Consider the following 71,740-nt stretch of genomic DNA (forward strand, 5'->3'; position numbering starts at 1 on the left):
TCTGAGGTTACAAAAACAGACAGTCCTTGTACCTAAGGATTTATCGAGGGAGTTACACATCGATCATGGAACTTAAAAAAATTTTTTTCCCGGTGATTATTTCCATATAAATTCTTTTGTAATTCTACATATTTTATTTTATGCATTTAAATCCATTATTCTGAGAAGGGGTCCCTAGGCTTTACGAGACTGGCAAAGGGGTTCTAGATACAGAAAAAGTTAATCCCTGATCTAATGAGAGCTGTTCTTTCCACAGAGAAGGAAACTGAGGCCACAGGCTTATTCAGCCCCGGGATGATGGGAATGCGACTAAAAGCTGTTTTTATCTGTAGGTTCCTGGGCGGAGTTGGAGACCCTGGTGGACAAGCTGTTCCTCCTGGAGGACCTCTGGGTACCTCCGGTCTGGGCACTTGAGAACTCCGGGGACGTTGGCAAGACCGCCTTCCCCCCAGCCAGCATCGGAGACGCCGCTCCCTAAGGCGTCCGCAGGAGGAGGCGGTTTCCCAGGGCGGAGGGGAGGAGGCTGGAGCTTCCGGAGCTCGGGCGCGCAGGCGCCGGGGACACGCAGCGTCCCGTTTCCACGGTAACACACAGCCGCACGTCGCAGTCCAGTGACGCCACCCGCTGCCATGGCAAAGGCGTCCTGCAGCGGCGAGCTAAGACCCAGGCAGAGGCTTCCGAGGCGACGCGAGAAGTACAGGATCGTGGCGGTGGCGTTGGCGGTGGCAGGATGTCGAGCATCGAAGAGGAAACGGAGAGCTTGCAAGCCTCCGAGTCCCAGTTCGGAGAGGATATCGAGCTGCCCATCATCCAGCTCTGCGGCCTGGTGGAGGAGCTCAGGTACCTCCCCGCCGCCCCTGGAGCCGGCCTTGACACCTCGAGGCGCAGCGCCACGGCCCGGGCCGAGATAGGATCTGGGCTGGGCTCCTAAGAAGCTCCTCGTGGAGGAGGGAGGACCCCTCGGCCATCGGGCTCCTCTTCTGCCCCAAGGAGGCATGGAGGGAGCCCTTTCGGGCCCTCAGTGTCATCTTCTGCCCAAAAGAGGCGCGTGGGGAGTCCTTTCGGGGCGTCTGCACCCTCTTCTGCCCCACGGAGGCGTGGGGAACCCTCTCTTGAACCCACAGCTGCCTTATCACATTGCTAGTTACCGACTGAGCCTCAGTCCTGGACTATTCCTACCCCCCACCGACTTCACACGAGTCCAGGTACTGCCGCATGAAGGTGGAGAAAATCCGCCGCCATCCTCAGTGGCACACTATATACCTCCCTTATCAAGTCACTCTCCCATTCTCCACGGCAGCTTTTCCAAGCCTTCTTATCCTTCCAACCTCCCGTGGCTCTCCTCCCCCCACTCTCTCAGCTGGGAACCTTGTCTCATATTTTTACATTAGAAAATGAGGCAAGTCACTCTTCTCCCCTCTTCTCCCATCACCCAAGTGCCTTCTGCTCCTCCCTCCTTCACCCTATTCACATGATGAAGCTACTGACTCCATTCCACCCCATCTCTTCTGACAGATTGTCTCCTGTCATTCCTTCTCTCTCTGTCTCTCTTTGTCTCTGTCTCTCACACTCTCCCACCTCCCTCTCTCTCTTTTTCTCTTTCTCACACACTCTCTCCCTTTCTCCCTCCCTCTCTGTCTCTCCCCCTCCCTCTCTCTGTCTCTCTCTTCCTCCCTACCTCCCCTCTTCTCTCTCTGTCTCTCTCTTCCCTCTCTCTGTCTCCATATCTCTTTCTCTCAGTTTCTCTCTCTGTGTGTTCTCTATGTCTTACAAACAGGCTTTTGTCTCCCCCATAACCCTCCTTTGATCCTTCCATCCCTGCTAACTATTGTCCTATATCTCCTCTCTTTTGTGGCTAAACTCTTTTAAAAAGCTATTTGCAATCAATGCCTCCATTCATTTCCTCTTACTCTCTTCTAAATCTCTTACAATCCAGTTTTTAGGGATTGTGTCTAGGGATATTCTACTCAAACTGCTCTCTCTAAAGTTACCAATGATTTCCTGTTTGTCAAATCCAAAGGCCTTTCCTCAGTCCTTATTCTTGACCTTTCTGCAGCTTTCAACCCTGTGGATCACCCTCCCCTCTTACTCTGTTCTCTCTAGATTTTTTTTTTAAACCCTTATCTTTTGTCTTAGAATCAGTACTATGCATTGGTTCCAAGGCAGAAGAATGGTAAGGGCTAGGCAATGGGGGTCAAGTGACTCGCCCAGAACAGGGTCACTTAGCTAGGAAGTGTCTGAGGTCAGATTTGAACCTAGGACTTCCTGTCTCTAGTCCTGGATCTCAATCCACTGAAGCCACCAGGCTGCCCCCTTTCTGTAGATTTTCAAAACACCCCTCTCTCCTGGTTTTCCTCCTCTCTATCTGACTCTTCCTTTTCTGTCCCCTTTGCTGGATCCTCCTCCAGAACATGTCCTCTATCCCTAGGTATCTTTCAGGGTTCTGTCCTAGGCCCTTTGCTCCCTCTAAACTACTTGGGGATCTCGTCAACTCCCATCGATTTATACTATCTCTTTACTATGATTCTCAGATCTACCTTTTCTGCCTCAAACTCTCTTGACTCCCCAATCTTATACCTCCAACTGCCATTCAGATGCCCACTGGACAGCTTTAATTCCATTCCAAAACAGAATTTACTGTTTCCTCATAATCTACCCCCTTCTACCTTCAATGTTTCAATAGGGGATACCACCACTCTCTCAGTCCCACAGGCCAGGAGTCATCTTGGACCTTGCATATCTCTCACCACCTTCCCCCTGCCCCCAAATGTCCAAACTGTGGTGGAGGCCTGGCCATTTCACCCCTGAAGATGTCTTGAATAGGCAGGCCTCCTTCTCTCCTCTGGTGCAGGCCCTTTTCCCTTGATGCCTGGACAGTTGCTGTACCTGCTGGTGGGACTGCCTGCCTCTAGTCCATACACAGCAGAGTGATTTTCCTAAAGCACCAACCATGGCACACCCTCATCCCCACTCAGGGAACCTCAGTGACTTCATCTTGGCTTCAGAATAAAATATGAAATCCTCTGTGTGGCATCCAAAGCCTCCCCATCCCGACCCCATCTTTCCAGGCTTCTCACACCTCACTCTCTGACACATACTTTTTGATGTAGTGACGCCGGCCTCCTGGATATTCCCCAAACGAGACGCTCCATCTCTCAGATCCGAGTGCATACCTGGACCTATCTCCCTCCTGTGATTCCCCTCTGACCTCCTTGGTTTCAAGTCCAAATGATAATCTCTTTTCCTGGAAACCTCCAATCCCTTTTTAGTTTCAGAGGCTTCTCACATTGTCTTCTTTTGTCTACTCTGCACTTAACACAGTGCCTGGTACACTGAAGGAGCTTAATAAATGCTGATAAGGTTGGTGGAGGTAGAGGAGATGAGGACTCCAGTCAGAAACCTTATCTAAAGTTTGTCCAAGCCAAGGTGGAGGGTGTATGTGTGTGTGTCAGCTGCAGGATTTGTTAAGCCCAAGGACTTGAGATTCCTGTAAGTGGTTCCAGCAATGCCATTTGTGAGGACGTGCCACCCCATTTTCCAAAGCTCTTTATATATATATATTTTAAACCCTCACCTTCTGTCTTAGAATCAATACTGGGTATTGGTTCTAAAGCAGAAGAGTGGTAAGGGCTAGGCAATGGAGGTCAAGTGACTTGCCCAGGGTCACACAAATAGGAAGTATCTGAGGCCACATTTGAATCCAGGACCTCCTGTCTCTGGGACTGGCTCTCAATCTACTGAGCCACCCAGCTGCCCCTCTCTTTGTATTTTCTGTAGGAGAAGTTATTCATGTTGGTTTAGGGCATCTAACTTTTGATGCAGCAGAATCCTATTACAAAGTACCTATTATACTACTCACTGATTTGGTTACACTGCCATTTCCCAAATTAGTTTAGTTGTGAATTTATAATGATGATGATAATGATAGTGAGCATGTAGGTAGTATCTACTATGCTAAATGCTTTACACATATCATCGTATTTAATCCTCTCAACAACTTGGGAGGGAGGGGTATTTATCCCCATTTTACCATTAGGGAAACTGAGGCAGCCTGGTGAAATGAGTTGCTCAGGGTCACACCGCTAGTAAGTATCTGAGAGTGTACTTGAACTCCAATCTTGACTCCAGGCTCAGTGCTGACTACTATTATCCCCTACCTGTCACTTGAACATTGGAAAGGACTCAAGAGTCCAATGCAACGGCTGAGGATATGTAAAGGCCAGTTAATTCAGAGAAAACTGTAATAAAAAAAAAAAAGAAAATTCAACCTGTTTTCATGTGCAAACATTGCTGCCTATGACAAATGTTCTGGAAGCATCGTTTCCTATGCCAGCATCTAAAATTCTCATGGAACCAGGTTGTGGAAAACAGTCGGGAAAAGCTTATTCCCTGCCTCTCCCCCTCAATGGGTCCTTGGGGAGCGCCAAGCAGCTGCTTTTCTATGAGGTTTATCACACGAGTTTCCGTAGCATGGTACTGTGAACTAGGCAAGTGGACATTATTAGGACCATTTACCCTAGGAGGAAATTCAGAATGAGATAGTGGCCCCAGAAGGGGCTTCAGGACCAGGCTGTACAGCTGGGTTTCCTTTTGAGGTGGAGTAGCCTGAGATGCCTCATTTCCCACAGTCCCACTGCTCTCACCTCTCTCTGGGTCAGGTGATGGTGCTGGTAGGGAGAGGGGCTAATTTGATGATCCTGGCTCCCCGTTTGCTTCCTTTCCCTTAATCCAGTGCTTTGTGCCTTCATGGGACTAGCAGGTTCTAGATGTGGAGAGAAGGCTGAGAGACTCGAGCTTCAGAAACTTGACCTCTGATGGCAAAAGTAGGAATAATGAGTGGCAAGTGCAGAGAGGTCAGTTTTCCTTCAGTGTAATTAGGCTGCCCTAAAGTGGGATGGGCCACCTCCAAATGTAGTGAAAGCCTCTTCATAGAAAGTGTCTGAGTGGAGGTTGGATTCCTTCTGTTGGGGATGGTACAGAAGAGGTGCTGATCAGGTGCAGGACCCCTTTAGTACCTCTTGATTCTGAGATGAAAAGGCTCCAGCCCCCCCAGCCCAAGGCTCTCAGCCCTACGCCATGTTTACCTATCTATCCCATGAGCTCCAAGATGGCAACTCTCACCAAATCCTTTCTCTGCAAGATCCTCCAAGTCTCCTTCCTCCAAATTAAAGCCTACAAAGTCTTCTGAGATATCAATCTAGAAAATTTTGCCTTTTATCTTTTTCTCTCTTAAAAAAAAAATCTTTACCTTCTGTCTTAGTATCAGTTCCAAAGCAGAGGAGTGGCAAAGACCTGGCAATTAATATTAAGTGACTTGCCCACAGTCGCACAGCTAAGAAGTATCTGAGGCCAGATATCTCCTATTTCTAGGCCTGGTTCTGTATCCACTGACTCACCTAGCTGTCCTTAAAGTGGTTTATAATGCATTCATCTTAACGACTGAATCATAGAATGAGGAAGGGCAAGATATCTGTGTTAAAATGTATATTGATATATTTGATTAATAACAATAAAATCAATATTGCCATCACTTTTGTGCTTTTAATTCGTAAGTAGTATTGAGTATTTATTGAATCTATATCTATACTTGTGAATGCAGCCTTAAGAGAAATTCCTGATGCCTTGCACTCCTGGTGTGTAGAAATGGCACAAAATTTGAAGTCATTGAACCAGAGTCTAAAGGACATTGATCTCTGTCACCTGTGGGGAGACCTTATGAAAGTCCTCTTACGTCTCAAAGCCTGAATTTCCCCATCTGTTCTTGAGGGGTAGTGTTGTAGCAAATGGCTTTGATATTTCCTTCTATCTCTGTGACCTTAAACCTTTGACCCTTCCAGTTGTTTCTAGAGTTGGAATTCTGTGTTTTCAGGTTAAGAAACTATGAAAATAGAAGGAAGTACTTATGAAGTTCTTTGCATTTATCACACTCACCAGATATTCCATATGCATGGCATTGTACCAAGCACTATGGACCTCACAGAAATAAATGAAGATCAGTCCCTGCCTTTAAGGAACCTTCAATAAATGAGAAGGATGGGGTGGGGTGGAGGAACTAAGATGGTATACAGCAGTGGTTCCCAGATTTTTTGGCCTACTGCCACCTTTCCAGAAAAAATATTACTTAGCACCCTGGAAATTAATTCTTTAAAAATTTTAATAGCAATTAATAGGAAAGATAAATTCACCTGTGGCCATCACCGCTTCTCTGGATCACTGCAGCACCCACCAGGGGGTGGTACCACCCACTTTGGGATCACTGGTATAGAAAAATAATTAATGTAGGACAGAATGTGATATGTCCCAGGTATGAGAGTGTCTCGCATTTATAGGATGCTTAAAGTTTTGTGTCATTGTTGTTGTTTTTAAACCCTTATTCTCTGTCATAGTAATAGCTCTGAAACAGAAGAGAGGCAAGGGCTAGGCAACTGGGCTTACGTGACTTGCCCAGGGTTACACAGCTAGGAATCATCCAAGGCCAGATTTGAATCCAGGTTCTCCTGACTCCAGCCCTCGTGCTACTTCCAGTTGCCCTGGATGTTCATAGCTTTGCAGAACACTCTCCTCACCATAACCTTTTGAGGCAGGCAATATTAGTTCCATTTTACATTTAAGGCAACTAAAGGGTTCAGTGGAGTGGATAGTATAAGTATCGCCACCCCTATTTTACAGGCTTCAAGGGTGAAATGATTTGCCCAGACTCTCATGCCACGGCTGGAGCTGAGACTCAAACCCAAGGTCCCTGGTTATGGGTCTAAAACTCCTGTTTGCCTCTCATAAGAGTTATGAGACATATCATGAGATAATCATAAGAGATGGTAGTCATCTAAGAGAAACTGTGTACTAGTACAAATGGGCATTGGATTAGGTTGAAGAAAGACTTGAATTTTCAATCCTGCTTGTTTCATTTTATGCCACGAACTAGTGTGATTTCAGCTAGACAAGTTACCTTTCCTCCCTGAATTTCCAATTCCTCATTTTTAAAATGGGAATAAAATTTGCCCACCTAACATAGTTGTTGTTCTCATCTTGAAATGGTGAGGATGCTATAAAAATGCAACTTGTAATTTGATTCTAAGATATTTTATTTTTCCAATTACATGTAATAATTTTCAACCAAAACAATAAGATTCAAACTATTTCCTTCCCTTCATTCTGTCCCCTTACTCAGAGATGATAAGCAAATAAAACCGAAACTGGAAATAAGACCTTAAATGCACTGATGTGAAAGATAGTCTGCTTTGATTCATATCCATCGAACTCCCAACAGTTCTTTCTCTGGAAGGGGAAAACATTCCCCATCATAAATCCTTCAGGATTCTTCCAGATCATTGCACTGCTGAGAGCAGCCAAGTTTTCACAGTTGATCATCATATAATATTGTTATTACTGTGTGCAATGTTCTTTTGTTTCTGCTTATTTCTCTCTGCATCAGTTGATGTAGGTCTTTCCAGCTTTTTCTGAAAGCATCTTGGAGAATGGCTTGTATTCTTATAAATTTGGCTTCATTCTCTATAGTTTTGAGAAATTAACTCTTTATCATAGAAATTTTTATAAATTTTTTTCCCATTGTTGTTTCCATTCTAATCTTGGTTACATTGGTTTTGTTTATACAAACCCTTTTAAATTTAATATAATCAAAATGATTAGTTTAACATCTTATAATGCTCTCTATCTCTTTACTGGTCATAAATCCTTCCCTTTTCCATAGATCTGCCAGGTAAACTATTCTCTTATTTTGTGTATGTATAATATGTATATGTATATATATACACATGTACATATGTATGGAAAAAGGAAAAAATAAGTTATATTTGAAGAAATTGTTTTAGAAAAAAATTTCTAGAATCCCCAAAAATATGTCTGCAAATAGATAGAATCTATAGCATCCCAAAAGGAAGAATGTAAGATTCAACTCTCTTAGATACATCATAATCAAAAGCCAACACTGTAATTACCAACGTCAAGAAAAAAAGACAAATCATAAGCCCAGGAACATCCATCAGGATTATAGTGGATTTTTCAATGATGGTGAAATAATCAAAACTGGAATCTTAACAAAATTTAGAAGCCTAAGCTGTAAAACTCCTCTACCCATCGGGATTTAGTATCTTCTGACAAGCCTCAGCACTGATTGACTTTGCTGCCTTGGCTTTTACGCACATGCTGATGAATAAAGATGAAGAAAATCACGAAAAAGTGCTGACTAGGTTCATCAGAAATTTAGGTTACATTATCGCAACCTGGCCCTTACTGCAGCAAGGCAATCCTTTCATCCCTTCCTAGAGGCTCACCATTCCACTTTCCAAATCTTTTCAAGCCTCTCATGGTGCCCCTTTCCACAACCCCCTCCCCCACAGCTGAAAATCTTGCCTTATATATTTCACTAAGAAAAATGAGACCATCCACTGAGAGCTTTCTCCCCCTCTTATCTCATGTCATATTTTTTCCTCTCTCCTCTGTTTCTCTGTCTATCTCTCTCCTCTGTTTCCCTCTCTGCCTGTCTCTGTCTCTCTCCTCTGTTTCTCTGTCTTTTTATTTTCTGTCTCTTTCATAATTTATTTTGTCTTCCATTTTCTTTCATTCTCTCTCATACTCTCTCCCATACTTTCTATCTCTCTCTTCTATTATTCTCTCTCTCACACATTTTCTCATTCTTTTATATTCTTGCTCCCATTTCTCCCCAACCCTTCCCCTCGCCAAGGCAAAACTCCTCCATCTACTTAAGTCACCTCATTCCATCCCATCTTCTACAGCAGATTGCCCTCTCTCATCCCCACTCTCATTTATCTTTGATCTCTTCCTAGCTATTGACTACTTTCCTCTGGACAAACATGGACTAAGGAACTTTAAATAGATATTCATATACATAAAAGGCAAATGGGGCTCAGTGATTTGCCCCAGGGTCACATAGCTAGTAAGTGTCTGAGGCCGAATTTGAACTCGGGGAGATGTCTTCCTGACTCCAGGTCCATCACCCATTCCACTTCTGCACCTAGCTGCCCCCAAACTGATATTCTTAAAGCAGAGATCTGACTTTGCCACTGCTCTTAGGCGTCAATGACTCCCTATGACATCTAGAATAAAATACATAATCCAAGTGGTTTGACATTTAAAGCCTTTACAATCTGTCTCCAAGTAATCATCCTCTTCCTAATGATTTCCCATTGCCTCTCATTTATTTATGCCACATCCCAGCCAGATTATCTCATACAACATTCCATCTCCTACCAGTGTTTCTTTGTGCAAACTATCCCCTCTTTCCTGGAATGCTCTCTTCTCCTATCTCTTTTGTGAAAGGGAATTTTTTATTCCCTTTATTTATTTTACTGTTAATCAATCAGGAACTTGAAGTAACCCTACTTAACAAAGAGAGTTCACACTTAACTTAAGTCATTAACACTTAGTCCTAAAAGACCTCTAGCTAAAAAAATTCCCTTTCACACTTAAAATCCCTAATCCCCTTCCAGCCTTAACTCAAGTGCCATCTCTTTAAAAGATCAATTCGGATTCTTCCATCAGTCCTCTCCCATAAAAGAACTTTAATTTGTCCATATTTTTCTATTATCTGCTACATGTTATTTCTTCCCCCATGTAAGGTCCTTGAGAGCAAGAACTATTTAGTTTTTGTCTTTGTATTCTTAGCATCTAGCATAGTCCCTAAGACATTGTAAATGCTTAATAAAGACTTGTTAAAGCGAATCAAATTAAAATGATAACATTGTTAATATAAATTATCTTATGATTTAATAATATATAAAATATGATATAATTATCAAACTATAATGTGATTACATGATCATTTATAAATATAAAATATTTATAATTCTATAAATATTTGCATATAAAAGATAAGTGATTATTATAATAAAAAGACTTTAAAATAGAAAATTAAATTAAATAAAGGAAGCAAATTTCACCTGTTAGATATGGTGATTTGATGGGGTGGACCCATACCTGGTGGGTCTCTGGCAGAGAAACAGACCAGGTGGAGAGTGATGGCGGAGAAGGTATGTTCCCTATTAAGAATATATACTGGGACAGTTAAGTGGCTCAGTGGTTAGAAAGACAGGCCTAGAGATGGAGTCCTGCGTTCAAATCTGGTCTCGACTATTTTCTAAATGTATTACCTTAGGCAAGTCACTTAATCCCCATTACTCTTCTGCTTTGGAACTGATACTTAATATGGGTTCTAAGAGTGAAACCAAGCGGTTTTCTTTTTAAACTCTTACCTTCTGTCTTAGAATCAATACAAATTCTGAACAATATTGATCCCAAGGTAGAAGAGTAGTGAGAACTAGGCAATGGGGCTTAAGTGACTTGCCCAGGGTTATACAGTTAGGACATGTCTGGGGCTACATTTGAACCCAGGACCTTCCCTTTCTATGTCTGACTTTCTATCCAATGAGCCACCTAACTCTCTCTGAAAGTAAGGGTTAAAAAAAAGTACTCTAATGTGAAGAAATCCAAGAACAAGAGGGATAAAACATGGCAGAAAGTATTTGTCTGATGTACTACCAACTACCTGGGTAGGAAGAGGAAATAGATGAGCAACTTTGAAAACATATCATAAACCTGAATCAAAGCTATGTTGTAGACTTTGGTTATCTAGACATCTATTGGAGCTCTCTCTTTTCCCAAAGCAGAGCAATTTCATCCTTCAAAAAGTGGAAGCCTACAAGTGTGATGGTAGCAGCACTGTAATTAGAGAATATATAATAGATTCAAGAGGAATTCTGTAAGTAGGAACTGTGCAATTGATTGTGTTATGGCATAAACCATGAGAGGTAGTCTGGTGAGAATATGGGACCTGGGCAAAGATTTATATCTCTCTTTTGCTAACAGATGTTCAATGTGTGACCATGAACAAGTCAGTTCCTTACTTTGAAACTTGGGGTAACATTCTTAAAACATGTACGAAGTTTTAGATGGGTTTTAACTTCACTAGAGAGTTCTTAACCTTGATGGGATCATAAATCCATCTTGGGCTAATGTATGCTATGGGCCCAATACTCAGGATTATTTACCCAACCAAAGTGGACAATATGTAGTATGAAGGCAAGAAATGGACATTCAAGAAGCATTTGGACCATTTGGAAAGTTGGAAGAGAAGTATTGAAAAATGTGTGTCCTTTAGTGAAGTTTTTCAATGATAACCAAATTTCCAAACCAAAAGGATTTTGGAATGTTGAGGGGGAGGAGCAGATGAGGAAGAGTGAAGAGTCAAAGATGATTTTAGTTTGAATAAGTGGATGGTTGACTATCAATAGAAATATAGAGGTTCTTGATGTCTCATGGAGTCATTAGCTTCCATTTGGCAATCATGGTTTTTAAGGAGTTATTTTGTTTAGTAATTTTCATTCTCTTTCCATAACTTCCTCAAATGATTCTCATTTCTTTTTTCATTTTTTCTTCTGCCACTCTTATCAATCACAATTATCATACTCACATTATATTTCCCTCTTCATTTTCTTTATTCTTTTAAAAATCTTTCTTTACCAATTGATGAGCGGACAAAGGATATGAACAAGCAGTATTCAGATGAAGAAATAAAAGCCATCTATAGTCATATGAAAAAATATTCTGAATAACTTTTGATTAGAGAAATGCAAATTAAAACAACTCTGAGGCACCACCTCATACATATAAGTTTGACCAATATGACAGAAAAGGAAAATGATAAGTATTGAAGGGGATACAGGAAAATTGGGACAATAATGCAGTGTCGGTGGATTTGTGATCTGACCCAACTATTCCGGAGAGCAATTTGTAACTATGCCTGAAGTTCTCTTAAACTCTGCATACCCTTTGATCCAGCAATCTCACTACTAGGTCTATATCCCAAAGAGATTCCAAAAAAGGGGAAAGCATCAATTCGTGCAAATATATTTATTGTCGCTCTTTTTGTGGTAGCAAAGAATTAGAAATTGAAGGGATGCCCATCAGTTGAAGAATGGTTGATTTGATGGAGTCTGAAGGTAGACTGAAACGTACTGTATTTCACTTCTTTTTTTTATTTGAGATCTTTTCCATAAAAAAGACTAAGATGGAAAAATATTTTATGTGATTACATGTAAAATGTATGTCATTTCTCTATGTATTTGAGAAATTAAGCCTTTAATAGAGATTTGTAATAAAATTTACATTAAAAAAATAAAATGTATATCAGATTATTTACCATTTCAGGGAAGGAGGATGGGAAGGAAGGAGAGAATTTGGAATTCACATTTTATTAATGAATATTAAAAATCACTTTTACATGTACTTGGGTAAAAATAAAATATTTTAAAAATATTTCTCTAGATCATTTTATCTTTTCTAGACATTCTTGTTTGGCTTTTGCCCCATCTGTATTTCTTTGAGGCTTTGCTTATAAATATTTTCAAGATATTCTTTTCTGTGTTTGAATATTGCTTCCCTGTTACTGCAGTAGCTCTTTATGGTTGGATTCTTTTTTATTTGCTTATTCTTCCAGCCTCCTTCTTGATTTTGAACTTTATGTTATGGTTGAGTTCTGCTTACTTCTGGGCAGAAACTTGGTCCCACTTTTGCTGCTTTCACAGCTCAATCTGAGAGCCTGCACAAGTTTTCATTGCTTTCATTGTGGCATGATCCCGGGAAAAGTCTGTTCAGTCCCCTCCTGGTCTGAGGTCTACATATTCCTGACCCAGGTTTAGGTGTGTTGGCTTGTGTTAGCTGAGTTTCCATAGACTGCTGCTGGATTTAGTCAGTTAACTCACTGTGAGGTTCTGTAGGTTCAGAGTGACCCAATTTGTGGGCTCCCCTTTGGTCTTAATCTTTTGCCCTGGTTTTCTCACTACAGCACCTCCTCCTTTTCTTTGCAGAGGTGGAGGGACTATGAATGTGTGACATCACAGATAGAGCCAGCCTTTTTTGATATATTAGTTTTCCTGAACTGTTATTCAGTTTTAAGAGATGGCTTTATGAGAGGGAAAGGATAAAGGAGGAGAAATACATTAGAGAAATTGGGTATGTAAAACAGACAATAGCAATAAAAATATATATATATATATATTTTTTTTTTAAACCCTTGTACTTCGGTGTATTGTCTCATAGGTGGAAGATTGGTAAGGGTGGGCAATGGGGGTCAAGTGACTTGCCCAGGGTCACACAGTTGGGAAGTGGCTGAGGCCGGGTTTGAACCTAGGACCTCCTGTCTCTAGGCCTGACTCTCACTCCACTGAGCTACCCAGCTGCCCCAAAAATATATTTTTTAAAAAGTTGCTTGATGACTTTGGGAAGATTATTTCAGTAGAGTGGTGGGAATGGTGGGATTCAGGGGATTAAATATAAACCAGGGTGGTAGAAAATAGAGGCCGTTACTAGTATAGGTTATTCTTTCTAGATATTTGTCCCCAAAAGAAAGGAGAGGTATAGGGGGATAATGTAAAGGAGTGGCAAGGTAAAAGAAAAGGTGTTATTTTCCCTGATAGGTAGAAGGAAAGGGTCTGAACATATGGGAAAGGGAAGGATTGGAAGAACTATTTCCCCACAAGAGATATGTATAGGAAGTGGGAGGGTGAGATTAAAGACAAAAGTGGAATAGGTTAGCGTTGGCAGGTAGAAAAGAACACTTCATATTTTGAGAACAGGGAGGAAATAATGGTTAATGTTTTGGGGTATGCAGGATGGGAGATGATGGAGTCTTCTTAGGGTAGGAAGGTATACCCAGAGCTGTTGTGTCTGCTTCTGGCCAACCATGAGTGCTGGCTCAGCACTGAAAGACTTTGGGAATGGGGAGGCTCATCCTGCTCATCGACCAACAAAGGGATTGGCTCATCATCCCCAGAGAACCAGAGTCCTTTAGTACTGAGTCAGCATTCGTGGTTGGCCAAAAGCAGGCAGAACAATTTGAAGGGGTCACAGGAAACATAGTTTCAAGACTTATTCTTGGCATCTGTGAGGTAAGGGGTGATCTAGAACTGGGGATTAGTAGATATAGGAAAGTAAAAGGACAGGGAAGGAGACAGCTAGGTGGCTCAGTGGAGAGAGTCAGGCACAGAGATAGCAGGTTCTAGGTTCAAATGTGACCTTGGACACATCATCCTAGCTATGTTACCCTGGGCAAGTCACTTAACCCTCACTAACTAACCTTTATAGCTCTTCTGCCTTGGAACCATTACACAGTATTGATTCTAAGACAGAAAGTAAGGGTTTAAAAAAAAAAAAGACAGGGGAGCAAAGGATTTAAGGAAGGAGAACTGAATCTTTTTGAAATGTTGGGCTGCAGTAGGTGTTTTCAGACCTCTTTTGTGTTATGGACTTCACTGGCAGCCTGGCAAAGCCCATGGACCCCTTTTCAGAATGTTTTCAAATCTATAGGAGATTACTTAGCATCTCAAGGGGGTAAGGGTGGAAGGGTAGGAGGGAAGGACGGAGAGAGTTTGAAACTCAGTATTCTTTGAAAAATGTTGGAGGGGGCAGCTGGGTAGCTCAGTGGAATGAGAGTCAGGCCTAGAGATAGGAGGTCCCAGGTTCAAATCTGACCTCAAACACTTCCCAGCTGTGTGACCCTGGGCAAGTCATTTGACCCCCATTGCCTACCCTTACCACTCTTCTGCCTTGGAGCCAATACACAGTATTGACTCCAAGATGGAAGGTAAGGGTTTAAAAAAAAAAAGAAAGAAAGAAAAAATGTTGGAAATGATTTTACATGTAATTGGGGAAAATAAAATAAAATTTTTAAAATGATTTTTTAAATAATTAATAATTTAAATAATTGAAGGAGATGCTGTTTCATTTAAACATATTTTTTTTCCTCATCCAAGTTCCCAGATCCTTTTAAATCCCCTACATTAAGAACCCCTGGACTATAAGGACAAGACCATGAAAGGCAGAAAATAAAGCTAGAATAGAAAGAACAAGGTGAAATGTATAGTCCAGATCAGAATTTAGGCACTCTGGCAAAGTAATGTGTGTTTGAAGAAAGAAGATTTGAGTTGCTATTTTCAGTACAGGAACAGTTTTCATTCAATCTTGAGGGTTGGATCTCCAAGTTTTAGGGAAAATCCTATGGATTTGCATCTCTAACACTAGCTCACAAGCCCCTCCTGGTATGCTTCCTATTAATGATCAGCCAGAAGATACAATCAACTCTTAGTAAATGGATTTATTAAGATGCCATGGTAAGAAGCTCCCCTGCCCACAGCGTCCTTTGGAAAAGTAGATTTGGACTTAGAGTGCATTGGTAGTGGGACACATATGTAGGATATGTATGTGGCAAAACTAACACACAACTTTTGGCCCTACTGTAGGATCTGGAAATCCATTCTGTCTTTGTAGACTTTTCATTCACCTCCCTTTGGGTGCATTGTCTCTTCTGGGTAGGTTGTGCACCTGGGCTTACAGGATCTTCTCCTCTTTATAGCTAGCATTTTTATCTGTTTCCAGAGACTCTGTTCTATGAAATTGCTTTTTATTTTTTTCCTTCATGGGACAGTCTCCCTTTATCTGTGTTTGGAGAATGCCTTCTGCCTTCTTCTGGATTCAGTGTATCTTACCTGCCAAGAGGCTTTGTTTCAAAGTGCTGTGTTTGAGGGAGAAGAGAGAAACTCCCCTCCTAAAAGAATGATTCCCTTTTAAGGACCCCATTTTTCTCCTACTTCTGGCTCTTGGCTTGGAATTCCCTCCAAATGAACTACCAGCCTTGGGGCATAGCTATTTAAAGCCATCAAAAGTGGGTTTAAGTTTTTGCTTGTCCTGAAGAAAGGTCTACCAGAGAAAGGTTTTTGATTCTACCAGAGAAAGGTCACCTCACAAGGGGATGCTCAGAACTATGTTAACAACACCTCATGATTATATTCTGGGTCTTCTGGACTAGGAGGAGGTTGTCAAACATCAGTTCCTCTACCCTATTCCTGAAATTCCCCAGTAAGAGAAAATCTAGTGATTTTTCCTATTGTTCTATCCAGCTCCTAGCTTGCAAACTCTTTGAGAGCAGGGTGGGCTGCCTTCTTTTTATCTTGCATCCCCCTCTGTACTTAGCAAAGACACGCTACACACTGTAGGGGCCTTTGGTTGTTTTTGAAACCAAATTTAAAAATTCTATTGTCTGGAACAAGATAATAGTAGAAATACTCCCGGTACTGGCATAAGCCTATGTTTTTGCCCTTGAGAAGGTTAGAAAGCCCTCATTTGGGCAGGCATGTGATGAATATAGCTTGTCATCTCAAACTTTTCAAGAACCATCTGTTGCAAACTTGCTTCTGTTTATAATGAATTTCCAGTAGATTATTCCATCTGTTGGATGCTGGAAATAAAATAACTGAGAAACATAAACCAGGAGAGATGTCTGAAGGTTGTGCTAAGTGTGTAATTGCAAAAATGTAGTAGTTGGGGGGGAATTTACATTTGTCATAGTAGAAATTTCAAGGTGAAAACCAACAGTCTTAGCAATACCCCATAGTTTGATCGCAAAACTCTGAATTTGGTGGCTCTTTAAATAAGGGACACACTGACCACAATCCTTTTTGGTCCAAGAATAACAAAACAGTAAGACTGATTCAGTCGTCTGCCATTTTTGCAGCTATGGAAACTCTTCTCTCAAAGTCGAGACTGTGATGTTTGAAAAATATTACAATAAGCTGGAGCCTCGGGACCAGCGCTTCTCTCGCTTGTCTGATTTTAAAGCAATGGATTTTTCACAGGTACTTAATGTAGTGAGAGACATACGTAACACAGGTACAGTTCTCTTTCTGACATTTCTATGTCTACCTTTTAACTTACCTCTTCCTCCAAGAAGCTGGCTTATCTTTTTTTCCCCTGTTCTGGCTTTCATATCTCCCTTCCTTTGCTTTCCTAATTGGCATGAAAGGGGATATTTATAGTTATTTGGCAAGTCCTTCTGAAAGTAGAGAATCTCCCTCAAGGTAAAAAGACTATATACCTTGAATACCTAGAAGGTGAGAAAGAGATGAGCTAGAAAAGGTTTCAGTTGCATTCTGGGCCCAGACACAATTTATATCCAAAGCTGACTCTAAGAGACCTTGAAGTCTGGAGCTCCGGCTCTGATTTCAGTGTCGGTTTAGACAGAGCTTCACAGTCTTTCTTTTTCTGGACTTTTCTCAGACCTCTCTAATCAGAAGAATGCCATCGAGGTGTTTTTCCACTGGGCTTCCCCCAATACCTTACGCTGGGTTGGTTCTCCTCTTGGGGGGCTCCAGGATCTGGCTGGTCATTTACTTACCTGCTCCTTTGACGAGTTCCTCTTTGATAATGTTATTACTTTCTTGATTAACAGTATAGGGGGGGCAGACGGAAATCCAAATCCCGGATGCCCTCTGATCGCCTAATATTCCTCTCAGTGGATCAGAAATGTGAACTGGCCCTGCGGGAACTGGAAGACATCAAAGAAGAAATGAGGCAACTGAGGGCAAATTCTGAGCGAGAACTTCAGCGGCACGAGGTACCATCTTCCTCAGAATAGTCAGTATACCGCTTTTCTATGTCATTGTTATAATATTTTATTTTTCCCAATTATATTTAAAACAGTTTTTAATAGTTTTGATTTCCAAACTCTCTCCCTCCCTTGTTCTCTTCCCCCCTTGTTGAGATGGTAAGACATTTAACCTATGTTATATATGCAAGATCATACAAAACATTATCATTGTTGAGGTCAGCTGGGTAGCTCAGTGGATTGAGAGCCAGACCTAGAGATAGGAGGTTCTGGGTTCAAATCTGGCCTCAGACACTTCCTCGCTGTGTGATCCTGGGCATGTCACTTAACCCTCATTGCCTAGCCCTTACCATTCTTCTGTCTTAGAACCAAAACATAGTACTGATTTCAAGAGGGAAGGGAAGGGTTTTAAAAAAATTATCATTAAGCGATCAGCTAACAAAGGCAAGTGTTGATTTGGCACCATTAGTCCAGCATGCATTTATTAAGTACCTACTATGCTCTGTGCTAAGCTCTGGGGATCCAAGGAAAGGCCCCAACCAGCCCTCGTCCTCTAGGAGCTCACAGTTGGATGGGGATGCTCTGCACTGACTAGATGTCTGCTGTGTGAATGAGAGGAAATCTTAGGGGACAGCCCTCAAGGCAAGGGCACTGGTTGAACGGGGGCTTGGGAAAGACCTATTCCTGCAGGACACGGGTTTTGAATGGAGGCTAGAGGAGTGGAGGGAGAGGATTGTATAGAATGAAATCAGAACTGTGGATGGAACCAGATCCAGTCATTCAGCAAACACTTGCTAAATAGTGCTCTCTGCCTTCAAGACACTTATGGCCTATTCCTAGGTGGGTACCTAGCCCTTGCTCTTCTTCTGTCTTAGAATTGATACTAAGGCAGAAGATAAGGATTTTTTTGTTTTAAAAAGGAAAAAATACCTTCTGGCTTAGTTAGAGAGACAGGACTAACCCACGCGAAACAATAATGAACAATACAGTTTAGTTTATAATTAAAGGGCAAGTGTGGAATAAAGGTTTTGGAGATGAGAAAAGAGGAAAATCTATGAGGACCAGAGTAGAGACCTGTATGACAAATTACTTGTGGGTCGACGAACCAGGATAAGAGAAATGATTCTGGGATTACAGGAGAGTCCAAATGACAGACTGACAGACATGCAGAATCCTCTTGCTGAGCAGTGACAAAGTTTAACGATTTGGGGTACACACTTTATAGGGAAAATGATGTAGACTAAGGGATTAGGTAAGCCTTTTGTAAGGACAATGGTTAGTAATGATTTACAAGATAGAGACAGTGGATGTAGGTTACCTCAGTGGTTCTAAACAGAGTTTTCTATAGGTGATCATTCAATATGTCAACGTGTAACCATCGAACAGAGTTTCTCATAGAATTCCTACACCAGTAATTTCTTGGCAGGAGATTTAGTATTTGGGGAGGAATTAGATTAAATTCTCATGCTGGGGGTTGGGGGAAAACTACGTGTCTGACTACTTCTAAACTATAGCTGTGATTTTCCTGGGGCTACTCTCCCTACTGGGGGCTACATTGACCAGGGTACTCAGGGAAGGCATCTTAGAGGAGGGAGGCTTGAGCTCTGGCTTGAAAAACTAGGATTGGCCAGGTGAAGAGAGCGTTTCATTCCTCGAAAAGAGAACAGAAGATGATGAAGAAGGGAATGAAATGTGGGGTGTGTTCCTGGGCCAGTGAGGAGCCTGCAGAATGGGGAGCTGGGCTGGGCTTGGTGGGCCATAAAATCAGAGAGAGGAGCCAGAACTAGCTTGGGTTAGACAGAGTTCAGTCTGCATGCAGTTGAAAACAAGAAGCTGTTCAGGGTTTGAGCAAAGGAGAAAGAGAAGTGCCCAGTCACAAAGGTGTGGGGCCTGGAGGTGCAGAGCTGGAATCGACAAGGAGGTGGCAGGAGGGAGGAGGGCAGAGGCCAGGCTGGTTAGAGTGGGGAAAGAAGGGATGAGCAAGAGGAATTTTGAAAGAAGAATCAACAGGATTAAGTGACTGATGAGATCCTGAAGGAGAAAGGACTAGGTCAGAAAGAAATTGGAGGTGCTTGAGAGAATAGTGATGCCTCCAAGAGGGTTGGGAACAGGATGGGGGGATTCATCCTTTGGGTCCAGAAGACAGCTTTTTTGCTGATAGCCAGAGAAGATGATCCATTAAACTTTTCCCCAGAACATCCTGGGACATCCTGAAAGAGTTCTCCCCTGAAGAGGTAGAAATAGATTTCAATCTGCAAGCTTGAATCTCTTGTGCCCAGTTCTCACGAGGGTTCCTGTGAGCAAGCCTCTTCAGTGGGAAGCTCCTTCTTGGCCACCCATTGTAGGACCCTGATGACAGGGGAACACCAGGCTACCAAGGACCCATCATCTGCTTTGATTCTTAATTTATCATCTCTTTCAGGAGATTCCACTCCCTGGGAGGAATAATAGTCCAATTAAAAATAGTCAAATAACAAAAATAGCTAGGACTAATAAGATAGAATAAGGTCTGCAAGAAGCCAAGATGGTGAATAATGTATTAAAAGGTTCATTATATACCCATCATAGATTTTACTTCAGCACATTATAACCGTGGATATATGTAGCACAAACGAACATTAGCTAGTATCTAGATACCACCTTTGATTTGCAAAACACTTTATAAATATGATCTTGTTTAATCCTCTCCCTTAGTCCTGTGAGGGACTATGAATCTCATTTTATAGATAAGGAAATGGGGGCAAACAGGTTCAGTGACTTGCCCATGGCCAATGGGGCAACCAGGTGGCTCAATGGATAAAGCACTGGGCTTGAAATCAGGTAGGCTCATCACCTTTCAGAGTTCAAATCAGGCCTCAGACACTTACTAGCTCGGTGACCACTTCACCCTGTTTGCCTCCATTTCCTCATCTGTCAAATGTTCTGGAGAAGGAAATGGCAAACACTCTAGTAATCTCTGCCAAGAAAAGCCCGAATGGGGCCATGAAGAATCAGACTTGACTGAAAAAAAAAAAGACTAAATAATGACAAATCTCCAAAGTCAAACTGCTCCCCATATCAAGCCTGCAAAGAATAAATTCCCCATGATCTACGACATGTCTGTGGACTCCATTTCTATTTCCCTAGGCCAGTTCCCACTGTCATCCTTTGTATGGGAGTTCATTGCCTCTCACACTCGTCTGAAGTATTCCCCTCCAGAGAGAGGCCCAGGAGGACACTGTTGGGTCCGAGGCTTTCTGGGCTCTGCCTGTCTGTTCCTGTGTGGGCCTGGCCGGGGTCAGGCATTCTGAGGAAGCTCCCACAGGGAGGAGGACCTGGACACAGCCATGCTTTCTATATATTTGTGTGTGTGTGTGTGTGTGTGTGTGTGTGTGTGTGTGTGTGTGTGTAGAGAGAGAAAGAGGGTGTCTACACTCTCCATTTGGGGCACTCAGATCGCCAGGAGCTGGGCATCCAAGGAAAGGCAGCCCTCATGGGCCTGGGCACCAGCATGCACCTCAGACCCCTCTGCTCCACCCTGCCTTTCTCCAGGCTATCTTAGAAGAGGCCGATATCCGATGGGCTGAAATCAAGAAGTCTGCGCAGGACTTTGAGAAAGAGATTGTGAATACGATATCCAAGAAACGGGGCAGCGCCGTGGCCACTCAGAGGGTGCTGAAGTATGTGGAGGACCGCAATATGCGCAGGGTGAGCTCCGTGGGGCGCTCTGGGAGGCACCCCGAAAGCAGCCCCAGCCAGGGACCTGAGTCTGGAGTGTTGATAACGACCCCCTACACACACACACACACACACACACCTTATTCTTAGCAATGCTCATGGGAGCGATTTGCTTTTTTTTTTTTTTTTTTTAAGGCTTAGAATCCCCTGATGATAATCTGTGAGATAGGTGCTCCAAGGATGCTCTCATTCGCCCCCATTTTATAGATGAAGAAACTGAGGCTTAGAGCCAAGCCAGAAACCCGGGGCTTCCAAGTCCCAAGTCCCAGGGTTCTTTCCCTGACATGCTTCCAAGACTGCCAAGTTGCCTAGTAGCTCAGCCCTTCTCTAGAGTTCAGGCATGGGTCTGGCTTCTATGGAGGGAACCTGGACATGGGTTTGTTTGAGACAGATTCCCTGGGCCTTCTGCTCTCAGCCAAAAGAAGCCCGTAACCCCGTGGATAGAATATCCGCAGCTCACAATGAGAGAGGGGGAATGTCGTGGTCCAGCCGAGTCGCAGATCTGTACTGGACAAAGGAAAAGAGGAAAAAAGGGGGGAAATGCCTTTATTTGTTTGTTTGTTTTCAAGGATGCTCTCAGGGATAAACTACGTTTGAAAAATCTTTCTCTCAAAGTCCAGAAGAAAAAAATCCTGTTGCAGCTGAAACAGGTATGTGAGGGGTACGCAGCGGTCCCCCATGTGGTTCTGGGTTTCTGGGGGGTCTCAGTGGGCTGGGAGGGCAGGAGATGGGAGGATGGGGGCACTAAACAGGGATGGCATGTGCATTGCTGCATGATCACTATAGTGATCTCCCACGGGCTGGCCCCAAAGGGAGGGCACAGGCCGCCTTCCACTCTCTGGCTCCAAACGCCCCCACTTGGAGTTATTCCAGGAAAAACAACTTCAGCAGTGGTTAGGTTGGGCTCCTGTGTAGGGTCTCCCCAAAAGACATTCAAGAGTCCCTTCTAGAAAAGTTACTCAAATGTACAAAGGGCTCCATTTCTTCTGCCACCCCCCCACCCCAAATGCATAAAGCACAAAAGACTCATTTGTATGGACTGACAAATGCTTAAAACATGAAATGGACTCATCACACTTTTTTTTTTATTTTAAACTCTTACCTTCTATCTTGGAATCAATACTGTGTATCATGTATCGGTTCCAAGGTAATAGAGAGAGGTAAGGGCTAGGCAGTGGGGGTGGGGGAATGGGGAGGATAAGTGACTGGCACACTCCCAGCTAGGGAGTGTCTGAGGTCAGATCTGAACCCAGGACTTCTGGTCTTTAGACCTGACTCTCTCTATCCTGAGCTTCCTAGCTACCCCCCTGGCACTCTTCTTTTACCCTTCTGGAAGGCAGGAGAAATTCCTAGGATACTAGACTGATGGGGGCTGCTAAATAGGCCAGTCACTGAGCAGTGGCTCCAGTACAGATCTGGAACTCGGCTAGGTAAGTATGGCACACCCTCTCACTACTGGGCATCCCTTCTGAGAGCAGGGCAGCTCCAGCAAGCACCTCCCGCTGGGTCCCCAGCACCCAGCCTTCTCAGTGACTCTGGACCTTCTGAGCAAGGACTAGCAGCCTCCATCCTAGGAACAACTTTTGATCGTCTGGGCTCAGAGAAAGACTCAGAGCACAGGCAGGCTCTGGGTCCTTGAGATCCAGGCTGAGGCTCACCTAGACAAGCACACGTGGTCACTGCCTTGTGTGTGCGTGTAACCCCCATCACTGCTACTGGGGAGTGGAGGGGAAAAGGAGGGGGAAGGGAGTCCTCTCTGCCCTCTGACCCCCATTACAGATGCAAGGGGGAATAGAGAGAGGGAGAGAGAGAGAGAGAGAGAGAGAGAGAGAGAGAGACATAGAGATGGGAAGAGACAGAGTCAAAGACAGAGAGACAGTGAAAGAGAGATGGAGATAGAGACAGAGAGAGAGATGGAGAGAGACAGTCAGAGACAGAGAGGCAGAAAGAGATGGAGAGAGAGAGTAAGAGACAGAGAATCAGAGAAAGAGAGATGGGGGGAGAGAGAGATGAGAGAGACAGAGAGAGATGGAAAGAGAAAGAGATGAGAGAGACAGAGATAGAGACAGAATCAGAGACAGACAGAAAAAGAGAGAGAGATGGAGAGAGACAGAGACAGAGACAGAGAGAGATGACAGAGACAGAGACAGAGACAGAGAGAGATGGAGACAGTCAGACAGAGAGACAGAAAGAGATGGAGAGAGACAGAGTAAGAGACAGAAAAAGAGAGAAAGAGAGAGATGGGGAGAGAGAGAGTTGAGAGAGACAGAGATAGAAAGAGACAGAATCAGAGACAGACAGAAAAAGAGAGAGACAGAGTGAGAGATGGAGAAATGGAGAGTCAGAAACAGGCAGAGAAAGAGAGAGATGGAGAGAGACAGAGTCAGAGACAGAGAGGGACACCAGTCGTCTTTCCTGTGGTTCTTAGTGACAGAGAAAAGGGGGACCAAGCAGGAGTCTCTTTGCCTTTGGAAGGGGTGAGATCTTTCACTAATCTCCGCTAGGCTGGGGGAGAGGCTTCCCTTGATGTCATGACTGCCATGACCTTATCTTGAGAATTTGGTAGAGGTGGCAAAATACGAGTTTGGACATGAGTCCTGGAGTTCCAGTGTAGACCTCGGAATGTCTAGTGACTTAGAATTAGAGCAGGGCATTGAAATGTTTGTGTCACTTATGAGGGTTTTCCACAACAGACTCAACATCTATAATAATGTCAATGAAATAAGCTGCCTTAGAGTGAGAATAACTGAACTTAACTCTGGAGAAAAGTTAGGAAATGAACCTCTTCTTCCTTGGTTTTACCAAACAGATTTTTTTTTTGCCTTTTTCTTTCAATCTTACTTATGCAAGGGCCATTGGGAGAAGAGGGGAGAAAGCAGGACATATTTGAAAACAAAAAGCAACGTACAAGTAAAAGATATCGATGAAAATAGATTATTTTTATAAACAAGGTTTTCCAGCACAGTTAATTTTAGGAACCCTCTTTCTCGAGCTTTAAGAATAGAAATAGCTGTACTAAATATATTTCCAAGATTATATTATATTCACCAAGAAAACGGTAATAATTCTCATTTACTCACCACATTGTGGATAATGGAAGTCAGTCCTGGAATGGTCACTTGCTGCTTCTTGTTTCTGAGCTGTAGAAAGAAGAGGTTGGAGAAACACTCCATGATGTAGATTTTCAGCAGCTGAAGATTGAGAATGTTCAATTTCTAGAGAGTATTGATCAACGGAATCGGGAACTGATACAGCTCAAACTGACAGCAGGAAATGCTCTCCATTCACTCAATTTATTCAAAGTAAGGGTTTTATGACACGGCACCCCCAACCCCCTTTGGTCCCCATCAGCTTAGAACAAGTCTATTGAAAAGAGCCCTTGAATCATAGTTGGGAGATCTGGCTTTTTGTCTAGGCCCCCTCCATGCTAGCCAAAAGATTGGGATGAGTCACTTTGTCTCTCAGACACTCAATTTTCTCACCTGTTAAATGGGGATATTTATTTCTACGCTGCCTCCCTCACAGGGCAGTTGTGGGGAATAGATGAGATCATGTGTGGGAAACCCCTTTGAAACCTACATAAGGCGATAGCTTGATGAATATTATCCTTGGAGACAGGAGGTTCTGTGTTCATATCTGGCCTCAGATACTTCTTAGCTGTGTGACCTTGGGCAAGTCCCATCGATCAGCCCTTGCTGCTCTTCTGCCTTGGAACAGATACTTAGCATAGATTCTAAGACTGAAGGTAAGGGCTTTAAAATGAAATCTGGTGGGGAGAGATGTTTGGCTATGAAGTGTCCTTCAACTGTACCTGCCCACACAAATATTAACTGACTGCAGTAACGCCATCTTTGAAGACAATGGACGTTGGAAAGGGAGAAGAACCGAGAGACAGAGGAGCCCCTCAAATTCTTTTTGCAGGGCATAGGGCATACATAGGCTTGTGAATGGATTCACCCCATGTTACAAGGACAGCTTCAGGGGCCTGGATGCATTTAGGTGCCCTTCTGATCTCCCCAGTCCCACAGTGTTTTCAGTCTTTGGCCTGGAATTTAAGCATCATGGCATCCAAACAACAGGAGACAGTAGCTGTTGGTGGAAGGCGAAGGGATCAGCGAGTAGGGGCCAGGGCTGGTAAAGCAGAGCACCTCTGCACAGAATTGTTTGGAAGTGGCCCAGGGCAACTGGAGATCACCTCAGTGTGGCCAGAAAAGAGAGGGCAGGACACCAAAAATGAAGACTGTCCTTGGCAGAAGACTTAGAAACAAATCACTGTTCTAGCCAGTGTTAGTCACCTCCGTTATTCATGATGCATGGCTGTTCCTCCACGTTACCTGCCTGATTGCCTTAAAATAAACAACCTAGTGATAAAGCCAGGTACTCTGATGGTGCAGTGAGCAACTGAGAAGGGGATGGCCAGTTATGAGACTTTAGAGGCTCTAATCTCATTGTCTAAGATAAAAAGGTTCTAGATCCACGTAGTCCTGTGGCTGAGAGTTTAAGAAGGCAGGTTGCTGCTGCTGTTGCTGTGTTACAAGAGGATTTTCATTCATCAGGGATTTTCCTCCTGAAATGTTTATTTAATTATTACTGGAGGATACTTAGGTGTTAATATCTTACATCTAAGAATGTGAGATCTTCTTTGACTTTTACAAAGTATGATAAAAGATCTTATTCCTCTATCCAGTAAAAAATCTTTTCCTGAAACTAGGTCAGTCTTAACAAGTCTGGGATAGGGGACCTTCAAAGAAAGACAGTATATTCTTTTTAGCCAAGAAAAAAGAAAGAAACATGGTACCTGTGTATACTCCAATACTAGATTCTTTAGTCTATTTTTAGCCAGAATAACTCTTCCCTTCCTAGATTCATAAGAGATCAGAGCTGGAATGGAATCCCCATCCCTTCTTTTTACAAATGAGAACACTGTAGGATCCTAGAGGGAAAGGGATTTGCCAAAGGGCCATAGATGGACCTTGAACTCAAGACTCCAAGAGGATCCAAAAGATTGGCTGTCCTACAAAAATATTTGAAGTTCTTAAGTTCCATGAGCTGTCTTCAAAACCTTCCTCTCAGATCCACTGGCCTGGTGACTGTGGGTGAGACGGTGTTTTCCTGGAGGCAGATCATGGAATGTCAAGGTCTTTGGTCACTCGGCATGCTTGGTTTCAGGGCAGGCTGGTTTTATGACAGAGTCTCTGATCCATGATGTTGGAATGTGCCAATGCATAGGGAAGACCCTTCTCTTCTATTAGGATGAACTGGGACCCACAGGAAAGGAAGAGACTCTTACGGTTACTATCCAGAAGACCTCATCAGAGCAGTCCCTCTTTTGCACAATTAGATGAAACTATCTATACTCAGTGACTTTGATACACTGTCTCATTTCAGGCAAAGCTTCACCGGGCATTAGCGACAACTCACCATATGGGAAAAGAGATTATCCTAAGAAAAGATTTGTTAGAGAAAATTGAAAAGGAAACCTTGCAAGTTGAAGAGGTAAAAAACATGTCAACTCGGTGGTGCCTTGATCTTTGGCTTACATACTGCCTCTCTCTGTTCACTTGAGAGCAGCAGAGAAAGTTGGAAAGTCCTTAGGTTTGGAGTCAGAGGGTTTTGGGTTCACGACCAGCTCATCTTCTTGGCATCCCTGTGACTCTGGGCAAGTTATTCATCAGACCGAGCTGACATTTCCTCATGAATAAAATGAGATTGAACAAAATGATTTCTAAGTTTCCTTTCAGCTCTATGCCTGTGATAGTTTAAAAAATGTTCTGTCTAGATTTTGAAGGGAAACTGTACACTACCAAAAGTTAAAATGGCTTTTAAGTATAACACAGAATCATTCATTTTCATTTTTTTCCTTTTTTTATTGACATGGAAAACACACTTCCATATTGGTCACTGTTGTAAGAGCACACTCATTCATAACCAAAACCCCCAAATAAAACCATAAATAAACTGATGTGAAAGATGACTCCCAACAGTTCTTTCTCTGGAGGTGAACAGCATTCCCCATGAGTCTTTCTGGATTATCTCAGATCATTGCATTTCTGAGAGTAGCCAAGTTTTTATAACTGATCATCATCCCATATTGCTGTTGTTGTGTACAATGTTCTCTCAGTTCTGCTTATTTCATCCTGCAGATCTTTCCAGCTTTTTCTGAAATCATCTTGCTTATCATTTCTTATAGCACAATAGAATCCATCACCAACAAGTACCACAATTTGTTCAGTCTTTCTCCAATGGATGGATATCCCCTCCATTTCCAATTTTTTTGCCACCACAAAAAGAGCAGCTATAACTATTTTTATACAAGTAGGTCCTTTCCCCCTTTTTATGATCTCTTTGGGATACAGACACAGTAGTGGTATTACCAGATGAAAGGGTATGCATAGTTTTATAGCCCTTTGGGTAAAGTTCCAAATTGCCCTCCAGAATGGTTAGATCAGTTCACAACTCCACCAACAATGCATTAGTGTCCCAATTTTGTTACATCCCCTCCAACATTTACCACTTTCTTTTACTGCCATATTGGTCAGTCTGATAGGTGTGAGGTGGTACCTCAGTTGTTTTAATTTGCATTTCTCTAATTAACAGTGATTTAGAACATTTTTTCATATGACTATTGATGGTTTTGATTTCTTCATCTGAAAATTGCTTGTTCATATTCTTTGACAATTTGTCAATTGGAGAATGGCTTGTATTCTTATAAATTTGACTTAGTTCCTTATAAATTTGAGGAATCAGACCTTTATCAGAGATGTTTGTTATAAACATTTTCCCGTTTGTTGTTTCCCTTCTAATTTTGGTTAGTTTTGTTTATACAAAACCTTTTTTAATTTAATACAACCAAAATTAATCATTTTATATCTTATCATAGTCTCTATCGCTTTGGTCATAAATTCTTCCCTTCTCCAAATATCTGCCAGGTAAACTATTCTGTGTTTCCCTAATTTGGTTATGGCATCACTCTTTATATCAAAATTGTATATCCATTTTGAGCTTGTCTTGCTATAGGGCAGCTTTGGTGAGCCTTTTCTGAGTTTGAGTGCCCAGAAGGTGAATTCAAACTGTCTGTGAATCCCTGCATTACTGGAGAGAACTGAGGGAGGAAGTGCTTGTTTTGGGTGGCTGGACAGAGGGGGGTGGGACATGCAAAAAAGTGTCCTCTGGCACTGGGAAGAGGGAAGGAGCAGCTCCTGGAGTGCCAGCTCTGCATGCGTGCCATAGCTTCACCAATGCTGGTATATGGTGTAAGAGATTGGTCTATACCTAGCTTTTGCTGTACTGTTTTCCAGTTTTCCCGGCTGTTTTTGTTAAAGAGTGAGTTCTTGTTCCAAAAGCTGGGATCTTTGGGTTTATCAAACACTAGCTTACTAAATCATTTACCCCCGTATGTTATGTATCTAATCTGCTCCATTGAGCTACCATTCTATTCCTTAGCCACTACCAGATTGTTTTGATGATTGTTGAGATCTGGTACTAGAATCATTCATTTTTTTACAGTTGGATGGGACCTCAGTAGTCATCAAATCCAGCCAAAAAGCATCCTACGACCACTGACCCAAAGCCTGGGGGGTTGTCCAGCCTGTGTTAGAAGGGCTCTGAGGAGGGGGAGCCCTCTCCCCGCCCTACCAGCCTCTCCTTTTGTTAGGAAGTTTTTCCTGATACCAGCCTAAAGTCTGCCTTTAAAACCTCTCCCCTGTGGCTCCTGGTGAACGTCCAATCCCTCATTCACTTCATAGTCCTTTCTATATTTGAAGACAGACACCGTGCCTGCCTCTTCCCCAGGCTAAGCATTCCTCGTTCCTTCAGCCAATCCTCATCTGGGGTGTATTTTGGGAGGCTTCCCCATTCTGTTGCCTTCCTCCAGCTTAAGAATGCCCTTCCTACATTAGTGCCTAGACTTGAGCCCTGCGATCCCTCTGGGTCTGGACCAGTGCAGAAATGTGGCTTCTTTCTTTCTGGAAGCTATGGCTCTCTTTGTAGGGATGACGTTTTCATTACCTCATATGGCTGCTGTATTTAGTACACTATTGGTCCACTTTAAGCTTGTAGCCCACTAAAACTTCTCAGGCTGGGGGCAGCTGGGTAGCTCAGTGGAGTGAGAGTCAGGCCTAGAGACGGGAGGTTCTAGGTTCAAATCCAGCCTCAGACACTTCCCAGCTGTGTGACCCTGGGCAAGTCACTTGACCCTCATTGCCTACCCTTACCACTCTTCTGCCTTGGAGCCAATACACAGTATTGACTCCAAGACGGAAGGTGAGGGTTTAAAAAAAAATTAAAAAAAAAAAAAACAACAAAAAACAAAACTTCTCAGGCTTTCCAAATAAACTACCATCTAACTTTGCCTCTGGTGTCTTTTATACTCATGAGGTCATCTTTTTAAAAAACCTCTACTTTCTGTCTTAGAATCAATACTGTGTATAAGTTCTAATGCAGAAGAGCAATAAGGGCTAGGCAATGGGGGTTAAATGACTTGCCCAGAGCCCCACAGCTAGGAAGTATCTGAGGTCAGATTCGAACCCAGGACCTCCCATCTCTGGGCCTGACTCTCTACCTGTTGAGCCAACTGGTTGCCCTGTGAGATCAATATTTTGAGGCCAAATATAAGACTTAGCATTTATTAAATTTCATTCTATAAGATTAATTCAGATTTCCAACCTGTCAATAACTGTGGATCCTGACTCCTGTATAAATGGAAATTTTGTATCCTTTAGATTTCATCTCCCAGAATTCTTCCCTAGTCCCCAAATTCTGTTTTCCTTTCTTTTTATGTGTGTCTTTTATGTTACTGTATATAAGTTTTGAGGAATGCCTCTCTTACCCTCTCATCCAAGTGAGTGCCTTTGGTGAGCACTCCTCGTCTTCTCTAGCTCTCTAGTTAAATATTAATAAATCTTTATAATTATTATACGTTGGAGATATTGAATATTAATTTTAAAATCTACACTCCCGCCCCCCAATGTGTTAGCTATCTCAGTTCAGTTTTGTGCCATCTCAGATGTGACTGGCACACCATCTAGGTCTTTCATCAAGTGATTGATAAAAATGTTAAAACACCCCAAGGCCAGGCCCAGATTCACTGCAGCACTCTCCTGGAGGCCTCTTACTAAGCCGATGTTGCACCACTGACCACCGAATTTAAGGGCCAGCTCATCCTACTCTTGGTCAGCCCGGCTCCATCTTTTCCACAAGAATTTTCCACAAGACTCCTTGTCAAGCATTTTGCCAAATTCTAGGTAAACTATATGGACAGTCCATCTCCCAGTTTAGAAACACTGTCCAAAAAAAGGAACCACGTTCTTGACAAAGACTCATGCTTGTTGTGAGTGAGCACTGCTTTCTTTCCTACCTGGTCACTGACCATTCCTTTAATCACTCTTTCTAGAATTTTGCCAGGAATCAAAGTCAACTTTGCTGGTCTACAGGTTGCAGAATCTATTCTTTTCTTTTTTATTTTTCTTTTCTGTTTTTTGCAAACAAACAAAATTTGGGTGTCTCCCATTTGTCAGCATGTTTCATGTAAGACGATAGTGTCATCAACAGTCCTTTCTGCCCATTCTTCCAATACCTGAGTTCATGGTTCACTTGGGCCAGCTCACTTGAATTCATTGAGGACAGATAGGTTTTCTTGTACTATTTTCTTACTCATCTTGGGCATCAGCTCCCCTTTGGGCATTTCCCCCCATCTGTTCTTTTCCAAAGGGTCTTCTTTGCAGAGAAAATGGAAGCAAAGGAAGAGATGAGCAGCTCTGCTCTCTGTTGTTAGGAGGAGCTGTTCTCTGCCAACTTACATGGCAGGACACTTCTCACAATTAGACACAGAGTAGGTACTCAGGATGTACTTAGTGGATTTAACTTCAGTTGCATAACATTTTTTAAAAGATGGCTATTCTGATGAGTGAGGTTTAACAATATTAATTAAAAATATTCATTAGTTAACTAAAAATCCTGATGGTAGGACTTGGCTTTTGAAGCCTCTTTCTGCCAAGAAGGCTAAAAAAAACCCCATTTTGTGTGCTCTGAATTTCTACAAACTGTTTCAGGCTGAACCCAGAACTGCAGCCAGGCATCATTCACAGGATGAGTAGCTAAGGATGAGGAGAGGATACAAACATCTACTCAACTGAAGGAGTAGACGGGGTTGAGATGCCCTTAGTCTACCCAAGCGAGGGTACCAGGCAGTCTCATCACTAGGTGTGTCTCCAATAGAGGCAGATAACTCACAGCTTACCTAAATGTGATGCATTTTTGCATCGTGTCTGGGCCATATTCCATGGGCAGGAGTAAGTAGTCCATTTGCAAGCAGAGGCAGAGAAGAAAACTGGATTTAGGGTTTAGTCAATATTGAACATTGTGTATCTCTTTTCTCTGAGATTGTATTACATCATCAGTGTCACACCTTTGGGGCTCTGACTGTATTTTCTAATTGTTTCTCTCACTAAGAATTTAAGCTTCCCAAGGGCAAAGATGGCGCCTTACTTGGCTGGCACTTCTCAGAATTAGACACAGAGTAGGGACTCAGGATGTACTTAGTGGACTTAACTTCAGTTGCATACAATTTTTAAAAAGATGGCTATTCTGATGAGTGAGCTTTAACAATATTAATTAAAAACATTCATTAGTTAACTAAAAATCCTAACGGTGAGACTTGGCTTTTGAAGTCAGGAATAGATTCATGTAAGTGATTTTAAGATTCTGAATCCCATCTTTTATGCCTAGTTGCCATAAAGCCAAAGATTAAAATGCTATAAGAGGGCAATGCTGGTGCTGAGAGAAACTTGAGGAAGAACAGCAACCACAGCTATGAATTTCTCTTATCTCCCTTCCTGCCTTAGGACAGAGCCAAAGCAGAAGCTATGAATAAGAAATTAAGGAAGCAGTTAACAACTTACAAAGTGCCCCATGTAATGATGTATGTCCACGAGAAGGTCACCAACTATGAGCTGGAAAAAAGCATCAAGACGTGGGAGAGGAAAGTAGAAATCGCAGAGGTAAGATGAGATGACCTTTTACCCTGACCTCTTGAGTGGTCTCCATGCCCCACTGCAGCCCATCCTCTGTGTTTGCAAAAGGCATGGTCTGTTTGAATCACATCCTCACTCCATAAACTCCAGTGGCTCCCTGTTACTCCTAGTATCAAATATTACCACCTCTAATGCCTTGTGACGCCCAGTCTTATTGCACATTACTCTTTCAATGGACCCCAGAGGCCAAGCCAGACCAACTGACCAAGCCCCCTTCCTGGGCTTGTGCCTAGTGTTCCCCCAGGCCCAAAGTCTTCTCCATCCTTTTGTCATCCTCTGAGAATTCCTCCTCTTACATGAGCTCTTTGCTGTTCCTCCCAAATGCTAGGACCTCCCCTTCCCTGGCATTGACTCGCTCTCTACTTTGCACTTATTTTATGTGTAACTAGATCCAGCGTTGTCTCCCTGGATGGGATGAAAGCTTTTGGAAGGCAGGGAGTATTTCATTTTCTGTCCTAGCATCTGGGGCAAAGGCTGAGGCCCAGTAGTTAATCTTTGATTGATTGGGCTGGGGAGAAGGAAAAATTCTCTCTCTCCTGCCCTCCCTCCCCTAATTCCTTGATTTTTTTCAGGGAAGAGAGAGGTCTGGCTATGCCCTCCCTGGGGGAACTTTCTCCAGCCAATGAAGGGGCTGGTTTTTGCCCCTCACTATTATTGGAAATGGAGGCATTTCAGATGCCCAAGATGTTTTCAATTACTTTTCTTTCATGAGATGTGGAAACCTCATTAGCCTATATGGGCCTTTATGGGCCTCCATTTATCCCTCCATTTCTGCTTCCTACCCTGAAAGCCCAGTTGCACCAATTAAAAAAAATGACATTCAGCCCAAGCCTTCATACATTTTGACAGAGGCTCCAGCCCCCAATCCACCCCCAGCGGGTTTTAGTATGAAGCCAGATGGGTTGTTAAACACAAACACAAGAGTGTCGGGCCCTTGATGAGAAGTCCATGCAGTGGAAACAATGTCCTCATGCCAGAGAAAAGGGAAAAGTTAATGATTTCCCCAAGCAGAGTTTCTGCAGGACCAAGAGTCACCCCAGTGTCTGCACAATTACTGAATGCAATGACCAGGGGAGAACGAGGAGTGGACACACGGGATGGCTGTGCACCTGAGCCCCGAGACTCCAGCGAGGGGGTCTCCCCATCCTTCCTGTTGGGGGGGGGTTGGTTCCCTGGGCAGGGGCAGGAGCAGTGACCCTCTGAGGCGTCTCTTGCCCATGCAGAGCATTTCCTCCCAGCAGGGATGACCCTCACAGGGCACCTGCCCAATAGCCTCTCATTTCCTGTCACTCATGAAGGTAAATCCAAGTAAGATGTTCTACCAACAAAAGAGATTCTGGTAAACTGATCCCACAATTCTATTATCAGGTTGGCTTGGTGACTTGAAAGCCAGGCCTGGAGCCAGGAGGTCCTTGGTTCAAATGTGACCTCAGATACACTTCTCCAGCGGTGTGACCCTGGGCAAGTCCCTCCACCCCTTACTGCTTTTCTGCCCTGGAACGGATACACAATACTGATTCTGAGGCGGAGGGTGAAGGTTTAAAAAAGAACTGCCTGATGGGCAAAGAGGCGACCCACCCACCGAGCACGGGAGAAGGGACGAGGATGGGCTTCCGAGTCAGAGGCCTGGGGATCCCCTGGGAGGGTCTAGAAAAGGGGGGCCCCCTGATAAATAGGCTGCGTTCACAGGAGGTCGGGCCTGCCCTGTTCTCTTCTCCTGGCATACAATAAATCATGATCCACAATCTGTCGTGTGTAGTCTAAGCACTGTGGTGATGGCGCCGTGTCGTGTCGCGTCTCCCCTGCAGATGTGTCTAAGAAGCTACCGGAAGGCTTGGAATAAGGTCAAGATGGCCAGTAACCTTTTGGAGACGAGCGCCGGGCTCTAGCCCGACCCCTCGCCAATCGGACCCAGAATCAAGAGAATGAACCGCACCAGGATGGAGTTCTGTGATCAAAAAAGCAAACCATTAAAGAAACAAATCCCTTTTTAGTAATAAAGTCTTTGGCGCGGTGTGTGCGTGTCTGGCTCCCCCGGACCGGGCCGCCGGAAGTCCGCCTCCGAGGGAAGACCGCTGCGTGCGCCCCATCCCGGGCTCCCCTCATGCGAAAAGCAGCGAAAAGCAGCGCGGGCCGGGGAGGGGGGCACGGCCAGGGGCCGGCTGTTGGCCCAAAGGTGGAGCCTCGGACGCTTCCAAGGGCCACGGGGGGAAGGAGGTGGGGGCGCGGCACCGACGATGGCCTCCGTGCGCCCGGGCCCAGGGACACGGCGGCCGCCCAGGAGCGGCGCATCTCGCGGGCGCGGCTTCTAGCGGAGGAGGTCGGGCGAGCCGGCTAGCGCCTGGATGCGCCATCCCCGAGGACCAGGGCCAGCAAGCAGAGGGCGGAGATGACTGCCGGGGCCAGACGCCGCCCGGCCTGGCCCGACACGGGCATGACTTCCCCGCTGTAGTAGTCGTAGTAGACGGGCTCCGTGCCGTCCCTCGAGCCGGTATTCGTCAGTTGGAGCTCCCCGGCGGCGCTCCCCGCCCCCGGCGGCCCCGCCATGGCCGGGACTTTTTTCACGGCCGCGGGCTTCCGACGGGGCTCTTCCTCCCGATTCTGTGGCCGCGCCTCCCTCTGCAGAGGAGCACGCGGACGGGGATGCGGCCGGGCGGTGGGGACTCGCGGCCGGTGCGGACGAGAAGAGGGTCCCCGCGGGAGGGGAGGCGAGAAGGCTGGTTTCTCGAGCGCGGAGCTGTTCTGCAGTTCCAGGCCCGCGTCCGTGGCGCGGCTGTTCTGGCGCTCCCGCCAGCTGAAGATGGGGCAGAAATCGAGCCCTTCTTTCTTGATCGTTTTGGAAATCCAGTTGTTGTAGTAGGAGAGCTTGGTGTAAAGGAAGGGCCCGACGCAGCTCCGGCCGCCTTCGTTCTGGATGCCGTTCAGGATCCACTGGTTGGTCTTCTTCACTTGGCACATCACGGGGTCTCCCGGGTCTCCCTGTGGAGAAGAAAAGACCCTTCAGAGGTTCAGAGGACCATTTACTGGCCTTGTGTTTGGGGAATACCCAACAACAGTTTCTGCTAAAAGCGAGAGAAAAGGGTTGTGGAAGTCTTAAAAAAACAAAAACCAAAAACCAAAAACCTTACCTTTTGTCTTAGAATCAATACTACGTATTGGTTCGGTCCTAAGACGGAAAGAAGAGCAAAGCCATCACGTGACCTCTTGGGCATGGCAATATGGCTCTTCTTTAAAAAAAAATCATTACCTTCAATCAGTATTAACCTGGCGTCCTAGATTAGAATAGAAGCCTAGAATCAAGATTGGGCGGCGGGAACAAGGGCTAGGCAATGGGGGTTCAGGGGCTTGACCACGGCCACACACAGTTAGGAAGTGTCTGCAGTCACATTTGAACCCGGGACCTCCTGTCTCCAGGCTTGCTCTCCTATCCGCCGAGTCACCCAGAGCTAGCAGACACCAGAGGAGAGCAGCCACCAAACAACAGCCGGCTCTGAAGAGGCGAGGGAAGCCTGTGGACAGTCAAATCATTATCGTGAGGCGAGAGAAAGGGCAGACTGACCACTGGGTCAGGGCGGCTGACATGACAGGGGCATCCCGGAAATACTTAATGCCCATGGTTTAGTGGGCTAGTCTAACCCCTTCATTTAATTAATTTTTTCAGTTTTATCTTTATTTTATTTAATAACAAATTTATGTGATTCGTGTTGTCTCCCTCTCCTCTTCTTCCAGAGCTGACAAGCGATTCAGCCTGTGACCCTGTCATTTAGAGCAGTGGTCCCCAAACTTTTTTGGCCTGCCACCCCCTTTCCAGAAAAAATTACTTAGCACCCCTGGAAATTATTTTAAAAAATTTTTTAATAGCAATTAATCCGCCACCCTGGATCGCTGCAGCACCCACCAGGGGGCGGTGGCGCCCACTTTGGGAATCACTGATTTAGAGAGAGACACTACCTTGATGTTCCGATCAGAGACAAGGGTCCCTGAGAAGAAAACCTCAGTTGGGAGCCTTGAATTCACTTACCTTTCAAGAAGAGAGCCATAAGGGGCAACCAGGTGGCTCAATAGATAGAGAGCCTAAAGATGGGAGGTCCTAGGTTCAAATATGGCCTCAAACATTTCCTAGCTGTGTGACCCTGGGCAAGTCACATAATACCCTTTGCCTAGCCTTTACTGTTCTTCTGCCTTGGAACCAAAGCTTAGTATTGATTCTAAGGCAGAAGGTAAGGATTTTTTAAAAAGAAGAGCCATATTACAATGCCCAAGAGGCCATGTGATAACATATCTTCTGCAATCAGGTTTATGACAGAAATAACTAAAAAGAGGGCTGACAATAGGGTCTTATTAAAGAAACAAGGTTCAGGCTATTTCTCAAGTCACTGCCCATTCAATCCTATGTTCCATAGCATTTTTAAACATCATCATAGCCGCTAATTGACAGTGATTACCTTGAGTAATCAAGAAAAAGTTATAACTGGTACATTATATTCTACTTAAGAAGGCAGGGAAATATGTCCATTTTGGAAATGTTTCCATTAAATGCCCCATGTTATCCCTCTCCCCAAGCCAGTTAAATGGCTTACTTATTTAAAGGGTTAACCTCTCCAATAATCCAGAAACTTCCAGAATCTTCTCCCCCAAAGGAATTCAGGGACTATAATTCCTGAAAGCCCAGGTTATACTGAAGTTTAATTGTCCTGTTAAATAATCTTTGTTTTTGTCTCTGCTCAGAGAAGGATTTTGATGGAAATTTTCATCTCTAATGATTCTACTCCCCCTGTCTGATTCACTTAGTCCTCTAACAACATGTTGGCTCCTTATAATCAGTTTGATGATGGTAATTTCTCAATTTCTTCTATTTCACATGAGTGGCAGGAATAAGTGTCTTGACAAGGGAAAAGGAGAGTTAAAAAGTTGCTATTGCCAAAAATACCTTGGGAATCTCACTGATGGGAATGTGAGGACAGCTTCAGATGACCTCATTCCCTGTGACTTTAGACACTCTTTGTAAAACCAGTGTCTATGGCTTTTTTTTTGTGTGTGTTTTTTTTAATCTTCAAGACAATATTTCTTGATTTAGGAGTTGGGAGGTTCACTGTTTCAGGGGCCAGTTAGAAAGTTTTATTTCAGATCTGCGATTCAGAAGCCAGCTTTTCAGAACCCCTTATCTGTTCTGACCAGTTTGCTAGGCAGACTCTTGTGAGACAGCAAAGACTTGGCAGACTGCTAAGATATTTGTCTCAGGTTGCTTCCTAATTCTTCTCTCTGCTTCTAGACTTTTCCCTCCCCAATCCATCCTTCACCCAGTTGGCAAAATAAATCTTCCTAAACCCCAAGTCTGACCAAGTGTCTCCCTGGTGAAAAAAACTGTGGCTCCCTATTACTTCAAGGATAAAATGCAAATCCCTTAGTTGAATGTTTCTGACTCTCTACAATTTGGCTCCAGTCTACGTTAGCATTATTTCCCATCACACCCATTCATGTGTACTACATTTCCATAAAATTGAACTAAACTTACTTTGTATTCTGTCAAGTAAAAGCCTGGAATAGTCGCAAGGAGCTTTTTATTTAATTTTTTTAACCTTATCTTTTATCTTAGAATTGATACTAGTGTCAGTGCCAAGGCAAAAGAGCAGTAAAGACTAAGCTTTTGGGGTTAAGGGACTTGATCAAGATCACACAGCTAGGAAGTATCTGAGGCTAGATTTGAACCCAGATACTCTCAACTCCAAACCTGGCTCTCCATTGGCCAAGCCAACTAACTGCCCCTGGTTTACAAAGAACTTTACAGATGGTAACTCATTTCTTTATTGCAACAAGCTAAGGAAGTAGGTAAAATGATTATCATTCATGTTTTACAGATCAGGATACTGAAGGAGAATTGGTTAAGTGACTTGCCCAGGGTCACATAGCTTGTAAGTGGCTGAGATTGAATTTGAACTCGGGTGTTTCTGACACCATGTCCTATACTCTACCCACTGTATCAGCGTGGCTGCCCACATGTACTTCCTTCTCAGAATTAAGACTTACAGAGGTCTCACCCAATGCCCTGCACAGGGCAGGGGCTCCATAAAAACTCATTTAATTCATCTGACTTTGAGACCATTCAGTGATGTCAGCCATTAATAACCACAGAATTTAGAGCCGATCACACGATAACGTGTGGTGTGGCCACGACTCCTCTTGTGTTCTTACCTTCTAGGCTTCCACTAATTTTCCTTACCAAGCATTCATAGTTGTTGTACTCTTCCTTAAAGTTAAAGCAGGCAGTTCCTTGGGATCTCTTTAAGGAGCAGGGCCACACTTCCTGCACAGGGAGCTTCCTCAGGACGCCCATCTCCATTCTCTTTCTGGTCTGGACCATGAAAAAGCAAGCCAAGAGACGTTAGTAGAAATGCCTCCCTCTTTGCGGAGACCGTCTGCATCCCGATGCTAAGCTGGGAGGGAACGGAGTGTCCCTAGAAAGCCACTCTCAGACTCTTCTCTAGCAAGGAGCAGAGCTACAGTCTGAACCCGAGACTTCCGCCCCCCAAATCCTGGACACCACCAGATTGCCTCTGAGATTTACTGGGCTGACCCCGCTCTGCTGTGAGAGTTTTATCTAGCAGCACGCCCACACCGCCTCGGGTGACGTGAGGGACAGCAGCCCTACACTTGAGGGGATGCATTTTTCCCCACCTCCTATCAGCGGGCACCAATTTTTAGGACTATTAAATTCAACTCGGGCCAGGAAAGGAGAGGAGAGTCGTTTAAGGACACACACGGGTCTAGTATTTATGGGATCAGTGTTTAAGGACACATGTGGGTCTAGTATGTATGAGCTGCTCATAATAATAATAGCAGCATTTTCAGAGCGCTTTAAGGGTAGCAAAATGCTTTATAAATATTTCATTTTATATTCACAACAACCCTGTGAGGGAGATGCTCTTAGGATTCCCATTTTACAGGTGAGAAAACGGAGGCAGGTGATGGTTAAATGACTTGCCCAGGGTCACATGGCCAATAGATATCTTTTTTTAAAACCCTAATATCTTTATATATTGTTACAGGGCTAGGCAATGGGGGTCAAGTGACTTGCCCAGGGTCACACAGCTGGGAGGTGTCTGAGGCCAGATTTGAACCCAGGACCTCCCGTCTCTAGGTCTGGCTCTCCATCCACTGGGCTACCCAGCTGTCCCCCCCAATAGATATCTTAAGCCAAATTTAAACTCAACTCTGACTCCGAGTTGAGCGCTCTATCCGTCGAGCCCCCCTAGCCGAGAAAGAACTGATTTCTGGCAAGAAACCGCCCCTCCCCCACGCCCTCTTTGGGTTCGGAGTGTGTTGGGGGTTTCTAGGCCGGGTCTGCTTTGGGCTTTGTGGCGATTGGCCTGAATAATGAGGCTAAGCACCTCGGAGATCATGCCAGGGACCCCCATCGCCGGCACACACCCTCCTTTATTAGAATAAAGGCATTAACTGCAGCAGTGTGGATCCATCCTGACAACCAGCAGTTCTCCAGGATGCTTGGGGCCAGGTTCCTGCTAGCAAAGCAGATGGGTTGGACTTGGTCACTGAACTCAATGGCTGTGTACGTCTTCAGGAGGGCCACGTTGTTCTCCTTGGTGATGTAGTTGAAGCTCTCGTGGCTCAGGACCGCATCGATGGGGTACTCGGGCTGGGTCCTCCTCCGGGCGTTCATGTCGGTTATGCCGACCAGTGCCAGAACCTTCTTCCTGGAGAGACGACAACCTTCCATGGGCCAGAAATACGGGGCAGCTTCCCCCCGCCGCTCCCTCCCCGCCCTCCCGTGACCGCGCAAGCACCGGAGGCGGAGGAGAGGCGCGCGGCACGCGGCAGCTTCTCGTTGGCAAAGCCAGGAATCCCTTCTAATCACCCCTCACTCCCCCCCGCCGCTGTGCCTCCCCAAACTGGTCTGCCTGGTGTTCCCTGGACAGGACGTTGCTTTAGAAAGAACTAGAATTATTTTTCCAATTAATAAGCCTTTGGATTTTTCTCTCTTCTACCCCCTTCTTCCCTCCCCCTCGCCACTGGGAAAAAAGAAAAAGGCAACCCCCCCCCCAAAAAAAAAAACCTTGTTAGCCCGAGGTTCAAGCTAGCAAAACAAATTGTTCATGGACGTGGCATTGTTATCGTCTGCCCCGACGTCTCTGACTTGGCACGGACCCACTTCTGTGCCCGCAGTACTCCCTCCTTCACCTTAGTTCCCCCCTTTTTTTAAACCGTTACCTTCCATTTTAGAATCAATCCTAGCTACCTTAGCCTCTTAAAAGCCTCCGTTTCCTTCCAGGCTCGACTCTGCTATGATCTCCTTCCTAGGAGAAGCCCTTTCTGATTTCTCCAGATGTTAGCGCTTCTCCCAAACGATTTGGGTTTATTTTGTATTTATCTACATACTTTCTTTTTGTGTATTTTTATTTATCTACTGCCTGTTATTTTGCATTTTACCAAAAATCTATGATTTTTTCTTTATCTCTTGCCCCCTTCCCCGTAACTTTGAGAGTAGGAACTATTTCCTTTATGTCTTTGTATCCCAAATGCTTGGCACATAAGATCCCAATAACGGTTTTTCAAATGAATGAATGACAATTTCCTTGAAGAATGCTAATAATCTCCTTACTAGGAATCTCTTTAGGTTATAGGAAATTTGGGGGGGATCCCAATATTTCCAGAAAGTTGGGGCTCACCGTTGAATCAATGGATCATGGGTGAGGAGGCAGGGAAGTGGGGCGGGAAATATTCGGCATCTTGACAGATGCTAGGATGCCTCTAACTCCTCCCCAGTTCACTCAGGCAGAAACTTGCTTTTTTTTCCTTCACATTTTTCACTAATCAAAAGTGATAATGATGACATCAAAGGAAAGCAGCCCTGGACCAGTAAGGAAGCAGCAGTGTCTTCCTGTGGGATCAGCCAGTGCTCACACTTTTTTTTTTTTTTCATCATTAAAATATTCTCTTTGGAATTCAGAAAGAATTTCATTTTTCAATTGGCCTAGTTACTGGCTTTTCCATGGCAGGTTCAAAACAAAACAAAAATAAAACAGTGCCAACCAACCTTGGCTGAGTCAAGCCTTTGAGGCTGAGAATTTTTAGAACTCGGCATGTTATGTGGTGCAAGAAGGGTTGAGTCTGTCAAACTCCTGTTGCCAGAGAGATGGACTGTGATCTCCAGGCAGAGGATGGGCATAACGTACCAGACTAAATCTTCTTTAAATAATCCCCTTTTCCTGTCCTTCTCTCCTCCCTTCCAAGCCCTCCCCACTTTTTTTTTCCAGTTCCTTGTAACAATCTAAGGTAGCTAAGGCGGATGAAGAAGCAAACAATGATACTGGCCTGTTCTGAAAGCGGGAAGCGATGCTTAAGATCCAGAACTCACTTAGGATGCATCCGAAAGCCAAATGGGTATACTGTGAATCCTGCAGGGACACCATCCAAGGGAACCTATCCACAGTGGCTAAATCATCATCATCGGAGAGAAACGTAGGAATGTTGCTACTTTGGAACAAACAACCTGCAAGAGAAAGGCCAGTCGAGCTCTCAGACTTCTTGGACGGGTATCTCCTGCTATTTCTCTCTCCTTTACTCCCACCCTAAAACTCTTATCTACCACAGTATCGCATAATTTGTGACAATTGTTCAAGCTGTCCATAAGATAGGGCATGATTATTTATTTCAAAATAAAATTTTTCTTTCTGAGTTACTGCATAGGAACACAAAGACTCCTGATTCTAAATAAAAACAAGATGAGCACTATTAGATACATAAATAGAGTTCTTTTAGGATGGGGGGGGGGGGAGAGAAAGAGAGATCCCAAGAAAAAGGGATCATGCATATTTTCTAAAATATCTCTCTTAAGGAAAAACATATTTTGTAAGATGTAAACAAAGCCTCCCACTTAGATTATTATGAGATTATTAAATCAGGTAGACTTTGGGTCTTCCTTCTTTCTCTTGTCATTTGTGGAATGAAGATATGGCCTTCAGGATGTTCAATGCCATCCATCTCACATAGATGGGAGGCTGCTATTTTAAGAATTTTCCTCTCATAGCTGAAGGCCAGTGAAGCGTGTGCTAGTGGAACGTTGGTAGAATCAGTATAATCTTTTTTGTTGCTGTTTAAGAGATCCTCGTCATCTGCAAAGCCATCAAATATCCCTCTAGACATCGTACCGTGAATGTGGTGAAAGGAAGCGGCATCCACTGGATAAATCTATTCAATATTATTATTTTTTCCATCTGTGATATCCGAATGCCCATTTCTTCTTCTGCATCTTGGGACTTGAGTTACCCTTGTGCTTAATACATAACTCTATTTGTCTGCTAAGGGTCCTCTGGGACCGGTATTTAAGGCTGGACTCCCTTCTCTACTGCCAGTTGCCCATGACACACATCCCATCCAATACTCCATGACCATTCCATTCATTCTCACAATTAGTCTCTAGACCCAGATGTGTGACTGATTATAAGCCCAGAGAAGATTTCTGCCTTACAAGCAGTACTAAGATCCCACAATTTAACTATTTTGACCTCAACTCCCAGTGAAAATAACATTTACTCTTAGACAGTATTCAGCACATCCTATGGCTGTTCTTAGGAACATGGACTCACAGATTTAGAAGAGGAGGGAATCTTTAAAGGCAAGCTAGCAGATGTTATAGACGAGGTCTAGAAAGGCAATATGACTTGCCCAAAATCAAGAAGGCAGTAAGTGACAGAGAAGGAATTTGAACACAAGTCTTTTGACTCCAAAGCCTACCTCTCCACCATACCTCGATGTATCACAGGTTTTTAGAAGGTTTTCTTTTTTCCCTTTTAAACCCTTACCCTATGTCCTGGTAACAACTCCAAGACAAGGGCAAGGGCTAAGCAATTAGGGGTTAAATAACTTGCACAGGGTCACACAGGAAGTATCTAAGCTCATATTTGAACCCAGATCTTCCCATCTCCAGGTTTGGTTCTCTGTCCACTAAGCCATGTAGCTGCCGTGCTTAGGTTTTCTTGCTCAAATTTACATTCATGGATTTTCTGTTAATGATTGAATGCCCCTACTCCTTAGCTGCGCAATCAAGGACAGCACTAAGATATCAGTATATGAGTATCATCACAGTGAACTGTAAAAGGTATCCTTGTTTTTGTTGTTTAGACTTCATTTTCTTTCTTCTTTAAACACTTACTTTCCATCTTAGAACTGATATTAAGTATTGGTTCCAAGGAAGAAAAAAAGCAGTAAAGGTTAGACAATTGGGGTTAAGTGACTTACTTGCCCAGGGTCATACAGTCAGGGACTGTCTGAGGCCAGATTTGAACCCAGGATCTCCTGTCTCTAGTCCTGGCTCTCAATCCCCTGAGCCACCTAGTTGTTCCTTGTCCTTCATTTTCAGAGGACCAATGACACTGCAGGGCGATGTCTTGCCTTGTACGTGTCATTGGTCTCCTTCGTTTTCAGAGAAGACCAATGAAATCATGAGGCCTTGGACCCCAGAGCAAATTGTTCATTGTCCTTTGTTTAGAAGAGGACCGAAGACATCACGGGGGGATGTTTTGACTTGCTTGTGAACTGGATTTTAGTGAGGCAGAGTTGCATAAAATTGTCAACCTCACTTCCTCTTCCAGTCACCAAAGTCCAGTAAAAAGACAAAAGTCTGGACTGCTGGCGATGGCCTGGAATACAGTGGAAAATCTTGACATCTTTGATTTTTGAAAAAGCTCTAGAGCTTGATGAAGGCTCCTAGGATGAGCCGAGCTGCCATCTTTGAGAAGCTAATTCAGCTTGAATACTTTGGACCCAATCATCTTGTCCTCTATTTGAAGGTTATTATGTGTTGGTCCTTACTACTTTCTTCTACCCTTTTTCCATGTTATCATCTCCTCCATTACTGCCATTCCATCCTGTGTTCTGTTGAGTCTTTCTCCTCCCTGCAAAGGAGGAATCATAGATAATAGGTGCATAACAAACACTCATGGATTGAATGGATGGGGCTTCTGTGTTTTTCCTTTAAGACTTCCAAGTCCTTTGATGTATTTACATTCTGTAGCAGGCACAGCGTTGAATCATTCCAACTCAAAGGCATCTGAGATGATATGATCTTAGTTTTGACTTAACTTAAAGTTAAATATTAGTTGAAGTTTCAGATAGAGCACTAACATTCTTGAACCCTGCTTGGTTCAGATGTCATCTAAAACAAATACACAGTCCTACTTTCTCTACACAATTGGAGGAGAGGTTGAAATGTAGACTTGAACATAGGGACAACTCACTCTGTAGAATTCCACAAAGGAATTTTTGGGAAAAAAGCTTCCAGCATTAAAATCCCCCAGACTTAATTTTGGTGGAAACTTGATTTTCAACTACGAAGATCTAGAGTTTGAGATTGCCCAATCTAGCCCTCTTATTTGTCACAGAAAGAATTGAGACTTTGAGAGGCAAAGCAATTTGCTCAAGGTCATACGGCTAGAAAAATGGCAGAACTGAGATTTGAACGCCAGTCCTCCGACTCTCTGGAGCTGAATTGCCATTGGCTATTCCCACTGCCCTATGCTAAGTGACAACTAAAAATGACATGAAGAGATAAATGATGAAGGAAAAAATGGGCTGCTGCTGTATTAGGCACTGGCTGGGTTTACACATTGTGCATAGTAGGATAACCAATAACAAAGATGGGTTTGTAGGCATGACTCGTGGCTATGATGTGCCTTGTTCATTGTTCTTTAGACTGTTTTGGTCCCATATTTACCTTGTCTTGCCTCTGCTACACATGGATTTTCTTTTTCGTTTCCCCCTCCTTTCCCTTTCTATTTTTTAAACCCTTACCATATCTCATCTCTTAGAATCAATACCATACATTGGTTCTAAGGCAGAAGAACGGTAAGGGCTAGGCAATGAGGGTCGAGTGCCTTGCCTGGGGTCACAGAGCTAGGAACTGTCTGAAGCAAGATTTGAACCCAGGACCCTCCTTTTCTAGCCACTGAGCCACCTAAGCTGCCCCACCCCTTTCTAACTGTCTTGGTGTCTACCAAGCTCTGCTTCCTTGAATCTTGAGACTTCCTGACATTATACCATCTTCATTTTAGCTAAAAAGGAGAGTTAAAACAAAGACCCAAGAGGGAACCCGAGGGGATAAACTTCTACTTGGTTTAATTTTTCTAAAAAGAAGCCAAGGTCAAAGAGCTACCATGGGCATTGCTCAGAAATCTAGAGAATGTCATGGACTGTGTTTGGTTTAAAACCAATTCCAATGGGATAGGAATAGAATTCGACTCAAAAACAGATTTCAAAGAGGGAGAGGTTTTGAGATCATGCACATGCTCTTTCATATAATAATAGTCATAATGTTATAAATATTTGTTATTCAGTGATCTACTTTGAAAGATCTGCAATGTGAGGTCCCGCCTCCATTGATATATTTCTTTGGATCCTACACAATTCTTGTCCATGTTTTCCTACAAATCCCCAATAGAAAATCTAATTGACCTGCTGGAGATTTTCCTCTTTTTAGGATCTTGGGTATACTACTTGAGCTGCCCATCTGTTGGCTCTCATTCTCATTAGGAGCTCCACATCCTTTTTGGGTCAGATGTATTCTCCATAATACCTTTTCTCCCTCTTCTTGCATGCAAATCTTTTCTTAGTAACAAGCTACCATCTGCTTATACCTACCATGTATCTTTCCATTGCCCTTGGTATTATGAACTAGAAACCATAAATAATGGGCTCTTCCAAGTGGAATACCTTTTGAATCATCCAAGAATAAATGGAATTTAATTGGATTCCCCAAATATTTACTAAGAAATCCATTGTTCTAGCTGGGCACTGGGGAGACAAAGGCAAAAACTAACCCCTTCCCTCAAGGGACTAAAGATATAATGAAGGAAAGAAACCTGTGCTAAACATTTTGAAAATGTTATCTCATTTAATCTTTATAACTCTAGATCAGTGGTTCCCAAACTTTTTTGGCCTACTGCCCCCTTTCCAGAAAAAATATTATTTGGTGCCCCTGGAAATTAATTTTTAAAAAAATTTTAATAGCAATTAATAGGAAAGATAAATGCATCTGTGGCCATCACTGCTCCCCTTGGATCGCTGCAGCACCCACCAGGGGGTGGTGGCACCCACTTTGGGAATCACTGCTCTAGATGGTAGGTGCCATTATTATCCCTATTTTACAGTTGAGGAAACTGAGGTAAGCAAAGGTTAAGTGACTTGCCTGGGGTGACATAGCTAGTATTAGATGTTGGATTTGAGCTCAGGTCTTCCTGACTCCAGGCTCAAGGCTTTATCTACTGTGCTACCTAGCTGTTTCTACAAGATAGGGAATGATGTGAGCAAGAGAGCATTTTATAACATTTTATTGTCAAATTCTTTGAAAAGTGGACATCTATTTATTTATTTGATTATTCATTCATTCATTCGTTCATTCATTTATTTTTAAGCCATTTCCTTCCATTTTAGAATCAATACTAAATATTGGTTCTGAGGCAGAGCAGTAAGAGCTAGGCAAACGGGGCTAAGTGACTTGTCCAGGGTCACACAACTAGGAAGAGTCCAAGGACAGATTTGAATCCAGGACCTTCCATCTCCAGGCCTGGCTCTCAGAAAAGTGCATGATCAGTGTCTATTAGCCAGGATATTTTATTAACCAGGGGATCTTATTCCTTAATCATGTAATAGAACCAAATTTGAAATTCAGTAATAACAGAAGTGATACTTTGCATAGAACATTTTTCTATCTCAAAGACTCAGCTGTTCTGTCATTTTATTTTACATGTCTGGAAGGCAGGGAAGGTAGGTGTCATTAGTTCCATTTTTCAGCTGAGGAAATTGGATTCAGAATTATTAAGTGACTGGTCCTACGTCCCATGGTTAGTAGAGTTGGAGCCCATGGCTTCTGATTCCTCAGTGTGTGTCCTTTAAAAAGGACATCATTTGAGCATGGATTATTTCACAGTTATGGATAACCAAGTCATTATTTTTAGGGCTGGCTTGAGGGTCCATTTCCCAAACAGCCCAACTTGACATCAGCAGGGGAAGTAGGTCTGTTAGGATGAAAACTAGGTAAGGGGGAAGAGGTTAGGAAAGCAATGGAAGGGGGAGAACAGAGGGAAAAGAGAACAGTATGTTAGGGGGAAGAAAAGGAATGAAGGATAATTGTACGTAAGGGAGGAAAATAGGTAAAAGATGGGATCTGGGGGAGATGGGATGATATCATGGGGAAAACTAAGAGATGAGGAATGGGGGAATAAAGAGGAAGACAGAGGAATGAGAATAACAGAGAAAGGGAAGAGAAGGAAAAGGAAACAAGAGAGAAAGGTCAGAGTACTGAAAAGAAATGAAGGGAATAAATCCTTCTTTCCTTAAATCAACTGCCTAGCACTCTGCTGGTGGCAGGGAGCCAGAAGGGCTTGCCCAGTGAAGCAGTTTTTGTTTCCCTCCCTATCTCTTCCCTACTCTCTCCTTCTCCCTAAGGATATCCGAAGTTGGTACCCTACTGAAGTTCTAGCCTTTTTTCCCTGACCTCAGGCAAGTGGCACAAAGTCAGAAATGCCAGTTGTGAGGGTGAAGGGCTCAAACTCCAATCCATTTCCTCCTGCTCCCTCCCAGAACCTCTTTTTCCTAATCTGCTCAGTCCCTAAGAAATAGTAAGAGGAGCCTCCCCCAGAGGCTGCCACTGTTTTCTGGGGCTTTGAGAGTGGAGGATGGCATTAGCTTCATGGGTTTATTTTGATGTCCCTAAATCAGGATGCTCCAGACAAAAATGCCTAACTAGAATACTGCTAAGACCAGCCACAGATGCCAAGCAAGTCCACAGGCATTTATCAAGCCCCTACTGTGTGTCAGACACCGTGCTGAATACTAGGGGTGTGAAAAAAAGCAAAAAATCCCCCAAATATGCACATATTTGTATAATAGAAAGAGTTCTGTACTTGGAGTCAGAAGGGACATTTAAATCCCCATCTTACTGTGTGACGCTGAGCAAGTCACTGCTTCAGAGCCTCAGTTTCCTCATCTGTAAAATGGAGATAATAATGATTTTTGGTTTTTACATAGCTCTTTAAGATGTACCACACACTTCTACATATATTATCTCATTTGAATCTTGCAACAACTCTAGGAGAGAGGCACACCAGGGAAAACAGTACTTTCTTCTTCTCTAGGTCAGTTATGTATATATATATATATTAATATCATAGACAAAATATCTTATATGTGCCTACATGTACATCTTCATCCAAAATGTTCATATGGGCTATTTGTGTCCAACCTGTGATAGAACCTTCTAAGCTCACATTGTCTGATTGGCCAGAGTCTGACACATGTACACTGACCCCACGTGATGATGGCATTTTGGTCCACATATTTATTCATATACATATAGTTCAAGAATGAGCACTTTGAATTTATTTTTTTAAACCCTCACCTTCTGTCTTGAAGTCAATACTGTATATTGGCTCCAAGGCAGAAGAGTGGTAAGGGTGGGCAATGGGGGTCAAGTGACTTGCCCAGGGTCACACAGCCCTGGACTTATTTTTTTTAAAAACATTTATTAATATTTGTTTTTAACATGGTTACATGATTCATGCTCCTACCCCTGGACTTATTTTTAAGTGACTTCATTAGACAGACTTCAGAAATTCAAACAACCAAAGGTCTTGATTCCCAACTGCGGGAGACTCTGCATCAGCAACCGTGGCCTGAGGGTAGGAGGAAAATTTGCCCTGGGAAAAAATAATCCCAGAGGGGTAACTGTCTGAGACCCAGAGGAGCTCCGTCCTCCATCCTAAGCCTCCCCACCCACCGCCTTGTAGGAAGGCTTCTCTTCTCTACGTCCACTGAAGCAATAAATGTGTCCTTTCCCTAGGACCAGTCTGGACCTGGAAGCGTTTCTATAGGATTTTTTCTAGTTGTTGTTTAATTTGGAGGCTCTCACTTGGCTGTTTATACTCTCTAGGGTTTATTTTTTCAATTTACATCATTATCAACATTCTTTGCCTGTCCAAATATCTGAGATCACCCAAATAAGAGCTTTTAGTAACCTAAGACTTTCTGGCTACAAAACACTTGACAGTCATAATCTCCCTTCATCTCATCATTCCCACGATGTAGGTAGTGACCCTATAAAGATAACCGCGCTGCGTGTGGAGAGAAGACAAAAGAGAGACTCAGAAAATGAATTGCCCCAAACCACCAAACCCAGATCTTTGGTATTCATATATATATGTATATATATATAATAAATATAATAAATATATAATTATAAACAGTATACACAATAGAATTTATACATATAAATTTATACATATAAAATATACATATAAAACATAAAAATTTATACATAATAGAATTTATACATATAAATATACATAATAAATAAATATAAAATATATAATAAATATATACTATATAAATGGTATATATAATAGAATTTATATATAAATATGTATAATAAACAAATATATAATATATAAATGGTATATATAATAGAATTTATATATATTAAATATATGTATAATATATAAACAGTACACATAATAGAATTTATACATATAAATATATAATATATAATAAATATATAATATATAAACGGTATATATAATAGAATATATATAAATATATATAATAAACAAATATATAATATATAAATGGCATATATAATAGAATTTATATATATATTAAATATATGTATAAGATGTAAACAGTATACATAATAGAATTTATATATATAATATATAAACGATATATATAATAGGATTTTTGTGCCTAGAATAAGCCACTGGTAAGGTTCAGAAATTACCGATTACTAATCTAGTGGCAGGTAGGGACAAATATGTTTAACCTCTTTTTGCAGATTGGTTAAAAGCTTTCTGGTGGCCGGGAACTGCCTTTCTTACAGAAAGAGGTTACTCAGTTCCGTGAGGAAGACCATCCCTGGGAGGGCCCTGGCAGTGGTTTGATGGTTTCTGGCTCCCATCCCTCGTTGGAGCCATCTCAAGAGAAATGGAAGTCACTCACCAACAAAAGAGTGTGAAATGCACAGCAATAGAAAAAGTGGCCTTTTCTGTTTTGCCATCTTGAAGGAGAACCAAGCGAGAGATAGCTGAGACCGGGGGACACCTGTGGAAATGGAAAACAACAACAACAGAACACTCAGGATCCAATCCTCTGGCTCAGCAGGCACATATCTTTTTTTCTCATCCCAAATTATGGTATTTTTTTTCTTTCTATACTTGACAGAAGCACATCCTTAGCTTCCAGGAAGCCAACCATGATTATCATCATCAGTCACAACCTCACTCTCACTATCATCACCATCATCATCATCATCATCATCATCATCATCTTTTCCTCCTCATCCTCATCCTCGCCCTCATCATGACTAGCATTCAGAGTGGGCTTTGTGCTTGGCAAATCTTGTCTCATGAAATCTTCATGATAACCCTGGGAGGTAAACGCTATTCTTGTAGCCATTTTGACAAAGGAGAAACTGAGGCAGGCAGTGATGAAATGATCTAAAAAGGGTCATCGGAGGCAAGGTTTGAACTTGAGTTTTCCAAGTCTATTTCTAATCCATCCTCTTCGTGTTACGTAACTCATTACCTTCTGAGACAGGCGCTGACTTGACTTCCTTCCCCTCCCTTCTAGTTAAAAGATTTCAAAGCACTTAACATATATGATCTCACTCAAACCTCACAACGACCCTGGAAGCAGACGCTATTGGTATCTCCATTTTACAAACAGGGAAACCGAGGCTCAGTTCTATCCACCATCACCCAGTTGTCTCATTCCCATCGCTTGCCCTTTCAGCAAAAGGAGACCAAGAGGGGTCTGTTCCACGCTAGCAAGTCGCCTAGTCATCGGGACTATGGATCCAGGGAAAGGGAAATGGGAAATGCTGGTTTCCTTGGACCATAAGGAGTCCAAGGTCTTGGGATTTTTGAAGGGAGGCGCTGTCAAGGCAAGCTCTCCGCCTCGGTGTCACCCTGTGGCCACACCACTTGTTGGGTGAAGAGACATTTGACCAGGGAAGCACTTGGGGTTGAATAACCTGCAGCCCCCCAGCCCAGCCCCTGACAAACTGGATTTCTTTGTCGGGTCTTGGGTCTCTCTGGAAGCCAAGCTTTTATTCTAGCTCTTATCCTTTTCCTCGGCTGTTAGGATCCAGGCTGCGCTTCCCGTGATCACCTCAGCGGCTCTCCTGGCCGGGAGATGAGTTTTGGACGCCAAAGAGCCACCGAGTTGCCCCAGTTCGCCTCCCAAGTCACCTTGCTTCCTTCATGTCACCACATGGTCCTTGTTCCCAGGAGGATCCTCAGAAACCCATCTGGAACTTTTCTAGTTTACCGACGCTATACAAGGAGAAAGGATTTCATCTTGACCTTATAAAAAAAATCGAGTTCCACAAAGGAATTCTTTCTCCAGGAGCCTGAGGAATGTCCCATTGTGCCATCAGCGTTTCTATGGCATCGCCGTATAAATAGAGATTTGAAGAGGATGCAGAATAAGCCTGGATCAGAAGGTCCGGCAGATTCCTGAAGCTTTGAATATGGATTCAGGCAGAGCCAGGACACATCCTCAAGTCAACTTTTGGAAATAAATTCAATTGAAGAGAAGGCAGAGAGACCTTTGACCACTAGGAGGTTACAGCCGAGGAAGCCCCCGATAGAGAAGGGAGAATAGGGGTGCAGGCTGAGCCAAGCCAGGAAGGAGAGTTTCCTGTGTGGAGAGAGAGATCTGACAAGTAAGGGAAGGGAAAGGAAATGGTAACTTCTTTTTGTTATTGTTGGGTGGCATCGGACTCTTCAAAAACTCATTTGGGGTTTTCTTAATAAAGATACTGGAGTGGTTTGCCATTTCCTTCTCAGCTTTTTTTACAGATGAAGAAACTGAGGCAGACAGCGCTAAGTGACTTGCCCAGGGTCACACAGCTAGTTTCCCATTTCCTTCTCCAGCTCATTTGACATATGAGGAAACAGAGGCAGACGGGGCTAAGAAACGTACCCAGGGTCACACAGCTAGTTTGTCCCATTTGTGGTCATTTCTGGGGGTTGCAGAAATCCATCAGGTCTCTGTCTCTGACATGATAGGTTTTTTTTTTTTTTACACTAAGTATCACTTCCCAGGCAGAAGAGGGGTAAGGGCTGGGCAACTGGGGTTAAGTGACTTGCCCAGGATCATACAGCTAGGAATGTCTGAGGCTAGAATCTCCAGTCCTGGCTCTTTATTCACCTAGCTTCTCTGCAGATTGATTTTTGATAGATGATCTGTTCTCAAAAAAGGAAATGGAAAGACTGGAGGTGGACAGCAATGTACCAATCAGACCATCTGGACAGGAGCAAAGCAGCTTGATAAATGCTCCTTCCAAAACCCAGGGGTTGAAAGGGAGGGATGGGTGGGAAGCAATGGGCAAACCTCTCTGCTCTTGGCACACAGGCACAAAGGGAAAGGGGAAGAGAAAAAATAGACAGATTCTTTATAAACCCTGGTAAATGGATGACTTTTTTACTATCCATCCTTCCAAGAATCCCAGTCAACTGAATCACCCTGGAGGCAACACTGACCACTGAAAACTTGGCCAATCTTTTTTTTTAAATCATAATAGAAAAAACAACAAAACTGATCCCATGGCTAGAATGGGGCATGGCAGGTGAACAGTCCATATACTTTACTGGTATCCTTGACATTAATGCAAAGAGAAACTGAGGAAGGGTCCCAGCATTTTGGCTAGACCTTTTGTGGTCAACTTATGGCAGGCAAGGAAAGGCTGCCATCCGCATCAACTTCAATGAGTTGGAATTTCTGAGTACTGGAATATTTTAAGTATAGGTTAAATTATATTATGACTGTTGTTCAGTCGTTTTTCAGTCATGTCTGACTCATTTGGGGTTTTTCTGGGTAAAGACACTAGAATGGTTTGCCATTTTTTTCTTCACCTCATTTTACAGAGGAGGAAACCGAGGCAAATAAACTTAAGTGACTTGCCCAGGGTCACACAGCTAATAAGTGTATAGATTTGAACTCATGAAGGTGAATCTTTCTGACTCCAGGCTCAACACTACCCTAAAGTAATATTATAGTTCACCTTTATAGGACACTTTTAATATTTACAAACTTCTCACAGGAAAGATAGGAAGTGCAAATATGATTATTTCTTTGATGAAATCCTTTAAGAAAAATCAATAAACATTAAGGACTTAAGTGTTAGTCAGGACTCTAAGCACCGAGGTTAAAAGGAAAAGAAAGACAGTCCCCTTTCTCAAGAAGGTCACGGTGTAATGGGAGAGACCAGTGAAAATGTAGTTCCTTTTTTGATACCCATCATGCACTTCTCTGTTGCCCTCTGTGTGATACTCATTTTTAATGCTTCTACTTGACGTTGAAATTTTTTTTTCTGTCCATTGAATGTGAGCTCAAACTCTCCATCTACTCATAGATCATTAGTCGAAAGCTTACAAGCCCTGCATCCAGATCTTTTTGTACCAGCATCATTGCCAAGAACAGTCTGCAGTGAAGGATCATTAGATGGAGGGCAGTTAAGTGACCGAAAATATAATAGGCTAAATTGTGCCATAAACGAGGGATGGGAGGAAAGGAGAGGTTTTGAGTTCAATCTGCATTTATAGAATTTTATGCTAAAAAAAGCACAAGGATTTTTCTGACCACACATGAATGAGATGGACCTGCAATGAGAGCTGTTCACCCTGATGGCCGCCTCCAGTGCCTCTGGTCCAAAAAGGGCAGAAAAAGATTGGCTTTGATTCAGCTCAATGCAATTCATCAACAATTTATAGACTATCTATTATATATTAGTCACTGGGGAAGACATAAGCATGAATTAGACCCAGGAGTGTGCTGGAGCCAGCTCTTACCAGCTTTCAGTGTTAATTGTTAAATTTTTCAATGTGCTAGAAATTGGCAAACGCTACAAATGAGGACTTGATTTATAATTTGGTTGATCTTCTAAACTTAAGAAAGTGATGGAGAAATTTTACATAATGCAGATTAAATTTATAAGTGTGTCTTGGGTACATTTTTCCACCCTGGGAGAGCTGATTGTTAAATGATACTTAGTTAGGTAACAATTTAATTAAATGAATAATTTGCTTCAATGATATTTAGAGATTTAGTTAATCATTTACCAGCACACCACTGATTAGATCCATTGGGGGAGCATCGAAGATGTGTCAGCAGGTAGGTGTATCTTTGACTTTAGAATTACTTTAAGGATAAAGGGGAAAACTTCCAGCCCCATGAGTGAATTCCAGGGGCAGCCATTCTGGCTGAAATATCCAGGTTTTTAATTGGATTTATTCTGACAATTGGTTGGTGATAGTTGTCCTTTGTACTCAAAGAGGACCGAAATGACATCACTGATGATGTCTTTTGACTCAAATAATTGGATTTAAGTGAGGCAGAGTCACACAACATCTTCGGGCTCACTCTCTCTCCTGGAGTCATCGAAGTCCAATGGCAAGACAAAAGTCAAGATGACTGGCAATGGTCCACCGTCCAGTGGATGACCTTGGCTTCTTCTGGGTCTGACCAGGCTCTTAAGTGCTCTACAGTGCCTGCCTCAGCCATCTTCGTGGCCGATGGAACAAATTGCAATCACCAGGGAATTGTGGTCTTTCAGAGCCTCCATTCAGCAAGAACTTATGTAGACATTTTCATTTGCATAACATGGAAGAATATTCTTATGGAAAAGGACATTTAGCATCAAATTATTTGAGATCAACTTGTATACTCAGAATCTTAGAACTAAAAGAGACGTCAGAGATCTAGTCCAAAGCTCTCACAGGGAGGCTGACTAGGGGGAGTTGATTTTTTTTTTAAACTCTTACCTTCTGTCTTAGAATCAATACTATGTACTGGTTCCAAGGCAGAAGAGTGGTAAGGGCTAGGCAATGGGGGTTAAGTGACTTGCCCAAGGTCACACAGCTAGGAAGTATCTGAGAACAGATCTGAACCCAGGACCCCCTGATTGCAGGCTTAGTTCTCAATAATCCACTGAGCCACCTAGCTGCCCCTTCAGGATCAAAGCATTTAACTCTCTTCCACAACCTGGTTCTTCCTTACTAGTCTGTTTACGTATTTCTCTCTGTTCATGGATTTTACAGCCTAATCATACTGCCCACTCAGTGTTCCACATACAGGATACTACATTTCCCATCTCCAAACCTTTGCAGAAGCCATTATCCGTGCATGAAAGGTACTTCTTTAGCTTAGAATTCATGGCCTCTTTCAAGTCTCATCATAAGCCCTACCTTCTCCATGAAGTGTTTCCTGACCTCCACAGCTGCTACTGCCTTCCCTCCCCAAATAACCCTGCATTTATTCTGTGTATATCCCGTATCTGCTTATTGTGGGTGTGCAGATGGTCTCCACTATTAGAATGTAGGCTCCTCGAGGGCAGGGGCTTTCACTTTTGTCTTTGCACCCCCACTACTCAGTCCAGTCTCCAAGTTCTCTTCCTCTTCTAAATCTATAATCCCAAAAGTCAAGAAAGACTCCCTGGAGTTCTTTAAAAATTGGAGAGATTCTCAACTTTTTGTTGTTGTCATTGTTGAGTCATTTTAGTCGTGTCTGACTCTTCATAAACCCATTTGGGTTTTTCTTGGCAAAGATACTGGAGTGGTTTGCCATTTCCTTCTCCAGCTCATTCGACAGAGGAGGAGCCTGAAGTAGAAAAGGTTGAGTGACTTGCCCAGGGCCAATCATACAACTAGTAAGTATCAGAAGTTGGATCTGAGTTCAAGTCTTCCTGATTCAAGCCTGGCGCTCTATCTGCTGTGCCACCTCGCTGCCCTTGGTGCCATGACTCTGATGTTTTGGAGTGATTTAAATATGGCGCACGGTGGTGGGGGTAGGGCAAGGCATCCAACTTAAATGAATAATTAGAAGATCTAACCCAGAATAAGTCACACATTTTCCTTCTATTCATTTATTTGACCATGCCTGGGATTTAATGAATGTGAGAAATTCACTCTTCTTATTGGCACCGTCTCCAAAGCCTGGCAATCAATCACCAAGCATTAAGTGCTTACATGGGCCATCCAGCCAGTGTATTGATGCCATATTGCCTCTCTTGTTCCTCCTATGGAATATATCATACAATGATTGGATTTTCCTACTATGGTACCCTCACAAGAATCCATCAAACTCCGCGCATTGAAGAAAGATTTATAGAAGCGAATTTGGCTTCAGGATTTCCATAATGTCTTAGCCAATAAGGACACTGGATCCTGTATGCTCCTGCAGAGACCATTCTGGTGCCTCTTAGGTCTTCCCCTCATCTCCTTTCCTCCCTCTCTCACACTCTATAGATTGGTCCTTGAAAAATAAAAGCTTTTCTTTCATCACCATTCCACAAGGCCAGTTAGACATCTTAGCCTGAAATCTAAAAGATGTTAGTTTTCAGTCTCTTGCTCACCGAGTTTTCTGCTACTTCTCCCTCCAAATTCCTCCTCTTCCAGTTCTTTTTCATGGCAGGAAAGTGCTTTAGAGGCTCAAAGACACAAGGCTTGTGTTCTGGAAGATTCTACCAACTGTACTAAATTATCTTCCATTTAGAGAGGAGATAGAGGATCATCTTCCCAAGACCTGTGAATCCATTGGATTAGGGAGAGGCAGCATCTAGAGAGGATAGAAAGCTGGCTTCAAGTCAGGAGCAGCTGAGTTCAAATCTTGCCTTTAATACATAGTGGCTATGTGACGTTGGGTAAGTCCCAGAACATTCTCTAAGTATCCTCTCACTTTTTAGGTACCAGTCTGAATTGGCAGAGGGAGTTTTTCACAGATAGATCTCTGTGCCAGTGAAATCAAAGATCCTGTCTGGAAAAAAGGGGTGGGTGGCTGATTCCTAGCAAGTAATTGTTTCTGTCTATACAAATACAAAATGTTTGACATAGACCTGGTCTGTAGCCAGCATTTCACCATTTCTTCTCCAACAAGGAATTCTTCAGAGCATAGAATTTATACCTGGGAAAGCCCTTAGCTTCAATCCCTCATTTTACAGATGGGGACAGGGAACATCAGAGAGATTAAATGATTTACCCACAGTCACACACTCTTTTGAGATTAGAAATAAGTGGGATACATTCCTCAAAAGGATTGCTCCTACCTAAGCTTAGGTTGGAATTTTGGAAAGCCTTCTGAGACAATGAGCTGAGAAGAGAAGATTTAGGGAAAGACGTGATGCCTACATTTAAATGTTGGAACAAAAGTTTCCATGTGAAAGAAGACTAGAAGCATCTGGGAGGAAATTGTAAAAGTCAAGTTCAGTTCTGTGAAAAGACGAATTTCCTAAACCACAAGTTTTCTTCCATGTTCCCCAATTTCCATTCCACAAAGTCCGAACCCTAGCATTGGTTTTTCGGTCATCCCAGTTGTGTCCAACCTTTTGTGAGCAAATTTGGGTTTTTCTTGGCAAAGATATCAGAGTAGTTTGCCATTTCCTTCCCCAGTTCATTTGACAGAGAAGGAAACTGAGGCAAACAGGGTTAAGTGACTTGCCCAGGGTTACACAGTAAATTTCTGAAGTTAGCTTTGAAATCAGATCTTCCTGATTCCAGGCTCATTGCTCTATTCACTGAGCAATCTAACTGCCTCAATTTGTATATTCTTTGTAATTATTGTCTTTGCATGTATTACGTCCACTCCTACCCCGAAGGAGAATGTAAACTCTTTGAGGGGGCAGAGAGAGATCATCTTTGTATTTGTATCCCAGAACAATGCCTTGTACACAGATGGCACTCAGTAAATGTTCGTTGCATTGATTTAATTATTAAAACCCATCTCAGCACAGGAGAGTGCATAACTAGGTCCCTTCTATCTCAGAGATACTAAGATTCTAATAAAAATCTCAGAGCTGTCAAACTAACCAAAAAAAATTACATCTCTGAAGCTACCCTTCTATTCCTGAGAGGGCACATAAAACATAAAGCTCATTCATTAATTAAATCTCACATCAAGGCTTAATTGCACTGTTTCATAGTTAAATCTTGAGGCCAGCAAAATTTTCAGGTCTAATTCAGGGAGAAAAAAAAATGTCACATTCATAGTGATTTAATCTTTCATGAAGAAAATCAATTACTATTAAGGATTCTCAAGAGTCATTTTTCAGCTCCTAAATGTAACTGTCTTAACTGAAAAACACAGAGTACAAGGATTGATAATACTCAATTCTATCCACTTGTCAATTGTACAATTCCATCAGATCCCAGAAGACCAGGATTGGACCCGACTTCCTGGAGAACCCTAACCGAACAAGAATTAAAGTTCTTTCTTGATCACTTGAAATCTGACCATGAATGTAGAAATGAAATGTTTTGTGTTTGTATGTAGAGAACTGATGGCCAGTAGAATGCTGGCCAATGAAATCTACAAGGTCACTCTAGTCACTTTCTATGTAGTTGGTTCTTATTACTCACCTTCTCCTCATGTCCTTCAGATAATGGGCAGGTTTATTTGGTTAAGATAAAAGTGTTTGAGGGGCAGCTAGGTAACATAGAAGATAAAGAGCCAGATCTGGAGTCAGGAGGTTCTGTGGTCGAAACTGGCCTCAGATACTTCTTAGCTATGTGACCCTGGGTAAGTCACCTAACTTCCATTGCCTAGCCCAGTGGTTCTCAAACTTTTTTGGCCTACCGCCCCCTTTCCAGAAAAAATATTACTTAGCCCCCTGGAAATTAATTTTTAAAAATTTTAATAGCAATTAATAGGAAAGATAAATGCGCCTGTGGCCATCACCGCCTCCCTGGATCACTGCAGCACCCACCAGGGGGCGGTGGCGCCCACTTTGGAAATCACTGGCCTATCCCTTGCCTCTCTTCTGTCTTACAAGTGATACTAAGACTAAGATACTAAGATATTAAGACAAAAGATGCTAAGATACTAAGAAGATAAGGGTTGTTTTTTGTTTTTTTGTTTTTTAGGACAGAGAGAGAGAAGAGAGAGAGGTGTTTATTCTAATAGGACAATTTTTTTGTTTGTTTTAAAGAATTATGCCACGCGCAGGGAAATTTTTGAAATAAGGGACACTTCCAGTTAGACATTTTAAAGACAACTAAAGTATAATTTTCAAAGTTCTAGCAATTATTTAAAACTCATAGAATGCCATCTAAAGTCATTTGGTTCAACTCCTCCATTTAAAAGGAAAGGAGATGGAAGGGCGCAGAGAATAAAAATAATAATAATGTAATAATGACAACTGATATTTATCTCGCACTCTGCAAAACAATAATAGTGTCTTAACTGTCACTTGCCCATCAGCCATATTTGGTGTCCATAGTAGGAAAAATGTATTACTTTTTTTTAATCTAAATATTTCTACTTTGAATCCTTACCTTTATTTGTGCCTCAACAAACTTTCTCCTTGAATATTCAGCAGTTTCCCCCCCTTAATACCTATTTTGTAAATGTCCATGTGCTTGTTCCTTTTATTTCTCTCAGTAAAAAAAAACCAACCAAATCTCTAAACTTTGGACAATTTATTACTTCTACTTTCCTTGGAGATTTTCTTTCATTTCTTTTGTTTGTCATATTTTCAAGTAACTGAATATTCTGCCCATGTCTATTTTTGTATTGCAGTAATGCTTCAAATACTTCTCTTTTATTGAATGTTGATAATTAGGTTCAGATCTACAGGGTATATCATCTTGAGACCCTTTGTTTCTGGAAATATATTTTTCTATCTCCTCCCAACATTTCTAGTAGGTGCTGAATAGTCTCCTATTATTCAAATTCCTTTTCTATTTATATTTGAAGGTCCTTCTGGTTGGTTGTTTTTGTTTGTTTGTTTGTTTGTTTTGTTTTGTAGAATTTATTCCTTGTTAAATTATAATACTATGCATCTTGGAGTTTCAAGTATAGAGTTTTTCTCTAGATGGTGATCTGTATATTCTTTCAGTTGGTGCTTTGTTTTATGTATTTAAGGTTTGAGGCAATCTACTTGTATTATTTCCTTCATTATGATGTTTAGGGTTTTGATTCTGGGAGAACAATGATCCTTGTCTTATCTCTGAGCATCGCTTTCTGAAGGGCAGTGGCTTTGGCTTATGTAGAGATTATATAGTTTTTAAGCAATGTGGCTTTTTGTTTCTCTTTTGCCAGAATTTCCTCTTCAATATTTTTGTTCTCCAAATCTATTATTCTCTCTGGCATTTGGGGGGAAACTTTCTATCATAGATACATTTTTTCCTCATCTCCTAATTGAAATTTTAATTTCTGATTAGAGAACTATTAATTCAGACATTTGTTCTTCTCTAATTTCTTCTCTTATGGATTTCATTATTTTATTGAGCCATTTGCATTCCTTGTGCTTTATTGCAATTCCACTGGGTTCTAAGTTGCCTCTGATATTGGGTTACTTCTCTTTGCCTTATGGTATTTAAGAGAATGACATTCTCTTTCAAGGTTTAATACTCATTCTTCCTTCTAGTTAAGGGATTTTCCCTATTGATTTAAATGTTTGTATCTTGGTATTTAAAAAAAACTGACTCTTACTTTTCATCTTAGAATTGATACTATATATCAGCTATAAGGCAGAAGAGCAGTAAGGGCTAGGCAATTGGAGTTAAGTGACTTGTCCAGGGTTATGCAGTTAGGAAAGTATCTGAGGACAGATTTGAACCCAGGACCTCCCATCTCTAGGCCTGGTATCTCCTATTTTTTTTGTTTTGTTTTATTACCTCCCTCTTGAAATCTTTTATGATTCAATTTTTATGATTCTTTTATGATTCAATTTTTTCTTTTATGATTCATTTTTTTCCTTCATATTTCCTGGATCTTCCCTTTTTAACTCTTATTGTTTAATGATAGGTACACTTCTAGGGCTTGACTGCAAAGCTTAGTGTTTTCCTGTATTGGAACAATATGATTCATCATCCTGGGTCCCTGCCCTAAATAGCTTCTGGAAATAGAGAACTAGCTCCGGTTCTAGTCTCGTTCCTTTTAGGCATTTTGCAGACACTCATGCTAGCCCCCTGCCCCAGTTCCTCCCTCAACATTCATCCTATCCTTCTATGGAGAGGACAAAGTCCTTCCAATTTTTTCCAGAGTTGGGGGAAAGAGAAACTATTAGGGAAAGACTGAAGATTTCAGGGTAACCTTAGGATTGCCCCAGGCAGAAGGCATCAAACTTCCCCTACGGGGCAAAATCCAAGTCTGCTGCTTATTGTCTAAGGGTGGGGCTGAGCTGCTCCTGTAGTCTCTGCAGCAGAAAAGGGATTCCCAGTGCGGGTCCCAAGTACCAGCCCCATGAGTTGAGCTGTCCATAGCTTGGATGCTGAATGCACACTTGGAGGATTAGTTTGTCCAATGTTAACTCATAAGGCTTTTACCTTATGGTGTTCTCTCCTCTTTGCCCTTTTGATTCAGGTGTAATTGCTCTATTTCTGACACACACAGCTTTTAAAAAGAGATTTCTGGGGCAGCTGGGTAGCTCAGTGGATGGAGAGTCAGGTCTAGAGACAGGAGGTCCTAGGTTCAAATCTGGCCTCAGATACTTCCCAGCTGTGTGACCCTGGGCAAGTCACTTAACCCCCATTGCCTGACCCTTACTGCTCTTCTGCCTTGGAACCAATAAACAGTAACGATTCTAAGAGAAAAGGTAAGCATTAAAAAAAAAAAAGATGTGGGAAAGACAGATGAGAATGTATTTGGATATTATGAAACCTTTAGTAATTTTGAAAGACCCATGATTTTTCCAAGAAGGTCCTCCTCTTTTGTGGATGTGGACACGTTAATGAAGAGGCATCAGTACCTACCCTGCCCCTGCATCCTTTCCATCTGACAGGAAACAGAAATCTATATGTTTTGTTTTTTTTCCATTAAAATGGGAGCTCCTTGAAGGCAGGGACTCATTCTATTGTATCCCTGGAGCTTAGCAGAGTTTATTGCACATTGTTCAGCTTTGTTTCAGTTGTATCTGACTTTTCATGACACCATTTGGGGTTTTCTTGGCAAATATACTGGAGTGGTTTTCCATTTCCTTATTAAGCTCATTTTACAGATGAGAAACTGAGGCAAATAGGGTGAAGTGACTCACCCAGGGTCACACAACTACTAAAGTTATGAGAGAGGATTTGAACTCAGGAAGATGAGTCTTTCTGACTCTAGGTCTAGCTTGCTATCTACTGCACCACCTAGCTGTCCCAATAATTAGGCAATACTAAGGATAAGGAGAGTATGGGTGGCTCAATATATGTTTCATTCATTCATTCATTCATTCATTCATTCATTCATTCATTCATTCATTCACTCATATGACCCCTAAGGAGCTAGGCATTACCTAGCTTTCTGATGAGGAGTTCATGTTATGAAGAAAAGCCAAGAAATACCTAGAACTGAGAGCACTGGGTAATTTGTTGGTGTAGCAGTGATGTCAAATCTTTATGCCTATGACTTGAGCTCTAGTCTAGTAGAATATATGCCACTGTCAGAGTGACAGCAGACTCCAGATATCCAATAAGACATACATTTTCAGATACATCTAATAGTGGGAATTTGTTTTACATGAATCTGCATATGAGTTACAAGGTCTTTTGCTTTTTCATCTTTTCCTTCTCAATTTGGAGGAGGGAGAAAAGAAGTGGAAAAGATAGAAAATAATGCTTGTTAATTGAAAAAAAAATAAATTTTGTCATGTAAAAAAGGTGGTGGGTTTTTTCTGTTGACAGGAGAAGAATAATGGAATGGAGAGTGTAGATATGGAAAGAATCACCACACCCCCAAAAATTACCAAAAAAAAAAAAAAAAAGAAAAGGTCACTGAATAATCATAATAACAATAGCTAACTTTTATATAGATCTTTAAGGCTTGTAATGCACTTTACAACAATTATCCCTATTTTATAGATGAGGAAACTGAGGCAAATAGTTTTTAAGTGACTTGCCCTAAACTCACACAACTTGGATTTGAAATCATATTTTACTTTATTTTATGTATGTATTTACTTATCTGTAAGACCTGACCTTCCACCTTAGAGTCAACACTATGTATTGGTTCCAAGGCAGAAGAGTGGTAAGGGCTATGCAATGGGGGTTAAGTGACTCGCCCAGGATCAATCATATAGCTAGGACATGTCAGAATCCAGATTCAAACCTAGGATCTCCCATCTCTGTACTTGGCTTTCAATCCACTGAGTTACCCAGCTGCCCCTTGAAATCATATTATTTTAAATGCACAAAAGCAAACAGAAGACCAAAAGGAATCACAGACAAGAAGGATGCTTTCAAAATCAGGTGCAATTTACTGTGTCCTTAGAAAAGCAAGCAGTACACAATGGATTCATGGTCCCACCTTCTTTTTTTGTTGTTCTTCTAGGAATATGGAAATACTAATTTTGTTCAGAATATGTTAAGTTCAGAAAAAGAAAAAGGAAAAAATTTAGATACACTAATAACAACTCAGCCCTCATCTTCCTTAAGAAAACAAGACAAAGCAAAATTGCCCCAAATTTGTCACAGTCCAAAGCAGTAGTTTAGAGACTAAAAGAGAATAATATCCTAGGTGAAATAGACCAATCATTCAAAGATAAAAACAATCAGCCTTTATTTGTCATATCTTTAATGCCCGTGAAGGAGCACCATGTGGCTTAATTGAGATATGCAAGGATGACAGCCTGAAGGGGAAGGTAAGGGTGACAAGAGGAATACTCTGCTCCCCAGACTAGGGTAGGCAGCAGCCACTGCCTCCCAAACCCAGCCAGGACACAGATGTCCAGGGAAAGGATGACAGCTATGGCTCAAGGACACCTGAGTCTTGGGCATGAAGATCTTGAGGATATGGTGGGAGAAGAGAATCCACTCCCTGTTTTTATTGAGTGTGTCACTGTCCCAAGTCACTCAATGAATAGGACTCGTGGGTCTGCCAAATAGCTCAGGAATACAAATGAGGACTAGGGATTTTACATGGAGAGGCAGGAAGGACCATTTTCTGACCTCCAGGTTTCCAGGTGTAGAAGATCACGGGAAACGGAAGAGATGCCAGGATGGAGAAGGGAGTATATCTAGAGAAAGCATTAGAGAGTTAAAAAAAATATAAGGCATTTTGATCTACAAGCGAGTTTACTTGTGGAAATGCAAGTAGGATCAATGATAGAATGGATAACTAAACAAAGTTTGCTACCTGAAGATTATGTAATTTTTTTAAGGGGGCTACTAGGGCACTCAGTGGAGAGAGGCAAGCCTTAGAGAGAGGAGGTCCTGGATTCAAATCTGGTCTCAGATACTTCTTAACTGTGTCACCTTGGACCAGTCATTTAACCCCAATTGCCTTAGAACCCATACTTAGTATTGGTTCTAAGAAAGAAGGTAAAGATTTAAAAAAGGAATAGAGGGAAACTTGTGGTTTAAGTGATACGGGGCCTTTTCAGGGAGGAAACTCTCTAGCAGGACACTGCGGTGACCTGTGTAGGGTTCCAGAACCAGTATGTGTCAGAAGTAGGACTCGAACACACTTTTCTTGCCTCAGAAGCCAGTGCTCTATCTACCATATCCAACTGCCTGTCCATATGGCTACACCAATGTACCATTACAAAAAATGACCAAAGTTCATACCAAGAAAAAATGGAAGGATATTTGGAAGGGATGTAAAGAAATCACAGATATGCACATTGCGGACAGCTATGTAATTAGTAATAATAATAGGTGGGGACTTTCTTCTCTACTTCAGCTCTGACCTCCTCTGAAATGGAGTCTTTCTAGAGCAGAAGTGGCAAACACGCTGTCCAAGCCCCAAAACCCATGGCAGCCAGCAGCATTCCCACCACCTGAACAGGATTAAAATATCATTAGAGGATAGTTAACAAAATTAATAAGGTACAGTAGGATATAGATAATGTTAATATGTGGTTTTCTAGGTCGATCTATATACGGATTCTTATAGATGGCTTTTTGTCCCCCTTTTCTATTTTGACATTAAAAGATTTATCATCATCCAGCTACAATGTGTTAAGAGATAAAACATAAAGCCAGCTCTCTTTCTAAATATGCCAGGTTGCCTAATAACAATAATTACAACAACACAAAGAAGAGAAATAATTCAATAGGAAACATGGGAAAAAATAGACTAAAAAAAAAAGCCCTTAACTTCTGTTCTAGAATCTATATTAAGTATTCACTCCAAGGTAGATAGGGTTCAGTGACTTGTCCAAGGTCACACAGCTAAGATGTGTCTGAGGCCAGATTTGAATAGATAAAAACTATGCTTCAGAATCACAGACTTTGAGAGCTCGAAGAGATCTCGGCCATCATTGATACTGATTCATGCAGTGCAATTGCTTGTTTTTCACTTGTGCATTAGAAAATCTGGTTTTGTTGATAATTATGAAGTTTAGAGTTGTTTTTTTTTAAAAGAAAGGTAACATGCCAGCCTCCACCATGTTCTGCCCTGGCTCCTCTGAGTAGAAGTAACCCTTCTACCTGCTATACTAAATGCTTTCCCATTGTGGGTGCCATGCACTGAAACCTTAACATGCACCTTCTGTTCCCCAAAGTAGAATTAAATATAACACAGCTCCATCTTTAACCAGGTTCAAAAAAATGTTATTACTGAAAGGCAGTTTGCTGAAAAAAAATGTTATAGTGATGTTTGAGGGCATTTTTGTTGGTAAAAACCCAAGGAGGGGGCAGCTAGGGGGCACAGCAGATAGAATACCAGCCTTGGAGTTGGGAGGACTTGGGTTCAAATCCTGTCTTAGATACTTCCTCGCTGTATGACCCTGGGTAAGTAATTTAACTCCTTTTACCTGGACCTTGCTCTTCTGTTCTAGAGTTGTCACTAGGACAAAAAAAATAAAGATCTTTAATAAAACAAACAAAAATAAGATGGGCATTCGTCACCTGCTATTTTCCTGACTGACTGATAATAATGCATTTCCTAGCTGGGCTTCTTATGTCCCCTTGGAAATTTAGTGTGTTTGTTGAGATGTAATTGTGTTTGCAGAAAAACGGAGACTTTCAGGTTCATGTTGGGATGCAAGTTTTACAAGTGACTTTCCAAAATGTATTGCATTGTTTTATTGCTTGACAAATCACGGGATTTCATTCATCGTAGTGTCTGTTTTCTTCCATCTAGGCAATGGTGCTGTTGCGTATCTGTTTCATCAGAATGGTATGTGAATGACTGATGCATTAGAAACTACTCTGCAAGTAGGAAGTATTAGCTCTCTCAGAAACATTACTGGCTACGTGACCCTGAGCAAGTCACTTGCTCCCATTTGCCTCAGTTCCTCATCTGTAAAATGATCTAGAAAAGGAAATGGTGAACCACGGAAGTATCTTTACCAAGAAAACCCCAAATGGGGGCAGCTAGGTAGCATAGTGGATAGAGTGCCAGACCTGGAGAATTTGCTGGAAGGGACCAGGTCCCTCTAATAAATAGTTATCAGCTCAGAGGCTCTGCTTCAATTGTTTTATTGCAGTTTGGACAAATTTCCGGCATTAAACCGTGTGACCCTGAGCAAGTCACTTAACCCCAACTGCCTAGGCTTTACCATTCTTTTGCCTTGGAACAAATACTTAGTACCAATTCTAGGATAGAAAGTAAGGGCTTAAAGAAAAGAAACCCTCAGAGGGGTTATGAAGAATCAGACAGGACTAAAAAATGACTGAACAAACAAAAAAATGCTGCCTAGAGCTATACAGAAAAGTGCTAATGGAGTAGGGAAAAGACAAGACATGGAACAAGTAGACTTGGATTCTGGTCCTAGCTTTTTGGCCTCTTCACTGGGTAACTTTGGGCAAGTCATTTACTTCTCTGGACTTCAGTTTCCTCATCTGCAAAATTGGGGTAATGGGTCAGCCCTGCCTGATTCATCATATTGATAAGACAATTGTAGACTTAGGATCATGGAATCAAAGACTTATAGCTGGAAAGAGTCCATCTAGTCCAACTCCTGGATTTTACAGATGAAGTTTGGGAAAGTGAAGTGACTTTTCCAAAGTCACCCAGATAGGTAACATTGAGGTCCAAAGTCAACGCTTTTTCAACTATGCCACACTGACTGATGAGAACCATGTCACTGTAATCTACAGAGCACAAAACAGAGTTCTTTCTGTATTAAGCATCTGGTCTTTGTAAAACACTACTATTAAAGAAAACTATTAAGTGGTACCCCATTTCTCATGGAAAAGGGGTGCCCTAGGGAGGCTTCAACAAAAGCTGAAAGTCTACTGAGGCTGGAAGACAAATACTGAAAAGGAAAGGATAAAGGATTTTGATAATAAATAGACATCCCCTAGAAAGGATGGGAAGCTTAAATACTTTAATTGTTTATAAAGAAGCCAGCAAGACAATTAATGACCACCCTTCCAGGGCATAGACTACATTTACACCTTTGTCCTTAACAACTCATCTCTAGGAGATTCCCAAAGGAGTATGGGAAGTAAAACTGACTGAACTGAAACTAAGTCACCAAATAGCAATTTGGAATGGCTTATGAAGGAAGGGACTTTTGAGACAGGAAGAATTCTAAACAGGAGAGCAACCATGCCCTACCTGGAGGTGGCAAACACCCTCAGAGAGAGTCAAAGGGAAGAAATGCCTGCCAATTCTAAGCTAAGGGTTGTTGTTCTAGCAAAAAAGAGCTTTGTGGCACTCTAGCACAAAAACACGGAAGTTTCTGAAATTCTAGAGTTATTGGTTGCTTTAATTACATATCTACGACTAACTACTTTTGTACTCACTACATCATACTTGTGTTGGCTCTTGCCAACTCCTGGACTTCAGGTGTATTTGTGGAGGAATATGTCCCTGGTTCTTGGGGAAATATTTTATAACTACTACTATTCATGCTGTGCCATATGAGTAAATACTTTTGCAAAAGAACTGAGTTGCTGGCTAATTGTTAAGTAGAAGCACACTGGTGGGGGCTAATAAGCTAATTGACATGATAGTCACTCACAACCTGGGTAGCCCCTATATCCCTGCCACTTTTCCAGGGACCCAATTTACCAGTGGTAGCTTAAGTTGGGCAAGGAGGCATAGCACTTAGAGTGGATCAGAAAGATAGAGAGAATGTGGAAATAAGATGAACAAGCTTTAAGTTAAGATTTTATGAACTCCATATATACCAAAAATAACTACACTTTTTATAGTAGCAAAGAACTGGAAACAAAGTAGATGCTTATTGATTTAGGAGAGGCTAAACAAAGTATGGTACATGGAATGGAATGGAATATTGTTGTGCTATAAGAAATGATGCTAATGGTGAATACAGATAAGCATGGCAGGATTTATATGAATGGATACAGAGTGAAGTAAGTAGAACCAGGAAAACAATATGCACAATGAATACAACAATGAAATGGAAACAACAATGTCAAGGACACCCCAAACTGAATTCTTTGTTATTATAGTAAGCAAGCTTAGCTCTGAGGAAGAGAAGAGAAAATATATCTTCTTTTCCTCTTTGAGGAGATGGGGGATGATGGATGTGGAACAATGCATCTGTTGTCAGACATGGATGATGCGTTGGTTAGTTTGGCTGACTTTCTCTCCTCTCTCCTCTCTCCTCTCTCCTCTCTCCTCTCTCTCTCACTCTCTCTTTCTCTCCCTGTCTCTCTCTCTCTCTCTCTCTCTCTCTCTCTCTCTCTCTCTCTCTCTCTCTCTCTCTCTCCTCTCTTCTCGTTCTCTTTTTCCTTTTCTTTCTCTCTCCCATTTTTTGTTATAAGGGGTTCTCCATGGAGAGCAGAAAGGCATATCTGGATATCAAAATAATATAAAAGCAAAAGATAACTACAAAAATATTTTTAAAAGTTAAAAAAAAGATGACTCAGAAGCTGCAGTTTGGTAATTGGATATAGGATAAAGAGTCTTTCACTACCAAGTCTGTGGTTATGATAACAGCTTGGGTTCTTGAGGAACAAAAATAAATAGGTACTGGCAAAGATAGTCTGTAGTCTATGTAAACTGAGCTGAGGCTCCCAATTCAATTCCTAGCTAAGTAGCTTCCACATTGTCCCTATTATGAAAACCAACACTGCTAGGAGCTAATTAGTTCTCTNAGACAGCTCTCTCTCTCTCTCTCTCTCTCTCTCTCTCTCTCTCTCTCTCTCTCTCTCTCCTCTCTTCTCGTTCTCTTTTTCCTTTTCTTTCTCTCTCCCATTTTTTGTTATAAGGGGTTCTCCATGGAGAGCAGAAAGGCATATCTGGATATCAAAATAATATAAAAGCAAAAGATAACTACAAAAATATTTTTAAAAGTTAAAAAAAAGATGACTCAGAAGCTGCAGTTTGGTAATTGGATATAGGATAAAGAGTCTTTCACTACCAAGTCTGTGGTTATGATAACAGCTTGGGTTCTTGAGGAACAAAAATAAATAGGTACTGGCAGAGATAGTCTGTAGTCTATGTAAACTGAGCTGAGGCTCCCAATTCAATTCCTAGCTAAGTAGCTTCCACATTGTCCCTATTATGAAAACCAACACTGCTAGGAGCTAATTAGTTCTCTTGTTGACAATCTGAATCAAAAGGCTGAAAACTGAGTCCTCCCTGAGGACTGACTATTCCCTTAGTCTTAAAGGAAATTCTCTTTTTAGAATAAAAGTCAGACTAAGGGTAGGGGCAGACCAGCTAAGAGGTGGGAATTCTGGCCCCTCTCCACTAGACACAGTGGAAAAGCTTACTCTTTCCTTGTCCATTCATTATATTTGTATCCCATAGCCTAGCCTGGTGTCTGGATCATAATGAAAGGTGCTTAATAAGTGTTTATTGTTAAGAAAGGTGATCTGGCAAGTCTTGTTTCAATACTTCAGTGGGCAATGATTTTGGTCAAGGAGTATCTCTGATGCAGATTGTAGTTCCTTTGATCTTAGTAAGATGGATTTTGAGAGTTGTGGCCAAAGAATTCATGAGTCTGCTGCCAACCTGGCAATAATCATCTTAGAATCATTCTGAGTTGGTCTTCAGATAATGAACACTGAGTCTGACCCTGGACCAGTATTCAAAGCCTTTATGACTTGATAGGATCTATCCAGGCTTATAGTTTAGCCTTGAATGAAAGCTCCTTGAGGTCAGAGACTGTTTCATTTTTGCCTTTGTATCTCCAGTGCCTAGCACAGTGCCTGGAACATAGAAGGCATTTAATAAATGGTTGCTCATTGATCAAAGGCATTGCATTAAAAACCCAGAGTTAATTTCACATTGAGGAGGATTTTGGTGGAGAGATGCATAAGTCTCATAGCTTGAATTATTTTGTTATCCTTTTCATAAATCCTTGTACTTTAAATGTGTGGAAAAACCCAAGACTATGTGATGCCGGACAATGATGGAGTTCCAGACACTAGGACACTTGGAAAGGAGTGGTATGGCAGGGAGAGAAATGGATTTGTAGCCCCGGGACCTAAATTTGAATCCTGGTTCTGTTTTTTACTATGACCTTGAAAAAGCTATTTCTCTGGGCTCTAAGTTCTTCATCAGTAAAAGACGTTTCTCTCATCCATCCCTTCCCTCCTTTCCATTTCTACTTCCGTTGATCTAGTTTTATGTTCTCATCACTTCTCTCCTGGACTACTACAAAATCCTCTTAACTTGTCTTCCTAGCCTTTATTCAGTCTGTCCCTGCTTCAATTCATCTTTCACAACAATGCCAGTTTTTTTTCCCTAAAGCATTGCTCTTGGAATATATCGCTCCCTTCCTTGTTCAAAAATCTTCTGTGGGGGCAGCTGGGTAGCTCAGTGGATTGAGAGCCAGGCCTAGAGACGGGAGGTCCTAGGTTCAAATCCGGCCTCAGCCACTTCCCAGCTGTGTGACCCTGGGCAAGTCACTTGACCCCCATTGCCTACCCTTACCAATCTTCCACCTATAAAGTCAATACACAGAAGTTAAGGGTTTAAAATAAAAAAAAAATACAAAAAAAAATCTTCTGTGGCTTCCTATTCCGTATTTGAAAAAAGTCCAAATTCCTTAGCATGGCATTCAAAGTTTTCTACAGTCTGGAAGAATGGAGGGAGGTAAGCAAGAAGAAAGAAAGAAATGAAGACAAAAAGAAAGGAAGGAAGGAAAGAAAGAAAGAAGGAAGGAAGAATGGGTTAACAAAATCAAGGAAGGGTAAAGGGGTGCCCAGACATCTGATTCTGAATTACCCAAAAGAACTGACGGGTAAACTGAGTCCCACTGGTGTGATAGCAATAGCATTTGTTTTCTGAAAGTATGAACATGCATGTGGAGCAGGCAGAGCCTAGTCTCAGCTACTCAAAGACAGGCCACGACAGTACCATAATTATAGTCTTTGAGGAAAGAATTAACGAAATCAAGGAAGGGTAAAAGGGTGCCCAGACACAGATATTACTTGACTTGGATCACAGATGCTTTGAGAAGACTAAATCTCAGAGACAACATAATAGTGAGAAACATGTGAGGCTAACTGGATCAGTTCCAAATCTATATCTCAGAGGCAGCACAATGGTTGGAAAAAATCTGAATTTAGCTGGGTTGACTCAGTGACTGCAGACATGCTTCTGTTCTTCTGGAGTCAGTAAGGCACTCTCTCTGGGGTTGCCATTGTGTCAGAGATATCACTCCCCTATCCCATTTAATGATGACTGAATTTTTATCCTCCTGTATATCTGAGAAAAAGACAGTTCAAAT

General features: G+C 42.3%; 2 protein-coding genes across 2 annotated transcripts; one reads left to right on the plus strand and one right to left on the minus strand.

The window, feature by feature from the left end:
• The first annotated feature begins 730 nt into the window (after window positions 1-730).
• CCDC113 (coiled-coil domain containing 113) lies at window positions 731-34,049 on the plus strand. Its single transcript, XM_044660456.1, has 9 exons — window positions 731-840; window positions 16,544-16,664; window positions 17,258-17,422; window positions 20,945-21,100; window positions 21,700-21,780; window positions 24,277-24,432; window positions 26,519-26,626; window positions 31,972-32,127; window positions 33,969-34,049. Exons 1-9 carry the CDS (start codon window positions 731-733, stop codon window positions 34,047-34,049), a joined length of 1,134 nt encoding a protein of 377 aa, XP_044516391.1.
• A 445-nt stretch (window positions 34,050-34,494) lies between these two features.
• PRSS54 (serine protease 54) lies at window positions 34,495-50,221 on the minus strand. Its single transcript, XM_044659360.1, has 5 exons — window positions 50,164-50,221; window positions 41,491-41,668; window positions 39,617-39,872; window positions 38,381-38,512; window positions 34,495-35,139 (listed from the first exon to the last, which is right to left on the minus strand). The coding sequence occupies exons 1-5, from the start codon at window positions 50,219-50,221 to the stop codon at window positions 34,495-34,497; spliced, it is 1,269 nt and encodes a 422-aa protein (XP_044515295.1).
• Between the last annotated feature and the right edge of the window lie 21,519 nt (window positions 50,222-71,740).

The sequence above is a fragment of the Gracilinanus agilis genome, chromosome 2 (assembly GCF_016433145.1).
Source record: "Gracilinanus agilis isolate LMUSP501 chromosome 2, AgileGrace, whole genome shotgun sequence".
NCBI classification, from domain to species: domain Eukaryota; kingdom Metazoa; phylum Chordata; class Mammalia; order Didelphimorphia; family Didelphidae; genus Gracilinanus; species Gracilinanus agilis.

Excerpts from the sequence above, each read along its gene's own strand:
- CCDC113 (XM_044660456.1), top strand. The coding sequence starts at position 731 with ATGTCGAGCATCGAAGAGGAAACGGAGAGCTTGCAAGCCTCCGAGTCC. Across the intron at positions 841-16,543 it reads GGCCTGGTGGAGGAGCTCAG|CTATGGAAACTCTTCTCTCA; the intron begins GTACCTCCCCGC and ends CCATTTTTGCAG. Across the intron at positions 16,665-17,257 it reads AAGCAATGGATTTTTCACAG|TATAGGGGGGGCAGACGGAA; the intron begins GTACTTAATGTA and ends CTTGATTAACAG.
- PRSS54 (XM_044659360.1), bottom strand. The coding sequence starts at position 50,221 with ATGGCAAAACAGAAAAGGCCACTTTTTCTATTGCTGTGCATTTCACAC. Across the intron at positions 41,669-50,163 it reads CATTTCACACTCTTTTGTTG|GTTGTTTGTTCCAAAGTAGC; the intron begins GTGAGTGACTTC and ends TTTCTCTTGCAG. Across the intron at positions 39,873-41,490 it reads GCTTCCCGCTTTCAGAACAG|GAAGAAGGTTCTGGCACTGG; the intron begins GCCAGTATCATT and ends TCGTCTCTCCAG.